Source organism: Copadichromis virginalis, linkage group LG22, assembly GCF_057382275.1.
Source record: "Copadichromis virginalis isolate Kocher_CV1m ecotype Utaka linkage group LG22, C_Virginalis_male_GT1.1, whole genome shotgun sequence".
Classification (NCBI taxonomy): Eukaryota; Metazoa; Chordata; class Actinopteri; order Cichliformes; family Cichlidae; genus Copadichromis; species Copadichromis virginalis.
The window spans coordinates 9,992,065-10,055,613 of NC_140638.1; the positions used below are offsets into that span (position 1 = coordinate 9,992,065).

General features: G+C 41.4%; 1 protein-coding gene across 11 annotated transcripts; it reads right to left on the reverse strand.

Moving 5' to 3' along the window:
- Positions 1-2,941: 2,941 nt before the first annotated feature.
- LOC146682733 (uncharacterized) lies at positions 2,942-57,560 on the reverse strand. Of its 11 annotated transcripts, none has more exons than XM_085446729.1 (18): positions 57,221-57,560; positions 32,680-32,898; positions 27,456-27,524; positions 27,219-27,239; positions 24,433-24,596; positions 22,357-22,465; positions 21,463-21,567; positions 14,933-15,052; positions 12,625-12,752; positions 11,606-11,748; positions 10,870-11,117; positions 9,736-10,048; positions 9,244-9,424; positions 6,249-6,353; positions 6,088-6,138; positions 5,940-5,994; positions 4,764-5,042; positions 2,942-3,573 (listed from the first exon to the last, which is right to left on the reverse strand). In XM_085446729.1, the coding sequence occupies exons 1-18, from the start codon at positions 57,285-57,287 to the stop codon at positions 3,563-3,565; spliced, it is 2,388 nt and encodes a 795-aa protein (XP_085302855.1). In that variant the 5' UTR covers positions 57,288-57,560; the 3' UTR covers positions 2,942-3,562. The 11 variants fall into 11 exon arrangements, with proteins under 11 accessions (XP_085302855.1, XP_085302854.1, XP_085302851.1 ...); XM_085446728.1 differs by having other exon boundaries at positions 10,864-11,117; XM_085446725.1 differs by having other exon boundaries at positions 12,625-12,776.
- Positions 57,561-63,549: the final 5,989 nt, after the last annotated feature.

Below are 63,549 nucleotides of genomic sequence, written 5' to 3' on the forward strand. Positions count from 1 at the left end.
GCTGCAAGAATAAGGATGCTGTTTGAGAACAAAGTTGCCTAAACTCCAGCCACAAGGTCTCTAATATTTGGTTGCTATAGTGCATTATAGCAGGTGGGCAGCAAGCCTCATGTGAACAGCTTTGATCCTGTGGCTGGTCTACACCTCAGAAACGTCTGCGGCCACTTCTCCCTTCTGTGCAACCTCAAGCCACAGCCAAACAAATGAGCTGCTACTGAACACCCACTCGAAAATCCAGTTTTCCCAGAAACCTGACTGAAAAAGGTCTGCTGGCTATCAAATTAAAGCACAAAGGGTAAAACGCTACTCCAAAAAAAAAGCCTTGAATTCATGGATTTGTTTGGATCCTAAAATAATTCAGGACTGATAAATATTTCAGGCGCAGACATCATAGTTTTATCTTTTACCTCTATTTGGGTTGTCTGACTTTTTACAGCCAGGGGGGAAATCTTCCAAGGACTTTCTGATCATTTTAAAAGTATTTTAACTGGTTTGGGTTTAACATCACCTGACACAGAGGACTGAATCACATATTTCTCTGTAGTTTCTCTGTAGTTGCCAGCTGTGCAGCACCTTTATTGCGCTTTGCGGACTGATCACGTGACATATCCCATATCAGAGTTTTTATTATCTGAAGGAGGAGATAACAAACACGAAATACTTTATGTCCAAAAGCTCTTTTAGCTCTTTCTATCCTGCAAAAAGTGAAGAGAATTGTGGCAGGGGTGTTGTCTTTGGCTCCACTGCAGGGGAGGGGTGGTGCGGAGGACTCAAGGGGCACAGTGCCCGGGAGGTGGATGGAGCAGGTGGAGATATTTACTCTAATGAGGGTTTTTCCTTCTTTTAGTGATGGGGGGAAGTGAGCTGGAGAGCTGAGGAACATTAAAACCACTGTATACACTATAATAAACAACAAAAAATACAATCTGAATCTGGTGTGGGTCCTCGTGTGTTCACTAAAATATTCTAGCTTATTAAATTTTTTGAGTTGAAATTGTTTTAAAATTTTTCTATGTTCAGTTTCATAAAGGCTTAACTGACTTCCTGAATCCCAGCCTGCATCAAATACAGAGAAAAATGACAATTATTATTATCTAATCTTATCGAGACAGATTCCCGAGCTGGGACAGAAATATAATAAACAGTGGGATAGTGATAGTTGGAGCCTGGTTTTACTGTAGTGAGTTTTCAGATTTTCTCAGATGTATCAGAGAAGCTGCATACAGTAAGTCTAGTTTCTCAAGTTTAAGATGTGCATCTGAGTCAATGCTTGTGTTCAGAAGAATTAGTCTGTGACAATACACTTAACCAGAATTGGTCCCCACGGATGTCTTTCCTTGACTAACAAAAGCAGCCAGATCTAGCCATTTGAGAAAAACATAGATAATTAACACCTCACATTAAAAAAGACAAACCTTTTTACTATGATACTGGTGATTTTTTCCTTTTGAGGGCAAGGCCAAACCCGGAAATGGATTTTAGACTTAGCAGAAAATCAGCCTCTGATGATGATGATGATGATGATAATAAGAGAATCATCACAGTTGTGGTTCAGGCTCAATGCTGCCCCCATCTGGAGCTGAATGTGAATCACCACCAAACTGTATTTACCACAAGTCTGCTGCGTCTTCTATCTAAATTCGTGAATCTTGTGCCATATGAAGACATCTCTACCAGTAACTGATGCTGAAAAGGTGAAAACTGGAGGATAAAATGTCACCAAAATGCACTAAACAAATGTGTGATGGTTCAAATTCCTCGCTCAGACCTTCTTCACCTTTAAGTCAGTGACTGGGGTCACAGTGACGTTTGCTGTGTAATCACCCCTGCGCTGTATTTGAGTTCTTACTCAGTCTTTTGTTTTAATTTCTTCTCCTGCCTTCTGTGTTATCATTTTTAGACTTCATATCTGTGTTGGTTGTTTGCCTTTTGAGTATTTCCTGTTTTAGTTTGAAGTGAAATGTGTCATGTTTTTTAGTATGTTAGTCCTCTCCATGGTGGAGGGGGTTTGTGCCTTAGCGATCCCAGGAGTTATGTTTTCTCGGACAATTTGCCTCTGGTCACAGGTCCTGGGTGAGGAGCCAGATTCAGATGATCCTGTTCAAGAGGAAATCTTGGATCCAAGTGATCTCACCTGGAGCAGGAACACTGGAGTCCCACCCTGCAGCCTGGCCTGGTGGAGAAAAAGTGCTCATTGCCTGAATCAGCTACGTGTCCACCACCCCCCTGTCTTCCCATCACCTCCTGAAGGAACAAATAAATGGGTCTGGAGGTGCTTGTAGGATGGAGCAGCGGTCGAAGGAGAGTTCCTTAGCAGTCTGATTCCTTGCTAACTTTCAGACCGTTGTACAGTGGTGCCTGATGCAGGGATCTCTTTCTGTTACCAGAGGACGCAGACGGTCTGCTGAGAGACTCCGGCTTATCAGCTTCTAATAAAGCTACATTTCAAAAGAGCCAAACATTCACACCACTTAATTGAACAGTTTAGATTTCTTCATCCATATTTACAGGTCTCACTGAAAGGATCCAGGATCATCTCATCACTGCAGGTTTTTCTTTGGCCTCTCTGTAAGCAAATCTAATTTCATTCAGCTCTAAACTCTAAACTTTTACCATAGCAGTTGCAGTCCAAGTCTCTGGGTGTTAACTGCCCAGTTGTCAGCTTAGAAAGGATGCTATCTTGCTCTCACAAATTGTATTAGTCCTGTCACTTAAAGAACATAAAAATAGTAAAACCCAAACCTATGAAGGGTTGTTTCTGCCATAAGTCAGCACTTTTAAACAAATGATAAAGTCATTGCAAAGGTTTTCCCTTCCACTTGCTCCAGAAAGAAAGACAAAAAAGTTAAGTTCAAGTCCAGTGTGGCGAGGGCTGTAAATGTCTGTTAGACGAGCGTTTGTGTATCGCCGACAGACGCACACAAACACACGGAGACCTCGCTCCCTTTCATAAAGCTTTATTTCACAGATCCCCCGTAACAGGAGGCCGAGGCAGCCGGGCTCATTATTCATTTACATACACTGTGGCCAGTCCTTACCGATGCTCCCCGTGTTAAATAACTCAGTAATTCAAGACAAAAAACAGCAAAACACACACGCACACACACAATGCTCAACTTAAGGTAACAATAACAATATCATAGCGATGGTAATAATAACAACCATTGTCAAATATTATGTATTTCCAGGATTTTATACTGCATTTTCTAAAATTTGTTACACAGTCAGTCATCTTTAAGGTGCACCATAAAATCTGCATGTGACGTTTCGGTAAAACTTGACAAAAATGCTGCACCAGAACACGCGGTGAAGACAGAGAATACTTAAGCTTTTTATGTTTTTTTTTTTTAAATGTTTCAGATGAGTTTGTTTGTTTGTTTTTTTCCAGCCAGTTCTGCTCCTCCTTGCTGTCCCACCGCTGTGGATACCGTGGATGTGGAATCAGCGCAGGTGAACGCTGGTTGTTTTGTTTGGCACGCTGTTTTATAAGCCGCTGTGGTGTGGCATGAATCTCATAGCTCAAGCAGAGACGAAAGGCGCGTCTTCGTGGATGTGTGGCGACTCACAGGACCTCTGCGGAGGAGGAAAAGAACAAAACCAGAAGCCTGAGTGTGTGTATCGTTCGTTTTATGTTTAATATGTTCGATGAAAATGAGACTCGTTGTTGAAGGGTGCCAGATTGATTTCGGATGAGGGGACAAGTTTTCAAAGATTGAAAAATAGGTTTTAGGTCCTAAATCCTGGGATTCTGTTCTGCCATGATCGATCACAGGAGCTTAATCGTCAAATTAATGAATTTCTCTATCTCAATAAATCATGGTCAGTCCTCCAAATGATCTCTGCTTATTGAAATCTTCATTAGTGCCACTGAAGTCGCCTGAGACTGAGCTATTGCTGCAGCCTTGCACGCTCATCTCTGACTTGATCGTTCTTGGTGGAAACCTGGCTGAACAGAGGTGCTGAGATGACGTGCTCCAGCCTGCACTTATCCCAGCACCTCTGGCCCTGTGGCAGGTTTCAGCAGGACGATGCTGCCTAAAGGACCCTAACTAAGACACACCCACTCCACTCCACACTGCTTCAGGAAATCATTCCTCCTGTTCTCCATATAACTGAACAATAATTCTTCTTTCTGCGACAGGTGAACTCACCCTTCACACACAATTCTGTGCAGCTGCTTCTTAGATTTATGTGTAAATATGATTTATTAATGTCATTTGAATGTTTCTCTTGCCCAACCTCAGTCTTCTTTTCTACTCTTCTTTAACTTAACCTCAATTTAATTTCCTCTGGCACATGCTGGCCCAACATGTTCATCAGAGGCGACTGTCATCCAGGAATTCCTCAAAAATAGATCCGGACGCTTGTGCAGATGATGTGCATCACGTTCAGAGAATTCCGTACCTCATATTAAACTCCTTCTATATTCTAATATTCTAATGTTCTTAAGCTAGCAGTGGTTTTATGTCTCACTTCTGCCACACTGGGTTTGGTCCTCGATTCTTATCCGAGGGTGGCGTGTTTTCTTGTAAAGTTTAGCTAATAATGGAGCTGCTGTTACCATGAGAAACATTCTTGTGCAGCTGATTTGTAAAAGTAAACCTACTCCTGCAACAATAACACAGTGTTGTTGGGCAGATACAGAATTGTAGCCTTGTTACATTAGCATGCTAATGTTTACCATATGTCTTAGAGTAGATGGGCAGGACTGATAAGCAGCCACCCTGTTGCTCACATTCCTGTTTGATGTTGTGTTTCTGTACCTGCGACATGCTGAGGCTTCATGGGGCCTGTTTTCATCAAGAAGGGCTCTCCTCCCTCGAACGCCATGATCGGCTCACTCACCAGCCCGCTCTGCTGCTGGCTGGGGTTACCGCTGCCGCCGCTGTTGTTCAGTTGAATGATCTCCTCGAAGTCAGTGCCGTTGGCTGAGACGCCGTTTTGGTGCACGGAGGGCTGGACGCCGTTTACAACAACAGGGCTGGGAACGTTTTGTGCTGGGTTGAGCACCGATGCACTGGGGGCCTGCAGGTTTCCAGGAGCTGCAGAGAAATTCGTGGACAAGTAAAGGACATTAACAACCTTTTCAGATGTTTACAGAATCAGTCTAACATTTGGACACATCTACTTATTAAATGCAGCCTTTTCTTTAATATTCTTTAGTCTCTGTCATATGTAAACTGTTAAAATAGCCAAGATCTACCAAAATCTCAAATAACAAGATTATTGTATGTGCAGCTAATCGCTTTGAGACAAAACTTCATGCTTCCTTTTGCATTAAGAGGTCAAGTTTAGAGAGTTTTTTTCTACTTTTGGCTCTTTATGATTTCTTTGGGTCAGTAAAAGTAGTTTTCCCTAATGATCCAGTTAGGTTGGACATACTGGTGGACATACCGCCCACAAAACATTTCTGCTCATGCCTAAGGTGTCGCAGCTTAGACAAAAGTCCAGTCCTGGGACAGGAAGGGAAGAAGCTGATGCAGGAAACAGATACCGGAGGTTTTATCAAAGTATATATCTGCAGGAATCTCCTGCAGGGAAATCTGCCAATGTCTGTGTTTTGTGTCCGGTTACAACAAAGAGGAGGTACACGACAAGCCGAAACAACAGCACACCCTCCTGTGTCACAACAGAAGGAATAAACTGCCTTTTTATAAGGTCATCTCAGGTTTCACCACACTAACCTACTGTGGTGGCATGCACTAGCATTATATTAGCACTCCATTGTCTGGTGGAACCTCAAAGCCAAAGAAAGAATGCCCATTTATTATATACAGTATATTTCCTGGGTTAGTAATAGACCTTTGGGTTGGAAAAGCCCCAGGTGACAATCTCACAAAGGTGGATATAGTCTTTGAAAAAGCCAAAGTAGAAACGTGTGAATGAGTACATGTGTTCTTTTGTGACTGATTTAAAGGTTGACGAGGGGTGACGGTTACCTTTACTCGGCTCTGCGTCCTTTCCGTTGACCTGAGGAGACGCTTTGACATCCCTCTGTGATTGCAAAGAGCAGAACAAGACTCGTGTTATTCCACAAAGGCGAGCAAGTGTTCAGTCTGGAGCCTGTTTCGAATGAATCACACCGACCTTATCTCCCGCATCGCTCTTCCGAGTCCTCTTCATGATCTCCTCGAGGCGCTGTGCAGATCAGACAGAGAGATCAGTGCTCTTGTTTTTCAGCTCGACTGTGAACTGTCTGTGACTTTCTGAACTCTCTACAGATGATATTTTTCTCTCTTTGGCCTCACCTTCTTCCTCTCCAGGCGCTCCTGCTCTTCTTTCTGGAAGTGCTTCTCCCTCTCTATGCGCTGACGCTCGGCCTCCTCGCGGGCTTTTGCTTCAGCTTCCTCCCTCTGAAATAAAGAAGATACAAATATGAAGCAAGTTTAAACGTTTTTCACAGTAAAACTAAAGAAAAAGAAGAATAAGCGTCCCTCCTGCTCTAAATCTTACCAAGTAAAAGTTAAAGGTGACCGAGGGTTCAAAAGGGAACGGGATATTAGCCTAACACTGTCCACACAGCTGTACAACATATTATAGGTAGTGTAAAGGTAGATTTAATAAGAAAACTTTAGTTTAAATGTACCTAATAAAGTAACATACAGGTAGAAATAAAAGAGAGGCTATATATGAAACATATTTTCTTGTATTTACAAAACAATGCACTATGACTTTTTGATGTGACTACAGCTGGAATAAGCTGTGATAATACGGCTGCAGTTTGGGGAGGGCCTCGGAGAGGACTGGCAGTGCCTACTGGGCCAGTAAGATCCCCACTTTCTGAAGACAGCCATGAGAAAGGACATTTTCAAAGCCAAAGCAAAAGCCAGAGTACCCAGAGAGAACCCACACAAACTCCACAAAAACTCACGCCAGCCTGATGGTGGACCTGAACTCAGACATTTTTGCTGTGAGGCAACAGTGCTAACCACCGTGCCACCATGCAACATAATGAAAATAGCAAATGAAATAAGCAAACAAGCTCATTTGTGCTATAAACGCTGCGGTTTATCTGGGTGATTGTGGCTGTAACAAAGCTGTTTTTTAACCCGACTCTTCGGCACTTTGAGGCTTTCATCCAGAAGAAAGAAACTCCCTCTGCAAAGGCTGTGAGCTGTCAAATAATATTAAACCAGCCACCTGTTGCATATGTAGACAATTAAAAAAAGAAAGAAAAAAGCTTCTACGAGCATGACAGATAATGCTTGAGGCCCTTTCTTGCACACATCTTTACATTTTGCTAAAATATTTCAGTTTTGAGTCAATAATTGCTTCAAAAATATTTATGAGACTGACTTCTTATAACCATCTGACACTTGTCATGTGTGCTGCAATCAGCAATCATATGTTGAGTGAGATGGGGCTCCTTACACCATTAAAAAACATGCAAATGAAACCAACTGACCACCAGGGGGCAGCACCTGCTCAGCGTGGTCTGCAGGTCTGCAGCCTTCAGGTCTGACCTCATATTATTTAACCCCCATTACATACTTGACTGGATATTTAAACACACATATGTTTAAAATGCAGCAGTGAAAACAACACAAGGTGTCGTGAGGTGCAGCCAGCTGTTTTTTATATCTTGCCTGCATCTTCCCCAAGCCCTGCGCATTTTCAGACCATTTAGCTGAACACTTGAGCGAAATGACCTCTAAAAAAATATGAGGCCACTCCACTGTGAAGCAAGCTCGCTGTCAGGGTGGAACAATGGCCTGATTGAGAGGAGCAGGGGAGTCGAGACGAGCTGAGTGCTTCAGGCATGGCGCGCACTGACGCTGCTTATCCAGAGCCGAGCGACCGAGACAGAGGCAGCACAGGCCCGTCGCTACCCTCCACCATCACAATGGCTCCCTCATCGCCATTATGGAGGTCACCAGCTGGAATGCGCCCACAGCAGACAAGGGCCCTCTGACTGTTAGTGCTCATGAGTGACAGCAGCACATACTCATACTCTTTAATCTGCCCAGATGCCAGACAGTCACAGAGGCTGATGTTTGGGCTCACAGCAGCACAGTTTCCTGCACATTAATCTGCCCAGATGGTAAATGGGCTTACTGCATGTGGGGATCACTGGGATTCATGGTGGTTAATGGAAAATTAAAGTGGGGTTTCACAGCAAAGGGTATTTACAGTGGAGTTGATGATCTGTCAGGAACGGGTGTCTGATTCTCACTGGATTACCACAAACACGCCGAAGGGGTTAAAGGATAATTCTGGTTTATTTCAACGAAGTGTATTTCCCACTAATGTGTCCATTGTAGCTCTGTGGGTCACTCTGGATGTATACTATAAAAATGTTCTGATGTTTCAGAACATTATGGCCCAAGTCCATGGAAGCTCGTTTCAACCAGTGATCTCAAAATTTCAACTGACACAATAACTTGAAATTTTGAGTTATTACTCCGAAACCTTTGGAAACAAGCTTCCATACATCCAGTAGACTTCCATACTTTCCCCTTTGACTTTTCTCAGTAATTATGCCTCTGAGCATTTAAATTTAGGGAGAGAAGAGCTCTCAATCAGACAGCACAGCACTGAGATTTTTTAATTTATTGCCTTATTGCTTTTTGATCAGCTTCTAAGTTTCTCTTTTTGCACTGTGATGCTTATTTCCTCATGAACACCCCACCTAACACTTTATTTTTTGCCCATCATGTTAAAGCTTTGTTCTGCACCTAACTCGCACATCCCTGCCTTCTCTCCTCATGTCCTCTGGCTTTTTCCTTTTTCATTAAGTCGCACCTTCTCATTTCCTTTGCCCTACTGCCTGTGACCTGAAAATCAATCTCAGAAAGGATGTCTTGAAATCCTTGAATGTATGTGGAGGACAGAGGGGAGAGGAGGCTTGCAGGAGGAGCCATAATCGAGGATGCACAAGTGGATCCTTTGCACCCTTCAAAGTATGAAGAAACAGCTCAATGCTGAAGGCAGACAAGAGACCTCAAGAGAAGTGGTAAACTTTGGCCCATGTGTGCATTTTATCATATTACGGTTATCATGGTGTGATGGAAGGCAACTCGAATCATTGTTCCCCTCCTGAAGCCTTTGTGTGGACTAAATGAAATGTACTGAAGCATATTTATACCAGAATCTATTAATTTTTTTACTGACTTAGCTTAAAGCCCGGGACTAAACCACCATTAAACCCAGCGTTCCTACCTCCTGGACTCACGTATGCACTGGTCTTATTCAAGTTGGAATGACATAATCTGCAGCATCTTAATAACTCCTGTCATCACCCACCTGTCTCTGCAGCCTCTCGTTCTCCTCCTGCTCGACCTTCGCTCTCTCCTGCGCCTCCTTCTCCTCCTGAGCTCTCCTGGCTTCGTCTCTCAGGCGCTGCTGCTCGGCCATGAAGCGAGCCTCCTCCTCCCTGCGCTTCCTCTCCTCTGCCTCCCGGGCCCTTGCCTCCTCCTGCAGGATCCTGAGGAGAAGGTTCTGCGTTACAAGCTGCATTCGCATCAGCGGTCTGTGGCGCCCTCTCCTAAATAATATCTTTTTTGAACGTGTGCCTGAGATGATGCATTTTATTATGTTGTAGGTTTGCTGACATTAAAGCAACTGTGTTGCTTTAATGTTTTGTTTACTAGTGAGTGTCTATTTGGGTTTAGATCACAGCACAATGTTAAGTGTTTATCCAAAATCTGCCTTACAAACTCAGGAAAACATGGTCTGTCATGCATTGTGTTATCATATTTTATGAGGCACACAGTCTGTGTGGACAGCAGGTCTCACTTCTTCTTTTGCTCCTGCTCCAGACGCTCCTGCTCCTCTCTCTCCCGTTGCTCTCGGGCTTGTCTGCGTTTCTCTGCGAGGACGCGAGCGGCCTCCTCTGGGTCGTTAGTGCCTGCCGACGGCCTGCTGCTGGCCGGTGCGGCCGGGGTGGAGGCGGCAGCAGGTGCAGGAGAAGGAGCGGGATTGCTGACGGTGGTCGCCGCAGGTTCTACGCTCGGTACAGTTGGAGACGCTGCTGATACGACCGGCGGGCTGGGAGAAAGAGGAGTGGCCGGTGCGGAGGACACCACGATGGCAGGAACGTTACCCGGGGCTGATAGAGAGGCGAGAAAGAGACGTTTTAACAGTAAGGTCTGATTTAGCATTTAATCAATTTTAAAGCTTCCAGTGTTATAAAGGAAGCCACACAGCGCAGATCACAGCGACAGCGTGAAAAGACATTTTGTCAGACACCATGAGCGAGTACGTCAATCACGCCTCACCACTTTCCTCCTCTTTAAACAAAAGAGCAGCTTCAACATGACGGCGTACTGACAGTCCTCTCCAGACATTTTCTAGATCTATGGTTGTTTCTGTGATTTACACACATCTTATTTGTCACCACAAAGCTGAATCACGTTCTATCACAAAACTAAAGCTGAATTTAAAGATGGCTGCATGTTTCAGCTTCTGTTTTCTTTATCGTTTTCACTGAATAGATGCAATCGGGAATGAAGGAATTATAGATTTGCCTACAAATTGAGCATGACTTGGATGCTTCAATCAGAAATGCACGTTAAAACTTCTTATTAACATCCTCCTGGATGCAGGCTTGAGCATTTGATTTCGACAGGACATCGGTGAACACTCTAGGGTGAGGATTGTGGTTTTATTTTTGCACGTTTCACGGAAGAGTCACAAAACTGTCACTAAATTAATCGTCAAGTTCAGTTCCTGATGCATTCAGGTCACTGTAAGCTGAGCTTACACACACACACACACACACACACACACACACACACACACACACACACACACACACACACACACACACACACACACACACACACACAGATTACTGCATGGTGAATGTCAGCCAAAACCTCCAGGTCACCTTGAAGCCACAGACATCATCAGCGTGATACCCACACTCACTCTTTTTCTCCTCTGAAGTGTCGGGCTGCTGGGGTTCATGGCCCGTTTCCACGGTGACAGCAGAAACCGCCTGGGGCTGCACTCTGGCAGGCGTCTGGGCCCGTTTCGGTCGGGTCTTGATGCCAGGAGGAGGAGGCGTTTTCTTGCCCGAGGCGGTCTTCGCGGCACCTGTTGCTGGCACCAGTGGGGACAGGGGGCGACTTTTGGGGGCGGCAGGTGACGGAGGTCTGTTTTTGGGCCTCAGGGTGCTGAGGAGCAGACAGGAGGTGAAATATGAGCAGAACGAGTACCAGAGATGAGAGAGAGGGGAGAAACGACATTTCAGATCAGTGCAGGAAAAGGTAAAAAGGTTCCCAGCGCTCTACATAAAAAAACAAAACTAGGTCATGTGGAAGTTGGGAGTGACTCAATGTGAAACTCCACATTCAGCCGTCATGAATCTCTGCAGAGAGCCGTCATTTCCTCCTGTGATCATTCAGGAGGAAAACCCGATTCTGTCTGAGAACTGCAAGTCTCACTCTAACAGACCTGCTGCTAGAGTCCAGCAGCGTCTCTTTTAAACGTTAGGTTACTCCACCTTCGACCATCTGCCACACATTAATCTGCTCCAAGGCTAAAGCAGTCTATCTCCCAGCTTCTCGCCTAAATTAACACAGAGTTAATTAACCGTTTGCTTAATAAACCACAGTTTTTGGACATATTTATCTGATGTAAAGCAGGTAATCTGCTGCGATACCTGGTCTCTGGCCTGGATCTCTGGATCGTGGTCGTAGGCGATGCCGTCTGTCTTTTCTTCTGCACTTTCTCTTTTGTGAGAGCGCTCTTCTCTTTTTCATTCTCTCGCTCTTTGTCCTTCTTCTCTTTCTTCTTTTTATCCACCTTGAAGGAAGAGATGAGACAAATAACCAGTTTTTACCTTATTATATAATCGTGTAATTTAAATCCTGCTGGAGCTGGAAAATGAAACCCAGTTCATTATAGCTGCAGTCTTCTGAATGTTATTAGGTATAATACTTTTCATAAGGTTTGTGTGTGATTCATGCTGTGTGCTGTAGAAAGACTCAACAATAGACTCAGTCACCTTTTTCCAAATTGCTTTCCCCTGTTTGGGTTTGTTCGTTATTTGTTAAGTTGGATTTGTTATTCAAGGTTTTCTCTGCATGTAATGTTTGACACCATCCAGTGATGTTTTTATAAAAGGAAGTTTTGTTATTTCTGGGCTTCATTTACCATCCATGTTCATCGAATCACCTCCTGGACAAAAAATGTCTCGTTAGCTGTTGTTTTTATGGCATTAACTGGAGCGTTAAAATTAATTTTACTCCACTGAAAACTAACTAAAACTTTTACTACTCTGTGTACTCTGTACAAGCTATTTTAGCTCCTCCCCCTTTAAGCCAACTGCCTTCTGACTGGCTGCCCCTCACAAGTAGGTTTAAGCAGATGGTGGGTGTGGCCTCTATGGCTGAGATGACCATAATAGGGCTGTCACTCCTGTCACTCATCATTCGAATCCTAGAGTGGAAAATTCTGTCTGAAGATGATGACTAGTGACCTCTGACCTGATCTGAAACTTTGGTCCATTATGACAGTTTTGTTACGATGAACAACACACAACAATTATTTATATGAAGTATTGATTAGAATATGATTAATCCTGATGCAGATTTCTGTTACCATAGCAGGATATCAGGGCTACTTAGTGAAAATGATAATATACTCAAAAACTGTTTAATCCTAATCACGCTCTCCTACCGGGGTGGAGTTTCGGCGGCGTTGGCGCTGGGTGATGTCCGGCGTGCTGGCCGAGGAGACCCTCCAGCGCTCTGCGGTGTTCTGGTGCGGGTGATGATGGGAGCAGGCGTTCAGCGGGCTGGCCGAGGCTGAACGGGAGCAGTGGTGAGAGTCTGAGTGACAAACAAACATGCAGAGAGCGGCAGCAGGGCCGAGGTCACACACACATACAAACACACACCATGCAGGGTGGTAAAAACCCCACGGTGAGGCCACACGGCGAACACGACATGCTGACCCTGCTGACCGACAAAGTGACGGAAGCCGAGCTGAAGGTGACGGATTGATCACACTCAAAACACAATCAAATTTTATTGCTTTCCATTGTAGCTTTATATTTAATTAAAGCATCTTTGCACTTTATGAGACAACACTAGCTCGAGCTACATTTCGCCTCATCAACACTGAATATGAGTTTTACTTAAAAATAGAACAAAATTCTGAAAAAGTAATAGAAATGCACAGATGATGGAGGCCATGTCTTAAAGCTCATGTCTTCCAGAAGGTTTTGGACAATGACACATGTTTGGTAGTTTTGCATCTGTACACCAAGTCAGTGGACTTTAAATCAACCAACCCAGATGTGAGCCAAGTGCAGACTTTCAGCTTTAATTAAAGACATTTAATAAAACTAACTGTCAAGCAATTACTGCCATTTTTATAAGTAGTCCTTCATTTCCAGAGGTTCAAAAGTACGTAGAAAAACTCACTTATGTTTAAATAGAAGGATCATATCCTGGTTGTTTGACTTCGGTGGTGTACAGAGGGGAAATTACAAACTGTCTCTGTCCAAAACCCTGTGGACCAAACTGTGTGACCAAAAGCTCCAGAAAGAAAACAATAAATGTCAGGTTCAGATCACAGAATATATCTTTTCTGTCACTGTGTCCGATTAGGTGAATGTTACATCATAAATTAATGTTGATCTCCAACCAATCGTAGCTTGGCTCTCATGTCATGTTACTGGGCAGAAAAAAAAGGGACAAACAAACTAAATAAACAATTATGCAACAAGTGACAGATACTGGCAGTCAAAAAAATATCGCAAGAGAGGCGAGTTTGCTTTTTACTTCACTTTGTTTAAGTACCTGCTTACAAAACTATTACTATCTCTTATGTTAATGGGTTGATTTTTAACGGGTCTTTTATCCATGAAAAGGCTGCTTTTAGTATTTTTCTTTTGCCTTCTTTACAGCATACCTCTCGTTCTCAATCTAACAAAATGGTAATTGGAATCTCACAGGAATTATCTAAAAGATCTATAAAAAGTTGTTATGTTAACTTCTTTTTACTGAGAAGTATCAGAATAGAGCTCTCTAAAATAAATTTGTTCTATTTATTTTTTACTTTAATATCATGAACTACTGTATGGTTACATTTGTGGTGTTACGGGTCAATCTTGACCCATGTTTTCAATTCCATGCATAGCTCGTATTCATATCAAATCAGATTATGTAGTATTTGCTTGGATTGCTGGACATGTATCGCCATAAGGAGCATTTTCCTTGGGGCAAAATCTTCACCCACTGTCACCTCAGGCTCTGGGTTGACCTTCCGTGAAATGAGCTGCACACATCTTTCCCATACATCCCTGATGGGAGCAAGCTCATCAGATAGTGCTCTAGTATCTCTGTTGTAAAATCTGCTGATATTATTCAAAAGTCTGAAGTAACATTGTTGCCTGGAAAATAGTTCTGCCTGTCGATGTGTCCCAGAGACTGTCAGTGATCTTGTTGCTTGCTGTGTTCACTCCAGCACACCGTCATTCCAAATGTGTCATGGACTGCTTACATCCATGACAACAGTACAAGGCCTCCAACAGATGTTACCACTTTTGGATTTGTATGTTTCGGCAGGAGCAGCTCACACTCCAAGCTATGGCAAGGATTAAAAACAATCTAACAGCTTTGTGTTTTGTTGGCACTGGTTGACATGAAGGGATTTACGACCTCATCATCGTTCATTTTTCTGTCTGTATCATTCAGACTGAGAAGTTTTTGTGATGATATTGTGTAGAACTCGGCATAAATGTACCACGAAGTAAACCAAGGCACAGTTTAGGACAAACATACCACATGCTCCACAAAGGATAAAAAGAACGGGGGAAGATTAGGATCTTATTCCGTTTTGTTTGATTCACAGCAAACAAACTCTTTCCCTTTTATGAAAGGAATGAAAAAAATCACTACAGACAATAAGACGTGTGTGCACAGGAGCAGAGGTTAAGCAGAGTAAGGGTAGAAAGGTATAGCAGGTGTCTTACACTCACGAGAGTCGCTGTTGTTGAGGAGGGTGGCGGCGCTGCGGCTGCGGGCCAGGAAGGACAGCGTCGGCGTCATGAGCCGCTCCACGATCCGGCTCTCCCACGGGCTGAGGCGCAGGCTGCGGGCTGACACAAGAGGGCGCTGTCAGTGTCGAGTTAGTGTTACAGCAGATACTCCTCTTACACACTAAAAAACCTCCCACTTTACACTTTCACGCACACTCACACACCCTCTCTACATCCGATGCAGAGTGGAGTTTTTATGCTGCATTCGTGTGCTGCTGAAAACCTCACGAAAACACACACATGAAGCCGGATGAGGAAATGTTACCTGGTTATGATGTAAACACCTGTAAATAAACACCTTCATCGTGTGTTTATTTAGCCAGACAAACCCTCAGACCGTCAATGTGTTTGTGTCTTCAGGGTTTGAATTCTCAGACAGGAATAAAATGCAGATTAGTCCACAGGATTTTACACGAGTTTCCACCTGCACCTGAATGCAAGCTCAGCTACGGAAACATTTCTGGGAAGCATCAACGCTCACTGGTTGATTCGAATATCAGCAGGTGGAACCAAGAAATTAAATATGATTAAAATTCAATTTTTATTTGATTTATAAATACTTTATTCCAAATCGCTTTGTACAATAAAATCTGTTCTTTTTGTTGGGGTTTGGTTCCCAGCATCCTGTGAGTCAAAAGCTCTGTATGATATCAAACAGGCATATTATTTACACGATCACCTGCACACACACCTATAAGCGAGTGCAGAAGCCCCACCCACCTGCTGTTCAAACCTTTGGTTTGCAACAGGCAGCCAATCAGAGAACGTTCTCCAAAGAGTAGATAATAATGGATAAACTGGAGGCCTAAGAATTAATATATGATTTAAAGGTAAAACTTCAACAGGAAGAAATAGAGCAACTGTAGGAACTATTTTCAACAGCGGATTAATACTCATTTGGTGTTCTGGAGGGAATAGTTTGTGGCAGCACTCTGACGGTAAAAAAAAACTGCATGTCACGGAGATTTTGAGCAACAATGGAGCCCCATAAAGCAGTTTATTCATGGGATTTGTGAACAATAGGAAAAATAGGAAATCCCCAGACTCCTGAGCTCAGTGCTTCTTTAGCTCTGACCGCTGAGGTTTAACTCATCCAGTGAGTCTTACTGCTGCTGAGAAATGTTTGGTCAAACTCCAGCCTGCCTTTCAGACATGATGAGACTCAACACTGAAGAGAAGTCGTACAGGATGAACGCCTGAACATGTTGTGCACAAAGACATCAAATATTAAAAAAAACAAAACCCACACACACAGAGGAGTGTCCCCAGTTCATTTTTACGACTTACCACTCAAAAACAAAGGTAAGACCCACTTTGGCCATTTACACGACCCCACACTAACTGCTAAGGGCCCTCAGAGTTTTCTGGGTTCTGTGCTGTTTGTCCTGCAAGCACAGACGCACTCCTCCGACCTGAACATGGCTCTGCGTGCTTCTTTAGCGAGTCTCATGTGATAAAGGGTCAGCGTGCAACAACAGGAGGATATAATCCAACAGATTGTAATAAAGGGTGGGAGAAAGAAAGAATAAATGGCACTCACAGGAGCGCACGTACACGTGGTTTGAGTCAAGGTTTGACGATAAAGACGTATACAGATAACTGGGTGTGCATTTTAACAAAGTAAAACTGGGCGGTGTATGTATATGCTGAAACTAAAACAGCAAACATTGAATACAACATTTTTAATGATTTATAGATTATAGATAATGATGATTTACAATATTTAAAGCAGTAAACAGTGTGGCGTTAAAGCACCAATAACAACAATCTAAATATCTAATCAGTTACATAATGACAATTTCTACTATTAATGTTAACATTTTAACATTTAGCCCTCCTTGCTTCTTAGATGGTTTTCTTTCTAATCCATGCAGCATATTGTAAGAAAAACAATGTATTTTTAGTATTTATCTAAATGACTAACACATATTATTACACTGTAACAATATGTAGAACTCTAGAACATTTATTTTTTCAGCATACTGCTGCTAATTAAAGAGGTCTGAGAGGAAACTAGACTCTCGTCAGGGTCAGGTGAGAAATGTAAAGAAGCAGGACGAAGCATGAAGCTTGTGCTCGTTTGCCACGAGTGTGGTAAATGTATCTGTTTTTCCTGGAGCTAAGCTTTAAGTAGTTTTTCCACAATAAATAAAAGATGAATATACTCTGTATTTTCCCTGGCTTAAACTCAGCTGTTTTTCCAGAGAACTTTCTGTGAATAGTATTATTAAACTAAAAGAAACTGAAGTAAAACCACAGCCTTAAAAACATGATGCCACATTTAACAAATGACAGAAGAAAGCAGAACTCGTACTTTCACTTCTACCAGCATCACTTGGTAATTCGATATTGTTATTGTCTCAATAACATCACGTACTGGTGTCAAACATGCAGACCGGGGGCCAAAAACAGCTCAGCAAACTGTATCATTTAAGTGTGAAAACTGGAGTAAACCCCTTAGTTACTGTTACTTTTCAATAATGGTAAAAAACAAAAGTACAAAAACATGGTAAGCCTTTTGTGGTGATGCCAACCCGAATACTCAACAGTGGAAATGTCTGAAAGGTTAAAAGTATTTTTAGATATAGAGAAGTTGTTGTTGTGGTTCATTATTAAATGAGAAAAGCTGGGTGAAATACTTTCTGTTGTCAGTTGTTTAAATGTAAAAAGTGGTAACTTTAATTTAAGCTTTTTTGGCTACTGTTACAAAAACTGGGAAAAAATTAAAGATTTAAGCAAACGCTTTTAGGTTTGGTCCACTCGAGATGAAATTAGGCTGCACATCACACCCAGGATCTAAAATGAGTTTGACAGTCTTGCTTTCACTGTTTGGTCCAAAACCCCACAGCCAGACAGAGTCTCACTGTGACGTCTGTCAATTTACGACAGCCGGTCGGGTTTTTGGCGACTTCCTGTCTGTTGTCCGGTAATTTTAACCAACAACATGCTTTTTATAGAAGCGTCCATGTGTGACGATGAAGTTCAGATTCTTTTCATTCCTCTGTTTTAACGACACACACCAGCCAGAGTGTGAGACACCTCACCTACAGACAAACACCACATGTACACAAGGGTCAGTGTGATCAGAGCTGCTACGACTCATTCGAGATGCCGCCACTCTTAAACCTCCACCGTAAAGGCAGTCACCTCTGCTGCACACAGGACAGATCCTTCTCACAGCATGTTTTATGACAAACTGATAACCCGACTACCTCCTGTTGCTAAGCAACAGTGTTTTCCCTCCTCCTCTTCCTTCTCCAATGCGGCAAAGGGAGGCTGAGCTGCCGCCTGCTGATCGACCGTTCACCTCGAGGTACCTGCATCTGTAAACGTCACCATCCCGCCACCCTCTGCAAACTGGCCCAGAGACAGCAGCTCTGCTATCGACCGTCCTTTCATGTGCCTGCAGTATCGGAGTGTCTGTATTAGTGATGATCAAGCACAAAATCTGAATCTGTATTGTGTTCGCGAGCGAGCCGATAACCGAGCTGGTGATTGCACCGTGGGTGATACGATCAATAATAACACGTCATGAGGCGTGACGAAATGAGATGAAGACAGTGTCGCTTAAGTGTGTGTATGTGGGAACTCGGGAGATTGATAAAAGAAGTCTGATAGAGCAATTTAGACATACTATTGTACTGCTGACAAAAAGACAACTGCTCAGTTTGTTACAAGCTGAAAAATATCTTAAAGCGACTACTTCTATTTATTATTATGATTAAATGTCTAATTGTCAGCATTTACCTGAAATTATTCAGTTCTTGTAAAATAACATTTCTTGTTATTATTAACTAACTCCTTAAATAATCGAAAGACAATTACAATTGGCCTGAAAATCCAGTTTTTAGAAGAATTTTTAGTGAAATATTTTTATATATTTGTTACGTGGCATGCTAAAATCATCTTATACTTTTCTACAACCTCAAACAAAAGTTTCAGATATTTGAAATATTATTTTAATGGAATGAAAAAATATTACCTACAGCAATGTTTCAAATTTAACAAATGGATAAAAGCAAAAAAAGAAAAATCCAAATCTGTTGTGCATTTTCATCAAATTCTGGTGGCAATTTGTTTCAATTTACTACTTTGTGTCTATGATTATTTTTTGCTTTTAAAGAGTGAAAAAAGTTTGCATTTTGATGCTGGAGGGGTTGGCGGCGGCGTGAATGTGGCTTGTTTATAGTAAAAGGTCTCTGAAATCTCAGCTGAGTACACATATAACGGATATAAGTCTGAGACAATATGCAAGAGCTTTATATAAATATATATATAGCAAACCTAGATCTGTCAAGTTGTGCGTGACAACAACAATGTAATTAACAGCAATGACAGAAATATTTGAGTAGCTTTTTCATGTTACTGATGAGCTACAGTGAAACTGTCATACTAACTCAGGTTGATGGCTATGCTTCCAAGTACTCCATTTTATCATTTTCCCTCTGAAGCAAAACCTTGTGTTAAGTACTAATAAAAACATGCCAGCATGCTAACACAGTAAACTAAGGGAATTTTATATATGCTAAAAGTCTGCGTGTTAGCATTGGGAGCATGTTAGCATGCTGATGTTGCTGTTTAGCTTGACTTATGTGCACAGTCCACACACGGTGTAGAAATAATCGTGCTAACGCCTATTTAAGTTATACCAACAATTCAGGAAATTAGAAAATCCACTTCTAAGCATAAACACGATCTTGGAGGAAAAACTTTCAACTTGTTGTTGAACCTTACAGAGCTAGCTCGCACAGTTTCATGATGAGTTTCTTATTTTAACTGTAGGGCTTGTTGCTTAATTTTATGCACTGTTTGAACAAGAGGAATGATGTAATATATACTTGAAAAGTATCTTTACATAAACCTAAAAGTAAGAAAATGTCTTATACTACAGTCAAAAAACTGTATCTGATATCTGCGTGCTGGTGTTGTAGCTGCATCGTTATAATAACGTCTGTCCAGGATCAAAATTGTAACAGATTAATCACATGTCATAGCTTTTCAATGTGGGGAAAAGGGAAAAATGCATTTGTCTATATAAAACTCTTCTAAAACAAACGTTCAGCTTGGTTTTAGTTCATTTTGGTCATTCAAAAATTTTGGCTAATGCTAAACTAAATGCTCAGACATCATCAGTGGTCATGGCAATGTTGATCCTGGATCAATATTATTATGATGATAAAAGAATAACACCAACACAGGGATATCAGATTGTGCAGGGAAAATAATGGCCGGAGACTGTGGCATGACCAAAACTATTAACCCTGTGAGCTTGTTGCCTTTGAAACATTTGCTTTAGTCTTGCAGTCAGATGCCATCATTAAAGTGGCTTTTGGTGCGATAAAACAAATAAAACAGCGTCAGTCTGATATTAGTCTCCTACCAGCTTGTGATTGAATAGAGTCAAGCTAGCAGTTATGTGCAATCTATTTGTAACAATTCAGTGATTATGAACAAATCTGTTGCCATTAGCTGCAAAGCTGTTGCTGTCAGCATACACAGAAATTCAAAGTATCTACTTATGGTGAGAGTCCAGCCATAACCTTACAGGCTTGAAACAGAAGTTCCTCTACAAATAGTTGTTGCTGCTGGATGGCGATTTAAATGACATGGGTGCACAGCAACCTTGCTTGTTTACACTCATATAATCAGAATACAACCAGTTGAGTAACGCCCTCTATTTCAAAGAGATGCATCCCAGCTAATTAGCACTCATCAGCACAGATTGATTGCAATGTTTTGGCAATCTGTCTGTGTTTATTACTGTCAAACCCTTGAGATCAAAACTACTTGCAGATTCCCTGGACCACTACTGATGTTTCTTAGTCGCGATGAAGTTTCTGTCCTTTTTTACTCTAGTGTGACTGAGCCATTACATCGATAAACATGTAAAACCAAAGGAAACAATCCAATATTGTATAGTTTAAGGCAGCATAAAAATATATATTTGCATTTAGTTGCTTAACTTGATTCACTTGCAACAATCACACTATACCTTCCACCTATACCATCACCATCACCACCACCACCAGCACAGCCAACCACCAACAGTACAGTGGAGGGGACAACCAAAAAGGAGGTGACAAGATGTGAACTTATAAGCCTATGAAACACCAAAATATACCACAAAATATGGCTCAGTGATGTCAAGGTGAAAGGGAGGCTGATCAAAAATGCAGAGGAGACTCAAATCAATGACAAGCCACCAACTGAAATTAAAGAAAAAAGTAAAAAAAACAAAAACACGATGCACACGAGACCGAGAGCGTGATTAAGAGGAGGGAGTAGGTGGTAAATGACCAGTCACCAAGCACAGGCAGGCAGGCAGGCCACCAGAGACGACAGTTATAATAAAACAAAACCAGATTAGGGTAAGAGGAGAAGGGGAAGGTGGAAAAGGAGGGGGATGAACTGGAAGGGAAAGGGAGAGGGAAGAGGAAGCCTGGTGGACACTGACGTCGGGTCGTCCTTACTTCTGTTGGGGGAGTTCCAGAGCGTGGCAGAGGACTTGGACAGCCTGTTGTTAATGACAGGGTCCACCTGTCTCGGCAAGTTGACCGTGGAGGCCGAGCATCTGCCTGCACCGGAGAGAACGCAACAGACAACAACTGTTCACAAGGCGGCCGGGGTGCAGGCGGCGGCCCCAGCTGAGGGCTGACAAGAGACGGGGCTGCTTTGGTTGGAACATGCAGCTGTGAACAGGGACTCACCGTTTTCTGAGATTAGACTCACTATCATCTAATCTGGAGTCAGATTTGGAGGGAAATGGGGAGGAAATTTGGGGGAAAGCGTGGGAGGGGGGGGGTGTAGTTAGAAGTCACATTTCAGAGTAAATACCTCGAGCTTTCTTCCTGCTACCAAAACTAAAATATCACTCACGTTTCCACACACAATCAGGGCCTTTCACACTTTGGAGGAGAGGTAACTGTGCTGCCCTCAGCACCACCCCGTCACACAGCATTAACAGAAGTTTGAAAACGGGGAAATAAGTTCACAGCTCCCTGAAAAAACACACTTCACACTTCTGATCTAATGAAACGTGAGCGTGACGGCTACCTTCAAGCTCGTCCTTCTGAGTTTAAATGAACAACTGTGACGCTCAGGACTGATTTTTGCCCAAACAACAGTGAGGAATTACGAGTGGTATAATCATAAATTGCTGAGTAGGTCATCTGCCTCTGGTACCCCACCCTTGTGACAGCAAACCCTTCATGAGCTATTTCCTTGAGTTGCATCAGCTGAAGCAGTGAGTCACAAGTCTGTGCAGCACAAAGACTTGAGTTAACAGAGAGAAAATCATACATATGTGCTTGTATTACTATTATTATTATCATTATAATTATAGTTTAGGTTCATCTGAAACTCACTCTCTCTGCGGGAGGTCTGGTTTAGTCCGCCTGCCCAGGACCACCTCTGCTGGCGGATCTCGGCCCAAGTCTTCTTGGTCGATCTCTTGATAGCTGCCTCATATCTCTCCTACATGAAGAAACACACAGTCAGTGTTAAACTATGACATCTTTATAGTAAATATGCACCGGAAATGACAGCTTAACAGCTTAATTATTAGAATAGAATAGAATAGAATAGAATAGACCTTTATTATGCCACAGATGAGAAATTTGGGTTTTACACAGCTCTTATAGCAAGGGGAATATAAAATATAAAAGGAAGACACAAGGTGGTCCTATATACATAAGCAACCTAAGTTCGTATATACAGGTAACAATGTACAGAAATATGTATAGAAATATTGTACGGAGACATGTATAAAATGTGCAGTGAACAAACAAGCTGATGTGTTCGATAACCAAAAGGATGTTTAACTGTGTTATAGAGTCTGACAGCTGCTGGTAAGAATTAATAGGTAATTACTAGCCCAGCATAAGTACAACTTGAGAAAAGTGCAAAGGAAACTGGAAGTGGATAAGGTTCTCCTTCAAAGTAAAAGCTGTGCCTCACCCCTGTGGCCAACATGTTTTAAACTTTTACTTTGAAGGCAAACGGTCTCCATTTCCAGTTTGTATCACACTTTTCAGTTCAGCAAGTCCATGAGTTCAATTCAAGCTATGATTGCAGCAAAATGCTAACAACCAAGCTAATCACAATGTTTTTTGCCAACAATTTTCCACTAGCAGCAGGCGGGTACAATGGGGTTACTGACTGGTCTGTATGTCTGTGAGGCTGGGGTCTTATTCACTTGATCCTCCTATATTGTCACCATGATTGTCACATGTCCAAAAGAGTGGACAAGTTAATGTCACGTGGCTATTGGTCACTTGTCTGTATACTATACTAATGCTGCACAGTCTTTTAAAACATGCCCAAAGGTTAAAACTACGAGCTAATCACTGTTTCTTTCTACTCTTGGCCCGATGTGACGTCAGTTAGAGTAGATATCTTTAATATGATAATCTCTTGCACTTTGAGTGTGAGCCCAGAAGCCCCACCCACCTGATGTTAAAACCTTCCATTTGGCAGCAGCAGCCAATCAAAATAAACCTGGTTTAAAGGCAGGGGAAATATAGCTTAAACTGCTTGTTTTAGACAGTGAATGTAATTGGGAGTTACAACTAGGGCCAGTGTAAAGTAAATAAGGATCATTTTGAATTTTGAGTCACACAAAGCCACTCTGAAAGTAATAAGGAGCTTTAAATGAGTGTAGTAGGATCCCCTAACAGGGATTTTCAGGTAGAATGAAAGAGGCTAAATCACAGCAGCAGTGTGTAAACCTGTAAAAAGTGAATCTCTTCATTTATTTTAATCTATTCAAAATGACAGCATGCAAAAGCATGGTAAATGAGGTCACAAAAGTATAATGAGATGCAGCCAACATATGCAAGGAAGACAGGAGGCTTAGATGTCACGTAGGGTTCCTTAGTGCACTTGCATAATTGCAATGTGAAGCCAAACCTAACTGGATCGAGTGCAAAAAGGCCCTGAAGCTCATTAGTTACATAATGGGAATATTTTTATGATGTCAGCAATTAATTTGTCCACCCAACACTTATGTGCAGCTTGTTTGCTGAATGCTTGGCATCCTCTCTGTGATGGCAACACGACTAGTTACTGCTGTATGATGCTGTTATCCAACAAAGCAGTTTTTCCACAGTCAGATAGTAAAATTTATCAATCTGAAGTCCCAGGGGAAATCACCGAATACTAAAAACTGTGTACAGCAGAGTGTTTTAGTTACATAAACACTCCCTTACCCTACTTAGCGCTCAATTTAAGCAGAGCAGAAATGTATTCTGTGACTGGACATAAATATTATTTTTGAGTATTGGTTGCTTCTTCCAACAGCTGAGTGATAATCATCAAAATCAACCTATAAAATAACATGAAAGGGTTCAAATATGCAGTGTTTGTTACAGAGTCTAGTTTTGGACGATTCAGATGTCAACTTTAAGAACCAAACAGATAAATGGGAAGCTTGACTTTTTCACCTTGTTCTTTTCTAGCTTCTGTCTCTGTTTCTCCTCCAGCAGCGCTCGACGTTTCTCCGCCTTCAGCCGCTGCTCTTCCAGCTTCCTCCTGCGCTCCTCCAGCTGATTCTCCCTCAGACGCCGGGCCTTCTCCTCCTTCTGCAGCCACTGAGCCTTCTTTGCAGCTGCAGGGTCACCACAGAAAGAAAGAGAATTGTTTACAAAAAACAATATCAGTTTGAAACAGTTTATTTAGGTCTCACGTGTTAGCTGCTTTTGCAATGCTGTGAATTACTGCTATATAAACAAATGACTCCCTTTTCCTTATTTGGCACCTTAAAGGGGAGCTACTATGACCTTTTATGGCTTAATCTTTTTTACTCTTGGACTCAAGTAGTTCTGCATTAATTACAGTTTAAAAATAGTCAAAATGTATAATTTTTTGAGTCTTGGTTCAAACCAACCAAACCCTCTGTTCATAATCTGTCTGAAACAAACTGCGCTAGCTCCTCGAGTTTTAAGCCAGCTTTCTTCTGATTGGCTGCCCCTCATAAGCTGACGTTTTGGACAGTATGTGGGTGGGGCTAAAGAAAAAGTGCTCTCACTGACATCAAACACAGCCAAGACTAGAAAAACTGTCTTAAGCTTGAGCTTTGGGCTCCTTCTACATATGCTGACCTCATTATTTGAATCTTCGGCCATGATTAATATGAGCATCCAACACTCCATCAGTATAACTTTATATGACAGAAAATAAGGAAAAGCATAAGAAGTCCACTTTAAAAACGTGCTTTGTGGGTTTACAGTGATTTTAACTCTTTCAGAACATTTATGGATAATGCATTTTACCATTGATTATCGTATGTTTGTTATTTGGTGGGTTAGAATGCTAATTTTTACTGCTTTGTGCTTAACATGAAATAGAGCTAAGACTGATTAATTCTACAGGCGTCTGAAGCTGTGAGGGTGCCAGATAAAAAGCTTGATAAAGTTATTAAAGTTCATCCTGAGGAATAGCTCATCCTTCGGGAGCCACAGATTTCTGTATACAAACTCTGTGGAGATGTTTTACCAGTAACCTGAAAGATTTGTCTGCGTTTGGTGCAAGAGGGAGAAGAGGGGAATCACCACAATTATAAAAGGTATTCTCTGGGAGATAATATCATGGCAATCCATCCATCTGTTGTCATAATATTTCAGTCTGGACCAAAATCCCTGGAGCTGTGCCTCATGCCTGGCTAAAGCATAAGCATTAGACGCCAGCGTATCATTAATATATTATTTCAAATGTTATTTTGGAAAAGAAAATGTAATTTATGCCTGTTATTGAAAGTCAGTTCTTTATTTGTAATAGCATATAATCAGCTAAAGATCTTTAAAGGCCTCTAACAGCAGCACCCAAACAAAACGGGTAAAACAGACGGAAGACACTGTGTTCATTACACTTTAATCCTGATAACAGTAAATAAGCTGAAGTTCCCTGCTGTCTTTTACAGCACCCTCCAGCATATGCCAGTTTTTCTGTGCACACACACACTGCTGTGGCTCATTTCTCCGGGTAACGATCAGACTGCAATCAATCGTTTCTCAATTTAAGAGCCTTCATCTTACGCAGCATTTACTCGTCTTCAATCAGCTTCCATATCATACTTTATATGAAAAGAATGAAAAAAAGATGGACGGGTAAGTATGGGTGAAGATGCGGGAGGGTTACAGGCTGGATCCAGCTGAAGGAACGGCATGAAATGTCTTTGTTTATGAGTTAACCAGCAACAGGAAAACTGCACTAAGCTATGCAAGGATGCAGCAATGGTCTGACACAAATACGTGTTTTATATTTAGTTCGGTTTTCTGCGGCTCATCTTCGCTAATGAGCCAACGACACGCACACGTCTGCACTTCATCAACAGCGAGAAAGACGTCTTCACTCCTCCTTAAATCCCATTCCTGAAAAAATCTAATTATCCATAGCAGGACTGAAAAATACGTGTCAGGTTAACGCTTCGGAACTTGCTTTCACATGCTCATCTCTGCACGAAATATCTAGAGCACAGTTGCAGTTACATAACAAGCTGTCATATATAAGGCATCACCTGCATACTGTGTGCAACAAACTGCAGGCTCTACACTGAAGAAAGGCTTAACACTGCCACATAATTACGCGCAGGGGCAGACGGCTGAAAACGAAACTTAGCTCCGAGTATCTGAACCTGGGATATTCTCGATAAAAAGGCAGCGACGTTTAACTTTTAACTGCTGCAGCATGACCACATAACTGATACTAATGGAAGCAGTAATTAAATCTAATCTGTCTGCGAGGCCTGGTCTCAGTTTATGGTAATGACTGCTCATTTTTTACGCCGACTGCCTTGGGCTCTATGGGACGTCTCTGCTGGGAAACGCCCACTAAGCTCTGGTCCGATTGGCCGCCTGCGCTTCGGAGACGTCCTCAGCTTCTCATGTGTTTGGACCAGCCTCTGTGTTTTTATAAGGAGAAGTTTCATTCTGCAGCCACAAAGTAAAACTCAAATTATAGGTGTGGAGCATGCACGCTGGGTGGGAATGCAAAACACAAAAGCCAAAATAGATTCAAACATGATAGGAGCAGATACATTTAAACCAAAAATGAGGCTGCAGACCGATCACGGAGTTCAAAAGTTTCCACCGAGTGGCGACAGATAACCAAAGCGATCGGTGATGGGGGGGAGAAGAACGGGCACGGCAGAAAGGAAAAAGGATCCACATAATGATGCTGATTACTCCCACATGGCATGACTGCTGCGAAAGCTTTTAGTGAAGCCCCTTACCTTGCAGCTGAGTTTGCTGTTCTGAGCGCCATGCAGGAAGAAACAATAAGAGACGTCAATAACCGTCAGTCACTTCAGAGCAGAGTGACAGATTCACAAAGAGGGATACAAAAGATAAAAGATGTCGACACATTAAGTTGGTTACAAGAAATCCCTGCTTCATGCATCCAGTAGCAGTGGTTTCTGGAGCTGACAGCTGAGTCCATCGTGTTTTATATCCGCTTTCTCATTTCTTACCGATGTATCTGGCTCTTTCCTCCCTCCGCTCCTTTGCAAGCTTCTGTCTTTGCTCCGAGCTCACTGAGTCTGTAAGGGAGAAAAGAATTACTTCACAAACACATGCATATTTTCACATCAAGTTGTATTTATCATCTCATCTTCACTAAACTTATAAACAATAAGCTAAAAGATTGCAGAGTTATTGATCATTTTCTGGTATGTGAGAAGTAGACTCAAGACTTAAGAGAGCAGGAAAACATTTCTGGTTTCCTACATACTAAAAATTGTAGTATTACTATGATTTTGTGTGTATAATACTACAGTACTATATATACATCAGCTTCAGAGGCAGAGCTATAGTGAAAAAAGCTGATTACTGCTACGGAGTCTCAGCTTTGAAATGGCTAAAATCTGAATCCCAGAAAACAGCATTTGGCCTACTGTGTGAAGAAAGTCATGAGTTATTAACCCCAAGCAGACCCACACTAAATGGCACAATTCTTGCAACTCATGGACTTTATTTGAGTATATGAGAAACCTGTTTTCTAAAAAGCCATCCTGAGAGTCGTAATGATGATTGTGATATAAAAAACGCAACTTATTTTTAAAACAACACCAAAAGAAACATGTATTTACTTATTTTAATGCGCTTTCTCTTACTATGTTACAGATTTATAAGATAAAGAAATAGTTTGGATGTCACGCTTCCTCCACTCGATGTTCAGCACTGGAGTCCCTCAGGATTTTGTGCTCAGGCTACTCCTGTTCACGCAGTACACCCAAGACATGTAGAAAAATTAACCAATCAATTGATCAATTAATCAAGCAGTGGCCCAGTTTCAAATGATAGGAGCTGATACTGAGAGTGAATCAACAATCCTCTGGTGTGGAGAGCAGAGAACAACCTACGGTAAAGCTTAATTTAGACTTTCTGTCCAAACTTATGACAGAACTGGAAACCCCTCTTGACCTTACACCACAACCTTCCACGCTATTAAAGTCGTGCAGACCTGACATGTGGTTACATTTCTCAGGAGGTGCAGGTCAGGTTAAGTGGAAGGTTACAGTGTTGCCCTTAGTTACAATATAGATTTAAAGCTGAAGCATAATTCAGGCCTTACTGTCAAAGAAGGAAAGAGCTTGATTGTTGTTGTGTCATACTTCTCCACTATGAAAATCTATGAAAATCTGAAATTTACTCTAGAAAGCATTGTAACCAGAAAAATAGAAAGTCAAACCAAAACAAGTCTCATCACTCATCTTGAAAAGCATTTAGGAAGCTTTTATGAAGCATTATCTCATTTAACTTTAATTTCATTGATCACTCAGACATAATCACTCCTGTTGAACTGCTGAACCAGTCAAATCTGACAGAAATTAGGTTTTAAAAATCTTATTTTTCCCTAAAAGTTACGCATTTCCCTCCAAGTTTGCTGTTTCAGAACAGATTTAAGCTCAGGATGCTTTGACTGCCGCAGCTCCTCTTTTTATAGCATCTCTATAAAAGAATATGCCCAGAATATCCCGGACACAGATCTACTGAGGGTCAGTGAAATAGATGAGATAAGGTTTCTGTACAGAGCCCAAAAACAATAACTGCCCCAGATACAGCGTCTTCAACCTGCTGCAGTATGCCAAGTGATCCATGACTATCCCCTGCAGTAACACCAGATTTAAGAGCAGTTTCTCTCAATCTTGTGCTGTATAATGATTTTTAGAATGAATTCTGAACAATGTTGGGAATATTTAACATCTAAAAAGGAGGTGATTCAGTTTCAAGGTCAACATTTAAACTCCCGTGTGTGATTTGCTGTTCAGACACGCTCATCTGAAGCAGTAATTAGCCTGAATCTTGATACACTTTGGTGTAACGTGAGGATTTGCGTAGCTCTCTCTGACTCCGAGAGGCCGTGACTGAAGAGCTGCTGGAAAAAAAACGGGACTCCTGGGGTGCTCGCCGATCCCGTCTCCTTTTGTGGTTCTTCTCTGTGCTATGCAATATGTATGCTACGTCTTCTAAACCAATCACAGAGGACCTAGCACCACTTCAGCCCATCTCCATGGCAACCCCCCCCCAACACTACCTTGCAGAGAGCATCCTACATAGCTGTATGCAGGCGTAATAAGAACAGAGAAGAGCGAATCTCCAGAGTGAGCCTGCAGGTCTCGTATCGCCGAGACGTCACTTAATGCATCGCCACCTCCACCCCATACTGTACTCCACATCCCCACAACAAATAACAACTCGGCTTTCATCCACGACCAGCTGTCCTGTGGGAATGGCTCACTAACAGAGTGAAACTTCCATTACAATAGAAAGCATGTGAATGTCCACACATGAGAAAAACGGATAGCATGAATAGTCCACTCTCTGCAGTGAATGATGAACACGAAGAGCCGGTCTCGATCAGAAAACAAATGAACCCCACAGCCGACGCAGAGAGAAAATGCTGACTCCTGTTTTAACAACTAATAAAAGCCTCACAGCAGGCGAAGAAAAGGGTTCAGTTCTGCTAATGCTGAAGCTCTAACTCATTTTTATTTGTCATTTTAACACTATATTAAAGCAGTTCTGACCTCGCACTTAAATGGCACTGCCTGAAATTGGGGTTCGACTGTAATAATAAGCACCCCAAATGCAGCCTGTTTTTCCACAGATCAATGACATTCACCTTGAAAGTGTGTAAGGAGCATGTGCAAGTGTGCTTTGAGGGGTAAAGGTGGATCTGCAGAGGCTTCATAGCGAGTATAAACTGTACTAAATGGTCATAATGTCCTATTTGCTTGATGCTGTGTCCTGAAAGCCTGTGAGCTGAGTTTCTCCCACAGACTGTGGATTCTCCTGAATTCACCAGCAATCAGAAGCAGAGTATTACTGTGACTGTTTATATGCAGCTGGAGTGGTACAGCTTATTTTTTATACCGAGACAGAAGGAAACACGGAAAGGGCTGGAGAAAAGAGCGTTAATCCCAGATCTTGGTTGTACTTTGTAAAGAAGCACAATAGTTCTCGCATTAACTGTTCAACGTGTGTGGGATGGGCTAAAAATACTCCAGCAACGATCTTCATGTGAAAAACAGAAGGCGCAAAACCATCTGACTCTCAGTGGGCTGCAAAGCGAGACACATTATCTCGTCGTACATTACTCACCATGCGACATGAACAGGGTCAGATGTGTCAGGCAGGGTTGGCAGGTCCACTGCATGGACAGACTGCATGAGACTTTCATTTTAAAGTCTAAATTGTAGATATTCATGCATCTCCAATAATATATGTCTCATATATTTAAAATGAAAGAATTTATTTACATCCAAGTCCTACAAAACTGACTCTACATGAACACATAAACACTCTGAAATGTCCTCTGTTGCTCTTTTGATATCGCCTCTAAGTACTGGGCTATTTTTGATTGCCCCTTAGCACACAATTGTGTGCACATGCACACAATTTCTTGAAAAGGCAAATATATTTTTCACAACTCAAATTAGCAGGAAGCTGTCTGCTTCAATGGTGGTTGCGGTACTTCAAATACTGCGTGGTTTTGCAGTAAACAGAAGTCAACACTTCTTACTTTGTAATATTCTGACATATAGATTAACTGTGAGTGAGGGATCTGGTTAGAGCAGATTAAAGACCAGATAACGTGCGATCTCAGTCCATTGGACATTTCTGTTCTCACCATCTTTCAGGTAAGTTCTTGAAAAATTAAGAGCCAAAGTGCACGTGGGACAACAGCTTTACAGACCTGGCAGCCTTTGATTTATGCCACAAGCAGCTAATGCAGCAGACTACAGAGGTCTCCCTTCTTTGTGCCTGTACAACACCAGCTTCAGAGGCAGACTTCATGCAGCTCCCTCAGGAGACACAAAACGCTTTAAACAACTTTTTTTCACATGAGCAGCAGCGCTCTCAGAAGACCCGAAAACCGCCTTTGATGTGTAAAATCACTGGAATTCCCCTTTATGTCTAAAACAAACAAGCAACGATACGTCCACAGAGGCAGGAGCTCAGGAGACTCTGACTTTAAGGAAGCTGAAGGACAAACTCTGCAGCCTCCCCATTTGCAGTGACAATTTTTCCTTAAATTTTTCCTTAACCACCTCTCATCATTTATGAAGTCACAGTTAATCAAGAGAAAAACTTTCAGTCTGATCCAACTTTGGAACAAATACAAAAAGGCTTTTGTTACCTTGTTTGTTGGACTCTGTCTAGAACTATTGTTTAGCTGTTTACACACCAAAAACAATTGTTTCTGTGGTTTTTGGTGTTTCACCTCAGTTGACTCCTTTGAAGGAAGTGGGTAGTCAGCAGTGGTGATCCCATCACCCCCACAGATATGCTTTTACCACTTCCTCTCTTCTTTTTAAAGATAATTCACAGTTTAAGTGTTATCCATGTACTGTGAAGGGAGAATTACAGCCTGCTCTTCTATATTTGTTAGTTGTGAGGGCTCATACCACTCTGAAGTAACTTAAAGACATCATCTGTACATCATTGGTTTTAGGCTAAAAAGCACTCACTGGAAACCACTGGACCCGCTCACAACAGGCTCATAAGTCGCTATCATCTCTTGTCGTCTTTGTCTTTGGCTAAATAAAGACCAAGAACACAAGCACTAGAACAATAAACCATCATAACAGGTTTTCAAAACTATGCAAACTAGACAGGAACCATAAACTAAACTCGAGATACTAAAATAATAAAGAAAACATGACCCAAAACACAGGTCACAAAACAAACTCATTAGCAGAAAACCCAAAAGTAAGTAAAACTTTAAAAAAAAAACAGTAATACAAGAAATCAGACTCACTGTTATAATAATGAAGAGATTAAAATAAAAAGAGGCAAAACTTGCTAAATACTTCCTAAAGACTGCAGCTCAAATAGTCAAATAGCACGAGTAATAGTAGCCAAGCTTACCAGGATGAAAATGAAATCAAAAGAAGAAACAAAACCTCAATCTAGATATAATCAAACCCCTACAAAAATCTTAAGAAGAACTCAAATACTCCAAAACCACTAAAACCAGGGCCTGTAACACTAGAAGGTCGTCTTGTATAAAATAAATTTTTCTGTACACAGTCCACAAAACCGCCACCTTGCTGTACATCATTCCCATCTCTCTTTGACCTTTCCATTTACATCTTCAGTGTAGAGACATAAAAGTCCCCTCAGTTGCTAAACTGAGACTGACTCTCTGTCCTCGCTGCCACAAACAAGGCTCCAGACAGCTCAGTCTACCTTTCTTGGGCTGAGGGCTGCTGCTGCTTGAGCCAGGCGTGGATGGCCGAGCGTCTGTCTTGGAGGAGGCATCTGTCTTAACGGGGGTCTCTGTTTTGGAGCTGGAGTCTGTTTTGGGAGAAAGGTCTGAGACGGCTGAGTCCTCTGGAGTCAGGAGGTCTTTCCCCAAAGATTTGTCCCCATTCTGGATGGACTGGGAGTCTGTCTGCAGGGGCAGAGCTGCAACACACAAAGGAGAAAAACAACATAAAGTTGTGATGCTTATTAGCGTGTAATTATCCCAAAAACCTCTGCACATGATTCTCCTCATGCTGTCACTGCTGCTTTTTGTCAAATACGTGATATCCTGCTGTCATGTCAGTCATCATTACTGTGCAATCTCCGAGGTGAGACTTCCAGTAAAAGCTTTCCATCTAGCTCCTGAGAACCCGTGAAGCCCTCGACAGCTTCATTAACGCAACACTTCAGCTTCATTAGAAAAAATCCTGCATTTAGTCCCCGATGGCTTCAGTGCAAAAGAGGTAAAAAGTCTCCTGTCAACACTAATAAACACAGGAGCAGCAGGTGAGCCACAGCGTGGAGATTAAAGCTTTTAAAGACACCACCACACACATTAATAATGAGGCTTGGAGGCTAAGACAGAGAGGAAAACATTAGAGATGGTTGTGTAAGTCTGCTTCAACTTGCTTCCCTAAAATAAAGAAAATGTTTGCACAGTTATAATCACGGGAGTAATTAATACTAAATCAGGCTGAACATCCCCACGGAGTCACAGAAAACGATGATCTCACTCCGGTTTGGGGCTCGGCAAGTTTCTCGACTTCATCTGAGACTCTAATACTTCTAACTATACACTTTCAGGGCTTACACAGAAACATGTTACTGTTCAAAGAGTTTGTGCGATAATTTAGGTGCATTTTATTTCCCTGCTTTTCACAACAGTAAGCAGTAAAAGTCCTTGGATTTACGTAGCAGTATCTCTTGCAAGGATACTTCACCATGCAGACCACCGACCTTCAGATGATCCGCTCTACCCCCGAACCACAGCTGCTCTGGGTTTTGTTTCACTGAAATTAAATGTTACTTGCATTTAGACTGGAAACCTAGGAAACCAGGTGGAAACACATCCTTTGTCACGGGACCGAGTGGTCTGTACTGAACTGAACTGAGCGCAGAAACCCAGAGAAACCCAGAGGAGAGAGAGCAGATAGTTTAACAATATTTTATTAGGCTACGTTTCTAGGCTTAAGCGCTAGAAACATAGCAACGACAAAAAACAATAAGACGTAGAGTCTGACGTGGCGTGGCCTGGGAAACGTGGCTAGGGCGAGGGAACGGGGCCTGAGATGCAGAGTGGAGCTGAGCAGGCAACGGTCACATTGCAGTAGGGGACACAGAGTGTTGAGAGGGGAGTGACGAGAATCCAGGGAGCTGAGTGGCGTGGCAAGGCTGACCTGAGATCCGGGTTCTTCAGATGGAGTGTGATTGCAGGAGGGCAGGCAGTTGAGGCACAGAGTGGTTTTTAAAACGATTGCTTTTGTATCCTGAGTCCGGAGGTAGCGCGTGAGCCAAGATGAATCCAGCAAATAGGTTGATGACGAACTGGCGGTGAATGCGCAGCAACATGTGGCTTAAATCCCCCTGGCTTGATTGACTGCCATTGGCTCCAGGTGTGTAGGAGCTGGAGGAGGTGGCCCTGCCCAGGGGCGGATCCCAGGTAGGTTCAGGAGCCTTATGGAAATTCCAGCCAACCACCGCAGACCATAACATCCTTGTCTCTCTACTAATAGGAAGGTTTGATCCCTGGCTGCATCATTCTACAACACACTGAAACCTGAGTTGCTCTTCATCAGAGTGTGACTGTAAGACTGAAAGCACTTAGACATAGAAAAACTGTTTGTATGAATGTGTGTGAATGTGTAAATAAGGCATGTTGTATATGTTGTATATCGAGCAGAGCAGAAAAGCGGTATAATAACCAGCCCATTTGCTATTTCTGCTGCTAGTATCAGAATTAGTAGTTTTTCTTTCTTTTTTTAAATTTGTTATGTCAAATTAAGAAAAATGAAAAAAAAAAAACATGTTTTGAAGAATTTTGAAATATAAAAAATCTTTTTATCTTTGTCCCAGATTGAGCTCTGATGCATTTGTGAGCCATTAACTGCTCTGTCCTCTCCCTCTGTAGTTTTGTCCTGTTTGATGTTCGTCATCTCTCTAGGCTTTTCTTTTGTCTCTTCACCAGTCCGAGCTCATGGTTTCCCCTCCCTGCGCCTGGTTCTGCCGATCTCTTCCTGTAAGAACGGAGTTTTTCTTCCCCACTGTCACCAAGTGACTTCTTATAGCAGAGCACTAAATCTTTGGGTTTCAATCTTAATTGCAAGATCCATACCTGACAATGTAAAGTGTCACCTCGTTGGGAATGCAGATAACATGAAAAGGATTTAAAGTATCCTTCGGATGACTCTGTGATGGACTGAGAGAGGTATTTTGTTTAGTTGTTTTCTCATCAATCCCATGTAGAAGCAGCACAAGATCCTCACAGACCGTTCAACACCAACATCTCTCAAACTCCACGTCACACTTTGTAGTGTAGCCTGTTAAATGTCTGCAAAGTCAGACGCCTCAGTGGTTATACAGCTGTTTTCACTGGCTTTACAGGCTCTGCTGTACTCCCCGTTCCTCCCTCTCTGGATAGACACCTCCGTAAAATCAATAATTTAAACAAAACAAACAGAAATATTTCTAGTTACAACCCAACCAAACAGTGTTTTATGTTGTTTCTAAAAATGACTAATATTCTCAGTCGGGTCATGAAGATCATAACTGACCCATCATCCTGTTGAAATCCCTGCTCTGACTGTCCACACTGGGCGGCTTGCTGATGCTGTCGCTGTGATCTGCTCAGTAGCTGCTTGTCCCTCCTTCCCTGTGTGTCACGCTGGAGGAATCGGTGACACTGTGCACAGAGCGGCAGTGACGCATGGCGGTGCAGGAAGAAGGTACATTTTGTGCTCTTCTACAAGGACATGTGGAGATTGAGAAGAAAGATTTATAGAGAAAGGAGAGCTGGAGGACAATGGGAAACAGTGCAGTGGGCTGTTTTTGTCACAATGGAGGTGGACTTGAGGAGAAGAGGAATAATGAGACAGGAGCTGAGACAGAGTGAAGCAGGAAGATGAGAGGCTGGAGGCTTGAGGGCAGCTCTCCACTCAAGTCAGCCAACAATGGGCAGATGGAGCATGACGCTCTCATCAGGCCGGTCCAAACGCTCACCGAACCACATAAATCACAGATTAACACTGGGCTCGTCTCCAGCTATCCCCACAGTATTCAACAAAGGCCTTAATGCACAGTACAGCACAGAATACTAATGGGGGAATAATGGGATGTGAATTAAGCCCCCTGTGTGTTTAGATAAGGAAGCAACTGTAAGAAAAAGGATGCAGGATCATGTTGAAACAGGGCAGCAATGCTACTACTCGATGTTGAAAAAAAGGATTAGGATTTGGCAAAAAGAGGATTGCAGTGCTCCTCCTTCCACAAGGAGATTATAAGTGTGGCTGACTTGAACTGAAAGAGTTTAACAGCCTTATATAGCTAAAAAAGAAGCCAGGATTCCTGGAATTTAAAATATTGATGGGAAAAACACTAAACTGCAGGTGCTAGGAGCTTCAAAAGATACTGCATATATAACTGTATGCATTAACAGCACTGTAAGTCTAGGGTCATTCACAGTTTCTGCAGACAGCTGGGGACTCATTTCAGTAGATGCTTCTGCAAATATTACAACTGGAATATACGTCAAGATAGAGCTGGGCGATAGAACGATAACGATATGTATCGCGATATAACTTTTACTCGATAGAGAAATTAAGCTATCGTGATAGACCTCGCCGCTCTTGTCCTCTTAAAAAAAAAAAAAAAAAAAAAAAGGTCAGCCAATCCAAATTAAGTAGCGCAGAGCCGAACCAATCACAGCCGGCTTGTGTACAGCACAAGTGCCAAGCCGCACGTGTGTTTGTTTGGGAAGCAGCCAGCGGGTAATGGAGCCAGCGCGTAATGGAGGAAATGAGTGTGCCGACTAGAAAAATCAACCGAGCGTGACCTTAAGAGAAAACAGATGATGGTTCCAATGCCGGAGAGATTGTCGAACGGAAGAGCCAAAGAAGTTCCGTAGTGTGAAGGTATTTCGGCTATTTCAAGTCTGACAAAAAACAGAGTAGCGCAATTGTGCCGAAAGCAAGTCTGGAAATACAATAAACTGGTGCATGCGTCACACTGTGCGCCACGTTATTGTTTCGGTGAAATGAATTTCTACAATACTGTTACTGTTAATTCTACTCTCTGCAGTGTTTAAATGCTTACATATACACACAGTTACTGTCCGTCCACACATACGACTCGGTTCTGCTTCTATGCCCCAGCTTTGTTTACTTTTTCCCACCGAGGCTTCTAGACTTCTGATTGGCCAACATTTCGGCACGGTTAGGAATCTAGCGCCACCTGCTGCTTTGGCATGTTCATAGCAGCGTTTTCCTTCATTTCTGCCTTTATGTGTGGACGGGATTATTTTTTAAAACGGAAATGGAAAATCTCCGTTTTCAAAAATACCCGTGTACGTGTGGACGTAGCCTCAGTCTCTGACTGGAAGCGCTAATTCGTCATTCGGCTTTTGTCAGACTAAAGTAACTGTTAAAACTGTTTGAAAAGCTAAGCTATACAACAAGGAGAGATTGAGAATTTCCTTTTAGTTCTCAGTTTATTTGATATTGACAAAAGTTAGTCAGTTTTGTCTGTTCTTCTGTAAAACAAACTAAGATTTATTTTTAGAATTAATATTTTGTTTCTAAGTGGAATTGACAATTTAGTCTGTTTCGTTTGTTCTGTTTTGAAACTTAAACGCTTTAGCGGCTGCCTTTTGTGTAGTTTGCAATATTTGCCTTTATTTATCTGAAAAAGTCTCATGTTCCTTAAGTACATCTACCCTGTTGAACTTATTATGGGAAATAAATATTTAAATAAAAACAAGCTGCTGATTATTTCACATTTTACTTGTGAGCAACGGCACATTTAAATCTTACAAATATAGTTATTTGGCTTATATCGTGATAGATATCGTTATCGCCTGAAATGAAAAAAACATATCGTGATATGAAAAAAATCTCATATCGCCCAGCTCTACGTCAAGCCCAGTAAGACACAACTTTTACTCTTGAGGTGAATGTTCTCTTCTTCTGCTTTGCATCACAGATTTTCAAGTTTTGCCAGAACTCAGGGAAGCAAATGGCAAGTTTTTGCAGAAGTCAGCATTTTCTACGTAAACTACAGACATCTCTTAGTCACCAAAGTAATCACAAGAAGACTTTTACCTCCGGCAACCACTCAAACACTCAGTACTGACAACCGGTCGGTGTGACTGAGGCCTAAGACACTTAAAGGTCTCAGGTAAAACAACCCTACTGCTTCCTCACTCTATGACTCCAAGTAAACACATTCCTGGTAAATCTATTTTTTCAACTGCTAGTCTTAAGTCTTATTTAATACAGTTAGATGTTACCTTTGTAAGCTACTGCTGTATCAGTGTGACCTAACGTGGTTATTGGAGAGGATTGTAAAAAGGAGAATGGTTTACTTTCTGTTATAAGCTTTTCTTTATGATCAGAATTTATTCCATCTGTCCCAGTAACTTGTAAAGTCTAGGGAAGCTGAATGATTATTTTATTTAGGCTCATTCATGTGTGCCAACAGGAAGTCACCATCTCTTTTTTTTTTTTTTTTTTTTTTTTTTTTTTTTTTTTTTTTGAAGGAAAAAAAAAAGAAAAAAAAAAAAGGAAGTCACCATCTCTACTATGAAGCAAACTAACAAGGAGCAATGCTCTGTGGACCTATAACTGCAGAAGTGAGTTGGACGTGCAGGTAGGTCGTGAAAAACTGCTAATTCAAAATCGCTTTTCATCAATAAATCCATAAAAATCAACGAACACCTCCTGACTGAAGAAGAAGCGCTGACTCAAAGAAAAAGGCAAAAGAGAGCGCCAATGTGAAAGGATGTGTGAAAAACAGCACAGGGATACAAAGATAGGGCGACCGTGGCTCAGGGGGTTGGGAAGCGTATCTGTAACCGGAAGGTCGCCGGTTCGATCCCCGGGCTCTCTGTCCTGGTCGTTGTGTCCTTGAGCAAGACACTTTACCCTACCGCCTACTGGTGTTGGCCAGAGGGGCCGATGGCGCGATATGGCAGCCTCGCTTCTGTCAGTCTGCCCCAGGGCAGCTGTGGCTACAACTGTAGCTGCCTCCACCAGTGTGTGAATGTGAGAGTGAATGAATAGTGGTATTGTAAAGCGCTTTGGGTGCCTTGAAAAGCGCTATATAAATCCAATCCATTATTATTATATGACGCATGAAACATGGAGGCGTCTGCAGGGGCCACTTGCAAACTTGGGCTGACTAAATGTGTGTTATTCGGACACATTACTCAAATAGCACAGAACACATAGTAGATTAGTCTGATATCTTTATTTAAAGTATTGTGTACTGCTACTGGTGCAGGGTTACCAAGGGATTACCCCAACCATGAATCCTTTTCATTGCCTGGTTACCTAAAAAGTCTATAAAGGATCTAAACTAAATCCAGCCATGCAGGACAGCACTAAAAACAGCTGAGTGCTTCACTTACATGTCAATTTTTCTAATCTCATGATCAAATGCCTGTTTCTCTTTCTTTTAGGGCTCTTACACACAGTTCCAGGAAAACTCAGATAAAGTATTTTCCAGTTTTTTCTGGAGGAAAATCTAGTCTTAAATAAATTTTACTGCATCTGTAGATTATCACAGAGTGCCACGGCGAGAAGCTACACAGCAAAAATGGCAAAACAAAGAGCAGCTATGGCAGAGGACTGGCTTCTGCTGCAGATCTGACTGAGAGTACTCATTACTTTAAGTGCAGCATGGGTGTGGCTGTTTCTATATATCTCTGACAGCAGTGAAAGGAGAGGAGCTGGATTTTGCTTTCTGATGGGACTACCATCTGAAATCTCAGGGAAGAATTAACTCTAGAACTTTTTTATACCTCTTTTGTAATAAATCCTGCAAAACTAGACAATGTTTATTAGTGTTAAGGTTTGTGTAGCTGCCACCAGCTAAATCTGTACAAGACTTTAATCAGTGGACAAAAGAGAGTAGAGATGACTCACTTGTCATTATTAAATGATTTGAGCTTCAACAAAGTGTCTGAAAAGGCTTTGTGCTCTGCAGAATCACCATTTATCAAATGCAAGCTAATGTGTCCACCGTGTGACAGCTGGGACAGGCTCCAGCTCCTCCCATGACCCTTAATTGGATAAACGGTAAATAAAATGGAGCTGTCTGCCCACACCGGGGTGAAGGAAAGATACAGTAAATGTCAGGTAGTCAGCAATGGTAGCAGATTGGTGGAAATCATATTTCTTTATGCTTTCTAATGATCTCTTCATCCCTCATCCTCATCATCAACCATACGTGTGCTTAAAGGTTTGAGAATGAAAATGCTTCTAAATGTTTCAGAAGTTGCCTAAAAATCATAACATTTTATTGTTTTCTTCATTATTACATTTTACTGCAATAGCTGCCTGAACATCTATGGATACACCGCAAACAGTAACCACTAAAAGATCATTTGGCATACATGGAAAAAGAGAAAAGAAGGCTAAAAACTGCCGTAGAAGCTTCTAGGTCACTGATTTTAGTGAAGGTTATTTCCATGGGGTATTGGACAGGAGTGTGGCTAAAACTAGGGCCCGAGGTGCTCCCCTAACTCTTGTAGTTAAATTATATGTTTCAGTGGGACAGCTATGTGTCCTAATGCTAGTTTATGGGGGTCTGTGCACATGAAAATGACTTCTTCTTCTTATACCACATTGAAATTTCAACTTGTTTGGACCCGCCATGTGCCACCTCACTGAAAAATTCCAGGAAACACGCCTGGTGCAGGATGATTATCCTTCAAATGTAAATAAGAGAAAGATGAAATCCATGCATATGGACACTTATGTTTCTAATTTGTAGGATTTTTAAGGTTTTTAAACATTTGCTACATTTAATAGTGATTGCAGGTGAAATTCAGAAATAAAACTTCCGGGCTTTACACAGATAGGTTCATTGGGGTTTTCATGTGGTTATATAAACCTTTACATCCTTGTCACTCAGCAGGGATCGTTGGTTTCAGTTCATCATACTGAGGTTAGATTTACCCACTTTTCATGTCACTTTAGAATTAATTTTTTAGAGAGCAGAGAGCTGGGTGGTGTCCATGGATAGCATCAAATTGCTGTGGATTGATATCTTGCTCTCCTGGCACACGAGCCATGCTCTTTCCGCCTCTCTCACCTGAAGAAACAGCTGCCGTGCAGCCCATGCTGGCTGGTAGAAACCACGTGATCATCGATCATGTGACCAGCTCCATTTAACACAGAAACACAAATTCAACATGATGTTCACCCGCCGCTACCCCCTCGGCTCGTCGTTCCTCCGCCGCCGTCTCAGGTTTCTGTGCCACTGTGACAGACTCTGGGTTTATAAATAGCAATAAGCACCATATTGAGAGTGTCGCCCATAAAAGGGGCTGGCTTCTCTCACAGTGACCACAGACTGGCATGTCAGATTTACTGCAGAGACACAACAGGAAACTGTTTGTGTGTGGGACATGCTGGCTGGTAAAACCCAAACGGAATAAACAGAATAAAACAAGGAAGACGGAAATGAGTGCTGGTAACCTGACAAACAGGGAGCCGAATTTAATTTCAGCTGAAATTTACCAGTAATACTGCGGCGGCCAGCATCTCTGGCAATGTCCCCCATAGACACCTGCTTATACCAGCAGAGAAGTGTGTACAGGGGGGAGAATAAGGAAACCCCAATGAAATACACCAATGACCCCCAGTGCCAACTGGCTACAGAGTACTGGGAATTTTGGTAACCATGTTTATTTTATTTTAGAAATGTCCTTTAAATTGGGTCCCAGGTGGCCTGTACACAAAAACGAATTACAGTACAAGAAATTAAAAGCGGCATTAAACAGGTAAATAAAGAGATTTTTAATGTCTGTTAGCATTCAGTCTGCCATCACCAACATAGCATGGACACTTGCTTTAATAAACTTTGGAGATTTTACCTTTTTTTTCATAACAAAGACAAACAATAAAATGGCCAAATCAAGAAAGATGGTCTCTGTGTGCATTTTAAGACTTACTGGGTAATTGAGATTAACCAAAGGGGCTTAAGATGTGTAACATATTCTGTGTTCAATATCCCCACACTGGAGAGCCCTAGCTGGAAAAATGTCTCAAAAGGTGGAAAAAAAAGTCTTCGGGTGAAAGCCATTAGCTCACACTGCAGGACTGCCTGCCTCCAGCAGGGAAACAAAACAATGCATTTGGCTGAAAATCTGAGCAGCACCTACTTATTTACCTGAGGCTGCTGGCAAACTGGGCAAGCAAAAACAAAGCACTGCAGACAGATGCATTGATGTTGGGTGAACCTGTTTGCTTTAGGTGCTGCTGTTCAGCTGCACATTCTGAAGCGTTGGTAATAAAGTCCTGGTAATAACCAGTTTCTCACTTGTAAATACCATTCACACAGCAAATGCTTCCAATTTTGTGCTTAACACGACTGCAGCGCAAATACAGATGCCTCAAGTCAGCCAAAGACCAACGATAAGGTTAGTTAATGACCTAAAGCCACACATGTGGTAGACATTAAAATAGTTTGCACAGCCAAAATTCATTCTAGAGCACATGATGTGGTATAAAGATAGAGTTTTCTGTAATAATTAAGGTTCTAAGGGCAGCACGGTGGCACGGTGGTTAGCACTGTTGCCGCACAGCAAGAAGGTCCTGAGTTTAATTCCACCATCAGGCCGGGGTCTTTCTGTGTGGAGTTTGCATGTTCTCCCCGTGTTTGCGTGGGTTCTCTCCGGGTACTCCGGCTTCCTCCCACCGTCCAAAGACATGCAAGACTTGTGGGGATAGGTTAATTGGATAATCCAAATTGCCACTAGGTGTGAATGTGCGAGTGAATGTGAGTGTGAATGGTTGTCTGTCCTTGTGTGTTAGCCCTGCGACAGACTGGCGACCTGTCCAGGGTGTACCCTGCCTCTCGCCCTATGACAGCTGGGATAGGCTCCAGCGCCCCCCGCGACCCTGAAAAGGATAAGCGGAAGCGAATGGATGGATGGAATTAAGGTTCTATTTTCATTATTCATTGATGCATGTGTATATTCTGGCAAAACCTTTATTATATAATAGCAGAATCATTTACTGTACATAAAGCATTTGAAATTTCTTTTAAAAGTTAAAGCCCTGCGTTGTGTGAAGCAGGTCAACTCTGTTGTTAGTTACGTGAACTAAAGAGCCAGTATGTGAACACACACATATGCGTGTGTGTTTGTGTCTTAGTGATGAGTGGGACATGTCAGATCTGGGTCAGCCCGATCTCAGGAATCTCTGGCATTCACATTTGCGTTGCATGTATCCAAACAGCAGATGCGCGTCTTCTGCATGTGTCTCCATGGCCTGCGTGTGCCGAGGGCTCGCAGGGACCTGGATAAAATTATCTGCAAAGCCCATGAGGGATTCGATTAAATATTCCCTGTGTATTCAAAGAAACAATGATAATATCGCACTGCATTTACCTCCATGACAAGACTGACTGACTCTAGGAATTTTCAATATTTCACCCAAAAACAGAGAACACGAGTCCTTGACGGATGCCTCCACCTCTTCTTCCTTTGTGGAAGGAAAAAACGGAAATACTCTTGAAAAACAAGGGTCTGTGCCCCCAGGGAAAGCAGAGGAAACACATTCCAAACATATCACCACTCTGAGCGTTAGGAGAGCTTCTTCTCAACGACTGCACTAAACTAAAAAATTCACTTCCCTAGATTCATCTCATGACAACCGACAACACGACCAAGTGAGGTGAAAGGTCACTGGACCTAAAATCAAATATTCGTGGCACAAAAAAAGCAGTACCACTGGCTCTGACAGCACAGGAAAACTTGAGGCCTCACAAACAAATACTGCACGAACCTTTGAACCCGTCAGGTTATCCCGTCGACGCCGTGAGAGGTCAGAGGACCGACAGCTGTGCTTGTAATCAGTTCAAAGTTGCAGCAACAAGCGACAACAAAATGCAGCGCTATGAATCACTGTCACACGTGGATAAACGCCACTTCCCCCCCTCCCCTGATCAAAGAGGAGAAACCTCTAACTTAAAGCAAGGCTTCAATTACAGACTGCAATTACAAACACAAGGAGCTCTTGTGTTTTGGGGTTTGGTAAAGGTGACGCTATTCTTTGAATGGTTTAACCTTCTTTAACCTATTAAAACAGTAATTCACCCAAACTGAAATCCATTATTTTGCTTTTTCACAAACATATTTACAAAAAGTTAAACCTGTTTTCATACTAGTTATGCAGAATATATTCAATATCACCAGATACCCCACATCATGATATTATTGCAATTTTTAAGATTTTTGCAAGAGTATTGCCGTAATGTATATTCTGATTTATCGCCTTTTCATGTCATTTATAAGATCGCCAAATTATGTCCCCAAAGTTAAACTGCCAAATTGTCAATATCGTTTTTTTACAGATAGAAGAAATGTATCTCAGTTATTTCTTTACTGCAAAATGAATTTGTTACTAAAACCTGCCAAATGTTGACGGGGACGGAGTCAGTCAGCAGCTGAATGGGGTCCAGTTAGCAATTACATGCAATCTGTTTCTGATAATACAGCAGTTATCTGTGCCAAAATGCCAAAAATCGCACATCTGTTCACATTTCTGTGTGTCCAGTGTTCAGCTAACATTATCTCTGGATGGTGGTGCATGAGATAACCCCTAAGGATCGTAGTACTACTAGAGTATTTTAATTTATTGAACAAAATATCAGCATTTGGTGTCTCTGTATCGACACGATATCACCACACAATCCTATCACGTAGCGATTTTTTCCCTGACCCCTGACATCGAATATCTAGAAAGTTAGCTTAGCAAAACTTGTCTCAGTATGATGGTAAAACAGAACATGCAGACAGACAGACAGACAGACAGAGGACCTCTTACAAACCAAGACAAGTTGTTCACATTTTTTCAAGAAAGAATTTAAATGATTGTGTCAGTTTTTACTTTATCTGTTTTTCTACACTGAACACATGAAAGAAATAACACAATAGAAACAAAAGCAGACTGAAACACAACCACCGCTCTGCGACCATTACTGGATCTTTTTATTTATGTCAATATAAACGATGCTTCAACACTAGAGTTCAAGTGCCTCTTAGTTTATGCTTTTTTTTGTCTTGGCATTCTCGCCCATCTCTAAATCGCAAATGTTTTGTTTCATTTTCCTCTATTCAATAAAAGCGCAAACTGTTTTTAACACAAGTCTTCTCTTGGTAAAAATTCAGAAAGCATTGATTGAGTGCTTCCAGCAGACAGTCAACTTAGATCTCTGACGCCAGACAGCACAGAAATGTTTGCTGGGTAGGTCAAAAGAAACAAAAAATGCAATTGATTGGGACGCAAGAGACTTTAACAGCAAGTGTAAGTGTCTGGGACCCTACCTGCCAGTCAGTGCATGAAAAAAACAAAGCAAAATTGTCTAATAAAAGTATAAACTAAGAACCACAGAGCCATTACATGTTTTGGTGTGAGAGCTAAAGAGAGCAGGCAACAGGATGTCAGTCCTCTGCAAACCAGTGCGAACTCCAGATGCTTTTAACCACAACAAGTCCGTTACCCAGTCACAAAGCCTCAAACAGAGCCAAGAATAAATCATACATGAATCATCCATTACTCAGTTTTCCCCTGCATTTTTATTCACCATCACAAGGTTCAAAGTAAAAAGAAGGTCAAAGGTTAGACAGTGAAAAAGGATAAAGTCGGAGAGGAACATTTGAATCCTTTAATGCTGAGAGAAGCTTTTTTTTTTCTTCTTTGAGACGGTCAGAGGATATGCCTGAGGCTCTAGTCAGGGAGTTTCACTTCCTCAGCAATGACCTCATCATTACATCACTTCCACGACATCGCAAAGATGAGCAATGCTCACGATGTAAACAACCACAAGATGTTTTTCTTTAGCGTTTTAAGCCACACAGCAGGGGAGAGAATCAGAAGGAAAATGAATAAAGAGACTCTGTCTTAGTCAAACTGAGACTTGGCAATGGTGTACTGAAGTGGCTGAACTATGCTTCTTTTACTTTTCATGTGATGATGTAGAAACTCAAGACATGAAAGGTCAAACAGCAGTGTGACGGCTGCTTTTGGGCTAATGAAAAGGCAAAAATTTAATAATAATGACAGTAAAAAAATATAGATTAGGCAATAATAATGACTGCAGGAGCAGCATGGGGCGGTCGTAGTGTTACGACAGTGTCCATGTTCAAAAAGTCTTGACAGGAATAAGACAAGAGGCAAAAAAAGTACAGTACAGGTTTCCATATTTCCTGTCATATATATATATATGTATATATACACACACACACATATATATATATATATATATATATATATATATATATATATATATATATATATATATATATATATATATATTAGGGGTGCAACGATATTCGTATCGATATTGAACCGTTCGATACAGTGCTTTCGGTTCGGTACGCATATGTATCGAACAATACAACATTTGTAATTTATTTTATCAATTTTCCTTCTGACGATGCTGTCTGTGTTGAGCGCTCAGTGAATCTGTGTTCGACTACTCCGCCTAGGCTGCACTGTCCAGCGCAGATCCACTGAGCGCTCAACACAGACAGCATAGTCAGAAGGAAGAGCGCAGGGCAAGCTAGCGAGACAGAAGTTAAGCTCTCCTTTTAACATGGACCTCCCCCACCCTCATTCAGATCTGGTGTTTGGAATTATTTTGGTTTTCATGTGACGTATGACCCTGAAGGTAAGCGAGTCATGGACTAAAGTAAAACAGTATGTTGGATGTGCCATGCAATGCTCAATTACATTGGTGTGAACTAGTGTGTTAGCGCAGTTAGCTCGTTAACGTGTTGGCCGTCTAGCCCCATGCACGGAGTGATCGGCGGTAGCTCGTTAACGGAGATTTGCCGTGTTGTGGCGTTAAGGTCATTTCAACGAGATTAACCTGAAAGCACTAGTGGGAACACAACGAATATGACTGCACATTTACACCGACATCATCCTAGTGCAAAGACAAGTGGAAGCAGACAAAAAAAAGCAAGCATGCTACTAACTTTAGCCGAGTCATTTAGACAGCTGTTTAATATGCTGCTGAGAATATAGCCCAGAAGAAGCGGATAGTATAGCTTTTATTTTGGAAAGAGACATTTCTCTGTAATAAACTCTCTTTTCCAAAGATGAGTGATTCCTCAATCAGATACAGGGCTTGCAATATCGCTAGCCCGACGTCCCGGAGCTAGCGATTTTTTCAGTCGAGCTACCAAAATCTATCTCTTCCCTGCCCGTCGGGCTATTGTAGGAAAAATATATGTCAATGCTTTTGCATTCTTTCAGAAATGTAGCTGGGTAATTATGTCATTGGCATCGGTGAGCCACTGTCAATATGTGACATATTGAAGTCGCGTTTGAATTTGCGCTTGTTTTTTTGCTTTCACTTTGCAATCGTGCGAACTGTGTATAGAGAGCGACAGCACTGATCTGTGAGTGATGATAATTTGTGCACCAATTCCTCTGACATCGTCTTATTAATCGTTAGCTTACTATGCAAACATGACAAGTGAAATCTCCCGCAGCTTAAACATGTGAGAGGTTGATCGCGCAGAGAATCGCTGAGCTTATGTGAGTGCGCGTGTAAAAGCATTTCAGTTCTGCTGAGCCAAATAAGACAGGTCAGGGTGAAGAAGTGACAGCCAAAGAAAAGCTTACCACAAAACGGAGAAGTTATGACAAATCAGACTATAAGGCAAAAAGAAAGTGCAGCTTTATGGTTTCATGGACAAAAGAATTTCTGTGGCTGCAATATGATGAGCTAAATAACCAGGGCTGCACATAAGTGGTACGCAGGTGCGCATTCGCTGTCAAAATAAAAAACACGCACAAGGGTTAGGGTTAAATTTAAAAACTGTACTTTTGAGTTAAAATATATATTTATAATTTTAATAAATGACAAATTAAAAAGGCATGAACATTTTTTTGTATCGAAAAAATATCGAACCGTGACACCAAAGTATCGAACCGAACCGAACCGTGAATTTTGTGTATCGTTGCACCCCTAATATATATATATATATATATATATATATATATATACTGTTAAACTGATGGATGCTCAGTATTAATCACTGATAAAGTTTCAAATGACGAGGTTGGTGTGTGTACAAGTAATCCCTGTGAGCCAAAACCTCAGCCTTCAGTCTCGCTCTTTATGATATAAAAGAGAGCGGATATCCTAATATGGTCATCTCAGGCTTGTACCCTAGCTGGGAGCAGAGTAGCCCCACCCACATGCTATTTAAACCTTCTGTTTGTGAGGTGCAGCCAGTGAGAAGAAAATTGGTTTAAAGCAGGAAGCTTTTAATCAAATGATGAACTGAGGGGCTGGCTCAAGGCTTGTGCAAAGTGACTCTGGTGCAGTCCAGAAAAAAATACTGAAGCATAACAGGTCATCTTTAAAGATTTATTTTTTTAAAACTAGTTTTAACAAAATAATGGTTAATAAAATGGTTCTTTGATGTGAACACAGTGGAGCATTTAGCAGCTGAACAGAGCTTTTTTTTAACCTCCAGAGTTGGAGGAAACCAAACTCTAAGCAAAAACAGCGCTGCTAATGCAAAAACTAGCAAGCAACTAAAGATGAGCATGTTAACCACTTATGAGCTGCTAATGTTGTTTTCGTGTTGTTGTCGTATTGTTTGCGGTTTTACAGAACTGTTTGTGTTGACTGTGTTGTTTTATTTACATGGAAGCGGACACTGCTTCCATTTGTGCAAGTGTAAACAGGTTATAAAGGAATCTGGGATACACCCAAATCAAAGTGAAGATAATCCCAGACAATCAGTCGTTTCTGACAGAGACAAGTGAAACAAGGCAGAAGTAAGAAGGAAACAAATCAGGATCAACGACGAGTCACACGGCCGCTGATATCATGTCTGTATATCACATAGAGTTTTCTTTATTTAGCTTTTCCTGTCACTACACTCCTACTCTGCACTCTTCTAAGAGTTTCAGCTACTCACTGGGAACTTTCTTGCAGTTTGTAGTTTAAAGTCAAAGCTGAGAAAATCATTTTGTTGTGGAAACCTCTGTTGGAAACATCAACCCAACACAAGCATATATAGACCCCAGCTGCCCCACCACCACGCTCTTGTTTTGGACTCATAAAGTAGGGCATAACTTTGACTGGCTGACTCATGTTGGCCTGGCAGCACAGCGAATGTGATGACAGACCAAGTTTAATCTCAGCTGAGGTCCGCTTTTGGTGCGAGTTTGGCCCGGTAAAAGCAGGTCAACAAAGGACACCTATTTGTACAAGAGCTTCATTTCTCCTTAAGTATTAAAATTGGTTAAAATTGACCCTTTAATTAAATAAGCAGCTGTTTGAATACAATTCCAGCAGTTTTTGAGCAAGAGTACTGATGTGTGAGTGATTCTGGTGTGTAAAGTGTAAATATTAGCTGGATTTCTTAGTCTTCAAAGACAACCAGACTGCATACGCTTGGGGTTTGAGCTGCAGGGATAAGATAATTGGTATATTTCAGCATTTTTTAAATCCATAATAAATGAATGAATGAGTATTTAAAATCCTGCACTACAAGATGCTAGACGAGCTAACGATGAAAAACTGACACATATACGGTTGTAAATCAGTAAAAATGGAAACCAGTTAAAACAGCAGGATGCATATGTGGTTGTAAAAATAATTCATGGATCTTTTAATTTTTAATGCACTTTTTGCATCCCTTCCATAACAACTGCTGTAATATATGAGCCAACAATACTTAACTGAATGAATCCTTCATCTTATAAATGACATGAACATGAGTGAATGAAATCATCAGGAAGTTGGTGCTGCAGCATCAACGCTTTACTGTTTTGCTTCAAAAGCATCAGCTGTTTAGTGATTTCTGAGAAAAATCAACAAGCCTGAGGACAAAAGATGCCTCAGTGAGGCCACAAAGCCTCTACGTGATTTACTGCAGCTCTGAGCGTCAGGCACATCAAACAAAATGCTGAAACTCAAAGTTGAAAGTTAGAAGAAAACCCGTCCGCTATTCGTTTTCTGCAGCCTTCTGCAGCTCTTCCTTTTCCACTTAACTGAAGGGCTTTTCAAGGATCTTTTCAGTGAACAGAAAAACACAATGAGCTCCTAGCTGGAGTGCCAGGGCTCGCAGTGGGTAACGGAAGAAGCGGTGCGGTGTTACGAAACTGTAGGAGGCTGCGGAGATAATCAATCGACTGGTGCAGCAGGAAAAAGCTGCAGTTTGACTGGTTTAACGCTGCAGTTCCAAAATAACCATGCGGAGAGCAGAAAAACCCGAGAAACAGAGGGAAGCATCTGACAAACCTCATGATCGTGGCCTCTCACAAAATCAAAAAGAAAGATTTTGTCTGGTGACCATCGCAAAGCAAAGATGGCTGCCCACATACATGTGTTTTTATTATCATCATCTGCAGTCTTACAGCATGCGCCATCACATCATCTGCACTCTGATATTAGAGCCTGTGGGTCCTGTCACAGGGACGTTACACGGTGATGGACACGTGTGTGTTTATATGTGCGTGTGTGCGTGTTTGCTAAAGTGAGTATGAAGCGGAGCTACAACAGGGCTGTTATCTCCTCACACACATACACTTCAAAGCAGGAGAGAGGAGCTGCATCTGCTAGTGATTTCCCCGAGGTCCAAATCGCACATCCACAAATGCATCCAGGATATGTTGCAAAGCAGCATGGGTAAAATACAGGATACAGCTGAATGAGATTTTTATCTAAAATAAAAACAAGACATATGTTATTTGAAGGAAGGGATTGAGCAGATTAGGTTTCCTTTGCAGCACATGAAGCGAAATATAAATAACCCCCCCTCCCCCCCCTTAAAAAAAACTACTCTTTGGCATCAGAGATGAATCTGGCTCCATTAATACAGATTTATTAAATGTTAATAGACAGTCCCGGTGCCCAAGGCAGTTTTTTTCTGCCTTGGGCACCTCTGAGTTCACTGAAAAGGCCCCGAGGACACAATCAATACTGTAGGCTCCTTCTCATACATCAAAGGGAGTCTTCAGAGTATTTAGGCTACATTGAAGTGCAGAGCAGCGCTGAGAGGAAAGGCTAATTTCAACTAAAACTAGGGTAAGGTATCAAAGCTCAATACTGCTTTAGTGTTTTATTTTGAAAATTAACAAGAAATATAAAAGGAGTTACTACTCTTTGGAAAGTCATTTCCATGTTTTAATGATAATTTTGACTGTTTTTTTTTTTTTTGCCTGTGTTATTTATTTTCCATGTATCTTTGGACAACATTTAAAATCAAATAAAAAAGCAAAAAATGTGTGAAATTGTTATTCATCAAAGAGAGGTTTCTAAAAAGTTATAGTTTTGATAAAACTGAGAAAAGTTCAGTGAAATTATCTGGCTTAGCTCTTTTGATTGTTTTCTGAGTTGCAGAGTAAAGAAAAATTTATGAATTTTTTTAACAAACAATCAATAATCTACAGAAAAATAAATATAAGTCTTTTCAGACATATATCCAGCCACACGAGCCCACTTTGTGGCCTTGTCCTATGTTGCTAAGTTGGAAAACAATATCCCTGTGTCACTCCCTGAGGTCTAAGTCATGATTTGTGCCAACTCCAGCACTAGCTCTGCCTCTAAGCAATCAGCATGTGTATTTTTTATTTTAATTAACTGTTTTTTAGTAGCTTTGAAATCCAAGAACAAAACAATAATCATTCTGAATGCTCTTTTCCAAAATATGGAGTTGGTGTTAGGATTTCCAACTGTGATAACTTAGGGCTCATAGGGTTAATCCATTGGACTTGGGTAGCAGATCACTGTGTTGTTTTGTTGTTTGACAAGACAAAAAAGTCTCAAGGAGACAATTGAGATGGTTGAGACGTCTGCTAGGATTGCTAATGGCACCTCCTAGTTGAGGCGTTTCAGGCATGTCCTACTGGACAACACCCTGGAGGAGATGCAGGAATGCTGAGAGATCACACCTCTCTGCTGACTTTGGGAGAGGGAGGTCTGGCCTTAGACTGCTGCCACCATAACCCAGACCCAGATAAGTGTAAGAAGATGGATGGATGGATGGATGGATGGATGGATGGATGGATGGATACCCATTCACAGAAGCAGTTATGTTTTCTATGCTGATGGTGCATTCCTGAATAAGTTGGAAGTCATGAGTTCCCAGTTGGAAGTTATTTGTGAAACGCCCCCTCAACTTGGATTTCCCACTCTAAAGTTGGAGCAGACGAACATACCCTGAGTTAGCAAACCATGATGGACACTGAACGCACACAGTAGTAAAACTGTAAACTTTTAATCAGTACTGCCACTGTTGTGTATTTTTTACTCAAAAATCAAGCCATATGCATAGCACTGATCAGGTATATATCTATTGATGTGCTTTTTAAGTGCAAAAAATAAGTATTATGCTGTACTGCGATACCTGAATGGCTCTGACTTTGCTAAAAACCAAAACAAGGTCTGATTTTGATAGCTTTCTCTGAACTGGGGAGTGGCGTTCTGACATCTGGAAAGCAGCATACACTTTTAAGATTAGGCTTAATTTTTTTTGATAAAGCATATAGTTAGGGTTGTGTCAGGTGACCCTGAATCCACCCTTAGTTACACTGTAATAGGCCTAGGCTGCTTGGGGCTTACCATGATGCAGGAGTATTTCTTCTTCACTCACCTTTTTCACTCACTATGTTTTTATAAACCACTCTGCATTTTATCATTAGTTATTAATAAACTCTGACTATCTTCCATAGTGTATCTGGGCAGATGGACGCCCCTCCCTGAGCCTAGTTCTGCTAGAGGTTTCTTCATGTAAAACGGAGATTTTCCTTCCCACTGTTGCCAAGTGCTTACTCATAATATCTGATTTTATTGCTGGGTTTTCTCTGTAGTATTGTAAGGTCTTTACTTACAATATGAAGTTCATCTAAGCAACTGTTGCTATGATATTTAAAAAACTGAATCTCGAATCAGACAGCAAGCCCCTCCAGGATCAGGGCGGGGCTGCTAGTTTTGGGATAAGGGCAAAGAGAAAAGAGAGCACGGGGAGACAGGAAAGAGAGACTTGGGAAGTCCCCCATCAGCCTGAGCCTATGGCAACATAGCTAAGGGATGGTTCTTACGTTTTATTTATCTACATGGGTGGTAGGTTGGCTGTTAAACGTTTGAAAGCAGTTGTTTACTCATAGATATATACAACTTTGGCCACAGCCATTAACTATATATTGCTCTAGCAAAGCTGTGCCTTAGGCAGTTATTTCTCTTAGTTGTAACAACTACTGGTAGAAATCTGACTGCTCATACATTAAGTTAGAACATATAAATTAAGCATATGTTTTCTTTTCCTCCCACATTATCTCTAAAATAGTCTCAGATGTGTACAGAAGTGTAGGTGTTGCTACCTCGTTGACTCTAATCTAAATGTGATATGACAGCCTCCTTTATGACTAACCCTGCCTCACACGTTCTCTAAAAGGATTATGCTGCAAAACGGATTATTAATATCAATGACCCATTCATGGATTCGGCTTTTTTGAATGCCGGATATGGATGGAAACATGACTAATCTGTGCATAAGCTCTCAGGAACCTGCTTCCCTCTCCTTCTTCATAGTCAGCAGCAGAAAGGAGCATTTCCTCTGCTTTCCCGAGTGACGGCTGTGATTTATAGCATCTGGTCACTAGGATGCTGACGTGGACAGCAGAGGTTAGCGCTCCTGTTAGTCTCCTCCTTCCATCCTTCCTTCCTTCCGTTCTTCTTCAAGGAGACGATCAAGCCACAACAACACTCCCAATCCAGTTTCCCAGAGTCATCCTAGCCGTTGCCCTCCACACGCATCCCTCCCACCTGCAGTTACAAGCGTTCAAGCCCCCGGGACATAAATGAGACACAGTTGGCAGAGCTGTGAGAACTTGAGCCCCGTCTGGATGCCGGAGATGAGAGGAGCTTTGTCCTCTGGGGTTGTTTTTCTACTCCCGGTGAAATAACTTTGCTCTGTATTAATGTAGATATTAAACAAGATAAACTGTAATGAATAGACACGGACCAAATAAAAAAATTGAGTGGGTAGTTGCACTGCTACTCCTGTAAACCTTCATTGTTATGGAGCATATACTCTTTACAGTGATAACAGATTTACCCCCAAAATATTATTAATCAATAACGTGTTAGCATGGTTAGCTCGTTAACGTGTTAGCGCTGTGCAGACCCACGCACAGGGCGATCCGCGCTAACTGAGATTTGCCGCGCTAATGCGGTTATGGCCTTAACGTCATTTTAACGATATTAACACTGACAGCACTGGTAATTATATAAAACTAAATTCAGATACTGTAGGATCTAGTTCCACTGTAGCAATCATAGCAAGCTAGGAAGCCAAACAGGCTAATGTTTGTAGCTTATGTTAGCTGTGTGACAAAGGTTTACCACTCCACACAGCAGCAGCTGTTTATGGTCTTGATTAGATTAAAGGGTTATTGCAAAAACCTTGATTTTCTGTAGCTTATTGATTTTGTAGTTATAGTAAATGTGTTTTTTGACTTGTTGCTCAGAGAAAACAAACACAATTTTTTATTTTTTTTGGACTAATAAAAGTCTTTTTCACCACTGCATATCATTAACGCTTGTCTTCTCTCTCTTGCAGTTTGTGTTTTGTTCTGATTGTTGTTTGTGATCTCTCTAAGTTTTTTTTTCTATCAGTAAAGACAGATGGCTGCCCCTACCTGAGCCTGTCTCGACTGGAGGTCTCTCATTTAAGAGGTCTCTCCTGTTAAAGGGGAGTTCTTCCTCCATAGTTCCTAGGTCCTGCTCATTTTCTGATTGTGTAGTAAAGTAATGTCTTTACTCACAATTTAAACCTCTTTCAGACAAGAATGGTTACTTTATAAATAAAACTAAATTTAAATTTCATTCAATTACACTTTATTTTCAACCTGGAAATTGAACACAAGGGTTATTTCTTTGCTAAATTATGGAGGATAGAGGCAAATCTAAAGCCGGCAGTGAAAGGTTTCTAGGCTGAAATCTACATTTCCAGGCTGCCTGCGATCTTGAAAGCGTTCCAAGAACATAACGTCAGCATGACTGGGAAAGCTCACAGTGCCACAGGGAGTCCACGTCTCATGATTACTTCCACAGAGGAGCATTTAACTCCAAACAGAGACGCTCACTACTGTTAAACAGGGGGTGAAAAAGTCAACGTGATGGCACTGCAGATATCAGGAAAGAAGAGGTTTAAAACTAGGTAGGAAGGAGTTGTAGCATGTACAGTGTGAACTCCTTTAGAAAGACATTGCACAAAAAGTGAATTGACTCGTTGCAGGAAACTGGTGCCACTCCTATTGTGAGCCACAAACAGAGAGTCTTTGAACATGTCATGTCTTGGAGAGGCTTAGCTTGATTCCAGCACTCCCTGGGTAAGCGAATGAGTCTGGTAGCTGTGATTCATTTTCCCCAAACTAGCATTTTCTCTGAAACACCAGCAGGCACAGAAACAAGGCTCTGATATATGGCGTAATGTCCCTGGCTGACTGGTTTTACTGTAGATGGGGAATGACGAGCAGATGAGGTCAGGAGGGGTAAGGAGGGCTGTGCAGGGTGGTGTGTTTTAGGGATTTGGATGGTCAACATGCATTAGGGGCTAAACCAAAGGTCTGCCAACCTCAGACCTGAATAAACCACTTTGATAAGGGATTACAATCCCCTCTCCCAGCCCTGCAGGCGCACCAGGCCGCCATAAACAAACAATCCCCGGCAGGCCTTTCTTTTGGCTCTTTCTTTGCGCAAGAATGAGACTCCCATCTCTCAGATAGAAGTCAGAGAGAAAGAATGTTTCTGTTTATCTAACGCCCCTGCCTTTTTCGGTGTCTAACATTCCTGATAAACGTCACATGCCGGTCAACCCTGCTGCGTGCGGCGGTCTCTGCAAAGGGCCTGGAACCAAAACACTCTTTGTTTTCCATCTAGTGTTGCCATCTTAGATAACGCACTGATGGGTGAATTTGCTCCAGAACAATAGTTCAAAACAACGCATGTATGACGTCCAAAAGAAAAGGCACCAAACAGCTACTTAAAAGTTGTCAACCATGGCAAACACACACACACACGCACACACACAGTGGCCCCAGGATTTCAGGAGTGTAACTATAACAAATCAACAACCACTTTCATGTCTGCTCAATAAGTCGCTCATATTCCTCTTCAAACAGACACCCACACATCCAGGGAGCGAGCACCATGCCTTTTGCAGTGATAAAGAGCTGCTGCGGCAGACGTTCCTTCGCTCCATCCATCTAGAGCTCTCCACGTTGAGTGGAAAATGGGGGTGGGCTGCCAATGAACAGAAAGTCCCCTACTGCCAGTGAGCACTGGTCAATGGCAAATATGTATGATAGTGGTGTGCAGCATGATGCTCATCCTAAGTGCTTTTATATCTTAAAAGCACATAGGCTGGATGAATTATTCATGTGTTTATAGTGTGTGGGGTTGTTGCATATATAAATCAAAACTGCACTAAAAATTAGTAAAAAAAAAAACAAAAACTTGAATCTCTCTTCTCAGTCTACTGAAAAAATGTGTAGAACACATTTAATACAGCACAAAAGAGTCATGGTGAGATAAGCCTAATTAAAATACCCTTTTTCTGGATTTTTAAGCAAAAAAAGCAACCTAATCGATTATGTTCATTGATAACTGGCATCAATATGAATGTACAGTAAACGACACAGCTGGGGTCACTAATTCCAACTGCTTGTTATAAACATATACCAGTAAAAAGCTCAGATGTGTGAGAAATTCTGCAGCATCCAGTATCCGGGGTGCTCTTGAGCATGACACTGAGTTCCCGTTCGATTATTTATTTATTTTCTGTTTGAGCTGCATGCATTCACCTGCACCGTCTCTCTCCTGTGAGTCTACACTATACATTTTTGCTATATATCTGCGTGGGGCATTTTTCACCCAGTACACCGCCACTGACTTGTTTGGTAATGAAGACCACAGCTCAGTGCAGCATTTCCCGGATCTTTGCTGGTGAGGACCCGCCTGTTGGCGTGGCCGGACAAACACATCTCCTCTTTTAAGATGTCAGAGGGAGACATCTGATAGGCTACACTGCTTCAGCTGTTGAGTTTACATTTTATCCAACCATGTCTTTAGACGGGAAACCACGCTTCATATACAGGGGTTATAATTATAATCATAATAACATTTTTTTTATTTACATAACATTAATGTAATGAATAATCAGATTCCACCCTACTGCCACCCGTTATTCTAACCCCCATTTTCCTTATGCTGACTGTAAAATACTCACTCTTGTCTGTTAGTGTCAGCTTCTCCTCGAAATTATGTCCGAGGTCCTTATAATCCATTGTTTCCATTCAGGCGGATCGCAGACCCTTTCCAGTTGCTGTCATTCCTCAGAGTCGCACAAGTACAGGAGATGAAACTCCCAAACACGCCCTTTGTAAAATCCAAGCCGAGCAAAAGGGAAAAGTGGCCAAAAAATCTATGGAAATAAAAGCGGATCCGGCTGGAAAAACAGCGCCGAGTCTCTGAAGTGATAAAATGTTACCGGGTGTGTTTTAAAAGCAGAGACTCGGTTCCGTCCGGAGAGCCTGTGGGTCTCTGCTGGAAAATCTACAGTGTGAGAATAAAAAGCTTTAGGTAAGTTAGACATAGGAAGGAAAGATTTCCGGTCAAGATTTTCAAAATAAAACATCCTTGATCAACGCTTTACTTCAGTGGCATTTCAGTTTTCCAAAATTAATTATTATGCGCATTAGGTGGTAGAGTAGTCATCTACCAATCAAAGAGGGTTAGGTCTCCGGCTAATCCAGTCTGCAGGTTGAAGTATCCTTATACAATGAACCCCGAGATTCCCCTTTACAGTGTGTGTGCAAACATTAGATACAGATGCAACTATTTGAAATATTTGACAAGATGCTTAGATATAGAAACAAGCACTTTTATATGTGTGTGATTGTCTGGGTAGATGAATGAGGTTTACAGTAAAATTACCTTTAAGTTAGAGAAGTAGAGAAGTGCTATATAAACTGTAATGTACATGTGATGACCATGGAAGCTTGTTTCTGCCACTGAAAAAAGAAAACACGTTTTATTTTTTGGTCTAATGAGTATACATAGAACATTTTCAGAATATCTATGTACTTCTTTATAGTCAGAGTAAGAAAAACATTTGGAGGGTGTTTCTAACTGCGGGTTGTTATGTGTTGGTAGTTAGTTAGTTAGTTAGTTAGTTACAATAGATACAATAATGAAAACACAGGAAATACATTTCTTACAGCAGGTAAAAGGTTATTGGGTTTATTTACTTTTTGATTATTTAGTGCGGGGCTTCTTTTGCATATTTTTAATTTGTTTTTGTTTTTGTTTTTTTGGTTCTTACTGGGGTTTTTTGTTGTTATTTTTATGATTTAATTTCCAGCCAGGGTATTATTACAATAAGTAATGATTAATAAGGCAAATCCAGTGAGGATCTTACAACTAGTGATTAAAAAACATTTTTAAAATTCCTCTTTTTCCGATTATTGTTATTAGTGTTGTACACTTTCAATTACTTTGAAACCTACAGTTATTTTTTGAGCCCTTAAATTTTTATTTATGTTTGTAACAGACGTTTTAAAAATGTCCTAATTCGTTTAATTTATTTTTTTCAATTTAATTTAATCTCCTCTTTCGAACTCTAAAAGCTTAAAGATTGTTATTTTGAAGGCAGGATTGTGTCATTTCCTGTTATTTCCTCTTCGCATTGCTCTGGCTTAACCTCGTTGGCAGCGAAAAACCGCATGCCGGACAACTGGACTGTACCATCTACACAGCGAGTGTAAAAAATACGCCACAGAAGAGCCAATACTTCACGAAAGTCTTCTGAAGGTCAAACTTCACATTTACAATAATTTCTCTTTGGCTTTATCCGCAGACGCAGGACATTAGTGTCCCCTTAACTGTCGGAGCCGCTGAATGGTTTGACCCATCAGATGACTCCTCAGCAGCTGAAAACGGCTTGCTGTGGGATGGGCTGTCATAACAACACTGTCGGTGTAATTACAGCAATTATCATCATGTTAATTAACCATTTGTAACAGTGAAAAGCTTTATTTTCTTTAAACATCGTGATATCTTTATAAGCGTGTATTATTTAAGCATATATGTCTGCAAGAAAACAGTATCCCATAGAGATTACACTTAAAAACAGGTTTAAAAAGTACCAAAGTAATCTTAAAGTTACCAATAAACATGAATATACAAAATATTACAAACATGAAGAGCACTACATATTGCACACCCGCTGTTTCAATCATATTTCCCCTGTTTAAAAGATGACAGGGACTTATCTGCTGCTAATTAACAATTAATGTGACCTCCCTGTCACTGCAGGAGGCCAGTGATCCAGGCTGAAAAAAAGAAAACAGAAAGAAAACAAACCCGAAATTATAGCAGTAGCAGTATAATAAAAAAAAGTTTGGAAAATGTGGGGAATTTTCACATGAACACATCTCAGAAGAGGAACCCATCTGGCTTATGTGAGGCTAAAGATAAGCGTCATACATTTTTTAAAGAGGAGCTTTTTAAAAAGTCTGATTAGAAAAAGCCTTTTGCTTTTTTTGCTTAACAATTAAGATTGAGGTCATCATTATATGTCGCTTCATGATGGATGGAAGTGATAGGAAATATAATACAGAGACACACAAACATCCTCCTAATGCACATCTGAGGTTCTTTTCAGAGCTGGACACATTATCCAACATGGTGACAGAGCACATACTGACGTACTAAAGGGCCAAATGTATGTGAGCATTACCGGAGAGATAAAATATGCATGACCCACTTAGCTAGGTGAAGACACTCAGGACTCTAAACACTGATGCTGCTGATGTAGCTACAGACTCAATATCCAGGTCGTTCACTCAAGTTTGGGTAGCTTTTTATGTCTGGGGGAAAGTATTTGGCTCTTTCGTGCTTTCTTAGTTTTTTGCATACTTGTCATACTTACATGTTTTTTTAAAACTTTTTTCCCTAAAAAACACAATTTAAAAACTGCATTTTGTATTTAGTCAGGTTACCTTGTTATATCTTGTTATCTTCTTATGTTATCAGGTTAAACTAGAAAATATGACAAATGTGAGGACAGAAGAGGAAGATGACATAGGATGTGTAAATGATGTGCTAAGTTATCTGGTTAATGTAATGTTCTTTGGAAGTATCTTCGTTGTGTTTTTGTTTAAAGGCTGTGTGAGAATACTGGACATAAAAACATTAAAACTAAGACACTTTGAGCATTTTATATGTGGACAGCAGGTAACCGCAAACATCTGTGCAGTCTTACTATGTTTGAGAGCCTGCAGCGCACCTCGCCTATTATCAAAGTAAAGCATATTAATGAGGTGTTGTAGCTGCTCAGATTTGCTTTGATCATTGCAAACGCAACACTAACTATTACTAAAGCGCTGTGTAACTACTGCAAATGTCTGTCTTTAGTAATATCAACAGACAAACACACACGTAAAGAAAATCCTGACACTTTCATTCTGAATCCTCTATCTCAGCCCATGTTGTGGTTTCCATGATCACTGTTTGGTTTGGTCAATAATTTGGATGCATAAGCTGACGTTGCTCTTTTGCATCACTTTCCAAATTCCACTTGGATGTATGTGATAAGCTGACAACACAGGTCAGCTGATCTCACAACCTATCCAACGCAGTATGAATCAATTTTGGGAGTTGTTTTGACATGAGTCAGCTCTCCACTCCTGCACGGCTACATCAGACTTTAGTGTTTAAAGCCTGATAACAAACCTAAGGAAGAAATCCCATCAGCGTGCAGGGAGGGGCTAACTTGTCAGAGTTGGCCATCACAGAAAAGGTTTAGTTATACTCATGTTTAAGGCTCTTTTTTTTTACCCTAGGCACTCATTCCTGCTCAGTGTTTGTACTCCATGTGTGTCACAGTAAAACCACACATAAAATATTGGCTGCAGGGTTTTGAGCATTTTTGACTGTCGCCATTTTGGCATTTTAAAACCAGATGTGTAGAGAGAGGGGGCAGGTTTGACAGCAGAAGTCATTAAACAAGGATCATACCATGGGTAATACACTTTTGTGACTCCTGGAATAACCAACATGTACATACTTTTTACAGTATGACCCAGCATAAGTGACTGAGGTTATAAATTCATCAGGAAAGTTTTTAACTAAGGTCAAAATGGTACATGTGAGGTCCCGCAGACTTCCTCAGGAATCAACCCCTGGGGGCCATTTTAAGAAGAATGCAGTTTTAAGGCATTTGTGTGTTCATATATATATTTTTTTTTAGATATACAAAGACACATATCTATATATATATTTTGTGGCACAAGACTGAGTGAATGACCCAAACTGTCGTCCTTAAAGCCTCGCCAGTGGGACTAAAAATCTAAATAAAATGGACTAACAGGCCCGTCGTCTTCTCATGTTATGATCCCGAACAACTCTATAAATACACCATGTGCCTTTAAACATTTTACGCAGGCCCATGAAATTACAGCAAAACAAAACGTGCCTGCAATTCACTGGTGTACTGCCAAGCAGCAGACATAAGCACAACATGACACAATTAGCTGTTCACTCTGGTGCAGAAAGCAGTGCTGTACCCTGTCTCGTTGTTCCTAGAGCCAAATCTAACCTTTACCTTTAATATTTGAAGCCACCGGAGCGTTGTTCTGAATCATATTAGGTGTGCTGCGTCATAATCAGCATTTAAAACGGAGCTAAAAACACTCCTGTTTAGATGAGCCTTTTAGTGGCCTAGTTCCTGATCCTTCATTAGCATTTTATTCAATTTCTGCTTCTTCTATTGGTTTTAATTCTGAGATTTCATCATTTTTAATGGTCTCCTGTTGATCTTAGTCATTATGTAATTTCATTTCTGCTTCTTTTGCTGCTTTTTTAAGTTAATAACTGGTTTTCATTTGTCTGTTACTGATTTTTTGCTCATTCTGTGGTAGCTCGTGCTTTTTGGGTGAAATGTACTTTATATATGTGCTTGCTTTGCTAGGTAACACACCTGGTAAGTGCACTTAATGAACTAAAGAAAAGATCAGTGAGCAAATTCAAATTCAGTGTGCCTGCAGCATTGTTCTATAGCAATGCTCCTTCTCACTGAGCCTTTCTTTGGGGGAATGCATGTCCACACTCGCCTGCACCTGATGGGGAAGTGGCGAGGTTCAAAGAGAGTCCCATACACCCACAAAGGCATGTTGTTAATGACCCGTCCGGGACAACACCACAAAAGTGCTACAAATCAAGCTTCGTGCCTGCAGTTACACTTTAAGCATTTGTCTGGATACTCCCTGTGCATTTTACCCGAGTGGGAGAGAACCTTCATGTCAGCAAAAGCAGAGTTTTAAATTGCTTTTCTCTTTGTATAACCACAAGAACACAATGCTTTGGTTTTACAGGGCGAGTGCACATATTTGGAAAGCACACTGCTGAAGTCAGAGTCTGAATATAACTACAGCTGCCACAATGTGGGTGTCAAGCATGTCTGCAGTTGGTGGGGAAAAAATCTCCAACTGATTTCCTTGCGAGCAGATGACACTGAGGTCTGAAGTGGATCGCGTCTTCTGAGTGTGCAGATGGAAATAAGCATGAGGTTTCCATAACAGCTCTGAGACAAAATGTTTTTCACGTCGAAGTCAGTCAGGGGGCAGATTTGTCTCCATGAAATTAATTTTCACATTAACAGCTGCATCTGCTGAACACAAAATGCCACGTCAAAGTTTGGAAGGATGTCTCAGACTGAATGCTTTGGAAAACACAGGGCATTAGATGAGATGAGTAATAACACTTCATGTTTATGTCAAAAATGAAGCTACATGTAGTTAGCTCAGCAGAAAACCTGGAAACAGACATCTCTGATTGCCACTTCATTTCTTTAAAGCCTTTTCAAATTGTTTCCAATATTTATGCCGAGTTAAGGATCCAGAACAAGGACGAAGCATCACCTATGAGGATGGACAAAGTTGCTGGTAGGAGTGGGTGTGACAATTTGGAAACCACCCCCTGAAATAGTCAAAGTAAATACCAACATTTTATCACTACTTAATCAGCAGTCCCCCAAACACCTGTGAACAATATGCGCATGTTTTTGTAAGATTTTAAAGACTTAACTTTAAAGCAAAAATATTTCAGCTATTTTGCTTTTGGTTTAATTCTGTTTATCTGCAGGTTTTTTTCTTGTCATATCAGTTAAACCAGCCACTCCCCAGCTTTCAAGCCTTAATAAAGTCCAAAGAGGTACTAAACACTTTTTTCATTTACCAGTCTGTAAATAAGTTGATTTGACAGCCTCTACCATCTCCAAAAACACCGCTATACCAGAAAGTTTATAATGAAAAGACTCACCAGTTAAAGTATCCTGAGTGGAAATCTAGGTCAGGGTTGAACAACACAAAAGATGCCCATTGTACAACGCATGTCCTGCCCCTGACCCAAAATGCCAATTATCTTCTCCATAGCGGTCGAACACATCCAGCCAATCATCCTGGTGCATTGACTCAAATCCACGCTTCGTGAAATATCTGGACGTTTAACTGCCCGACACATATTTATTTCAAGGGGAACCGTCATTAATGTAAAGTC

Excerpts from the sequence above, each read along its gene's own strand:
- LOC146682733 (XM_085446722.1), bottom strand. The coding sequence starts at position 57,287 with ATGGAAACAATGGATTATAAGGACCTCGGACATAATTTCGAGGAGAAG. Across the intron at positions 22,466-24,432 it reads AGAAGCTAGAAAAGAACAAG|GAGAGATATGAGGCAGCTAT; the intron begins GTGAAAAAGTCA and ends TTCTTCATGTAG. Across the intron at positions 5,043-5,939 it reads GGACGCAGAGCCGAGTAAAG|CTCCTGGAAACCTGCAGGCC; the intron begins GTAACCGTCACC and ends ATTTCTCTGCAG.